At 41.9% G+C, this 72089-nt stretch overlaps 4 protein-coding genes across 4 annotated transcripts in view; 2 read left to right on the top strand and 2 right to left on the bottom strand.

Moving 5' to 3' along the window:
• Positions 1-3851: 3851 nt before the first annotated feature.
• On the top strand, positions 3852-12419 carry LOC110537102 (creatine kinase S-type, mitochondrial). The gene is made up of 10 exons (XM_021622871.3): positions 3852-4083; positions 8231-8411; positions 9023-9221; positions 9313-9408; positions 9498-9719; positions 10339-10424; positions 11055-11178; positions 11456-11590; positions 11714-11839; positions 11968-12419. Exons 2-10 carry the CDS (start codon positions 8263-8265, stop codon positions 12082-12084), a joined length of 1254 nt encoding a protein of 417 aa, XP_021478546.1. The 5' UTR covers positions 3852-4083; positions 8231-8262; the 3' UTR covers positions 12085-12419.
• Positions 12420-16046: 3627 nt separating this feature from the next.
• LOC110537101 (ubiquitin-conjugating enzyme E2 L3) lies at positions 16047-19358 on the bottom strand. Its single transcript, XM_021622870.2, has 4 exons — positions 19036-19358; positions 17452-17547; positions 17086-17272; positions 16047-16785 (listed from the first exon to the last, which is right to left on the bottom strand). Exons 1-4 carry the CDS (start codon positions 19060-19062, stop codon positions 16631-16633), a joined length of 465 nt encoding a protein of 154 aa, XP_021478545.1. The 5' UTR covers positions 19063-19358; the 3' UTR covers positions 16047-16630.
• A 3768-nt stretch (positions 19359-23126) lies between these two features.
• On the top strand, positions 23127-52692 carry LOC110537100 (hypermethylated in cancer 2 protein-like). Its single transcript, XM_021622869.3, has 3 exons — positions 23127-23496; positions 44907-45148; positions 45386-52692. Exons 2-3 carry the CDS (start codon positions 44930-44932, stop codon positions 46739-46741), a joined length of 1575 nt encoding a protein of 524 aa, XP_021478544.3. The 5' UTR covers positions 23127-23496; positions 44907-44929; the 3' UTR covers positions 46742-52692.
• A 13768-nt stretch (positions 52693-66460) lies between these two features.
• LOC110537098 (phosphatidylinositol 4-kinase alpha) overlaps positions 66461-72089 on the bottom strand; it is a 45943-nt gene continuing 40314 nt past the window's right edge. The window contains exons 40-51 of the mRNA XM_090191899.1: positions 71839-71959; positions 71587-71716; positions 71420-71490; positions 71141-71213; positions 70763-70940; positions 70524-70628; positions 69897-70022; positions 69528-69648; positions 68682-68841; positions 68504-68593; positions 68335-68418; positions 66461-68122 (exon numbers count right to left, since the gene is read on the bottom strand). Of these exons, the coding sequence (XP_090048025.1) occupies positions 68071-68122; positions 68335-68418; positions 68504-68593; positions 68682-68841; positions 69528-69648; positions 69897-70022; positions 70524-70628; positions 70763-70940; positions 71141-71213; positions 71420-71490; positions 71587-71716; positions 71839-71959 (1311 nt within the window). The 3' untranslated portion in view covers positions 66461-68070. The remainder of the gene's footprint in view (positions 68123-68334; positions 68419-68503; positions 68594-68681; positions 68842-69527; positions 69649-69896; positions 70023-70523; positions 70629-70762; positions 70941-71140; positions 71214-71419; positions 71491-71586; positions 71717-71838; positions 71960-72089) is intronic.

Genomic DNA, 72089 nt, shown 5'->3' with positions numbered 1-72089 from the left:
CGGATATATAGAGTTGGAGGTAAAGAAAAAATAAAAAATATATGAAAATAGGACATTAAAACACTGGCAGAATTCTTTCATCTACATCCATTCACATAAAATATGCATTTTAAAGTATAAATACCCTTCTAAGACCACTGTCTTTCTGGACGTTTTACAAGGTTTGCAAATAGTTATTTCTGCAAGTAATGTGAATTGAAAGGGATATGGTAATACCTATGTAGGTATTACCATATGTAGGTATTACGTAGTTTCTACACTGGTATAATGAATATAATGTGTGGTAGTTGCTCACCTCCCTGCTGAATTATGTAGAGCTGATTTGAGCCAGTTTATTATTTTTTCATTATTTTTTCTGAAAAAACACATTTTCACGTAGACATTGTGCTAGCAGTTTAAGAGAGAAAGAGAGCCAATAGCATAGGGACAGCCTGGTTGAAGTCCTAGTTTTTAATGGTCAGTGCCAGTAGATTGCAGAAGGGTTCACATACAGTTCAGAAGCAAATCATAATGTATACATTCAGCCCAAAAACAAAACATGTACCGTCCACTTCTTATATTAGTGCTTTTTTGTGTTATCCACCCTCTGTTATCTTTCAATACTCATGCTAATTTACACTAACATTCTAAAGTTTACGGTCAATTTCCTTGTTTTTGAAAGATAAGCACAATTAAAATAACATCAAATTGATCAGAAATACAGTGTAGACATTGTTAATGTTATAAATTACTATTGGAGCTGGAAAGGGCTGATTTTTAATGGAATATCTACATAGGTGTACAGGGGCCCATTATCAGCAACCATCACTCCTGTGTTCCAATGGCATGTTTTGTTAGCTAATCCAAGTTTATCATTTTAAAAGGCAAATTGATCATTTTGCAATTATGTTAGCACAGCTGAAAACTGTTGTCCTGATTAAAGAAGCAATAAAACTGGCCTTCTTTAGACTAGTTGAGTATCTGGAGCATCAACATTTGTGGGTTTGATTACAGGCTCAAAATGGCCAGAAACAAATAACTTTCTTCTGAAACTCGTCAGTCTATTCTTGTTCTGAGAAATGAAGGCTATTCCATGCGAGAAATTGCCAAGAAACTGAAGATCTCATACAATGCTGTGTACTACTGCCTTCACAGAACAGCGCAAACTGGCTCTAACCAGAATAGAAAGAGGAGTTGGAGGCCCTGGTGCACAACTGAGCAAGAGGACAAGTACATGAGAGTGTCTAGTTTGAGAAACAGACGCTTCACAAGTCCTCAACTGGCAGCTTCATTAAATAGAGTATCCCCAAAACACCAGTCTCAACGTCAACAGTGAAGAGAAGACTCCGGGTTGCTGGCCTTTTAGGTAGAGTTTCAAAGAAAAAGCCAAATCTCTGTCTAGTGTCTGTTCTTTTGCCCATCTTAATCTTTTATTTTTATTGGCCAGTCTGAGATATGGCTTTTTCTTTGTAATTCTGCCTAGAAGGCCAACATCCCGGAGTGGCCTCTTCACTGTTGAAAACAAGAACATTTCTAATTGGCCCCAAACTTTTGCACGGTAGTGTATGTTATGGTTCAATCTTAGCTTTCCTTATCTCCACTGTGACCTTCTGTACCTTCTGTGGCCCTGTGGAATGTCCATGTTGATCCTCTTGGTCCATCCACCTGTCTTTGTTAGTCAGGCCTGACCCCTTCATCCCGTAGTTTATTCCAGTTATCTATTTTAATATGACTGAAGATGCAGAAGTGTATGCCAGGCCGCTTCTAATAGGGTATAACAGACTGGTTAGAACTTTGACCACACACCCTTTAGACGGACTACATGCCCTCTATCAAATCAAAACGGAATTTTTTTACTCAAAACAAAAGTTGTAAAAGTATGCTAGACATTTATAGAATAAATCATATCTAGTTTGATGTTTCTGTGACAAACAGTGAATTAGTTACTGATTTATACAGTTTAAAATTACATTTGACAGATTTTATGTATTTCTATCAAGTCAAAACTGGAATATTTCCTCAAAATAAAGGTTGTAAAAGTATGCTAGACATTTATAGAATACATTTACTTAGTTTGATGTTTCTGTGACAAACTGTGAATAAGTTAATGATTTTTTATACTGCTTTAAATTCAATTTTATATATTTTATGTATTTCCAACTGGAATTTCTACTCAAAACAAAGGTTGTAAAAATATGCTAGACATTTATAGAATAAATCATATCTAGTTTGATCATTCTGTGACAAACGGTGAATTAGTTATTGATTTTTACATTTTACATGGCTTTTGGCGAATGTCTGTTGAATGTCTGATGAATGTTTGTTGAATGTCTGTTGAATGTCCGAATGTGTGAATATAAAACCACAGGCTCATCAAGACCTGTGAGATGCTGATCGGCAAACTCCCGCTGAAAAGTGTCCATTGCCAAAACCTGATGGTGGAAAGCACTTAGATGTGCACCGGAATGGCATGTTTGCCTTTTTAATGTAGGTCTTAAACACTAGCAAAAATCTAATGAAATGTGTTTTGTTAATCTATATCTGATGAGCCAGTCTGTACTTTCTGCAAAAGTCCCATCTGTCTCTAAAAACACACTCTGCAAAACGTAGGGTCTTCCAACAGAGCATGAATAGCCATCTGCATTTCACGGTAAGGTCTACTACACTTCACGGTAAGGTCTACTACACTTCATGGTAAGGTCTACTACACTTCACGGTAAGGTCTACTACACTTCATGGTAAGGTCTACTACACTTCACGGTAAGGTCTACTACACTTCATGGTAAGGTCTACTACACTTCATGGTAAGGTCTACTACACTTCACGGTAAGGTCTACTACACTTCATGGTAAGGTCTACTACACTTCACGGTAAGGTCTACTACACTTCATGGTAAGGTCTACTACACTTCATGGTAAGGTCTACTACACTTCATGGTAAGGTCTACTACATTTTACGGTAAGGTCTACTACACTTCATGGTAAGGTCTACTACACTTCACGGTAAGGTCTACTACACTTCATGGTAAGGTCTACTACACTTCACGGTAAGGTCTACTACACTTCATGGTAAGGTCTACTACACTTCATGGTAAGGTCTACTACACTTCACGGTAAGGTCTACTACACTTCATGGTAAGGTCTACTACACTTCATGGTAAGGTCTACTACACTTCATGGTAAGGTCTACTACACTTCACGGTAAGGTCTACTACACTTCATGGTAAGGTCTACTACACTTCACGGTAAGGTCTACTACACTTCACGGTAAGGTCTACTACACTTCATGGTAAGGTCTACTACATTTCACGGTAAGGTCTACTACACTTCACGGTAAGGTCTACTACACTTCACGGTAAGGTCTACTACACTTCACGGTAAGGTCTACTACACTTCACGGTAAGGTCTACTACACTTCACGGTAAGGTCTACTACACTTCACGGTAAGGTCTACTACACTTCATGGTAAGGTCTACTACACTTCACGGTAAGGTCTACTACACTTCATGGTAAGGTCTACTACACTTCACGGTAAGGTCTACTACACTTCACAGTAAGGTCTACTACACCTGTTGTATTTGGTGCATTTGACAAATAAAAATCATATTTTGATCTCTCATTCGACTTCCCATTATCTCTGTCTTTTATAGTAGCCTATTTCAACAATGGTTTCACTTTCACACGTGCCTCTAATTGATCAAATCCCTCTATGTTATATGCATTAGTATCTAACAGATGCACTGACGTGATAAAATTCTATGATATAGCCTGTCAATATATGAATTGAATTCACAATGGAAATACAATTTTCATTGTGTGTGTGGGAGCGGGGGTTACCTCTAGTAAAGATTAAGGAAAGAACAAGGTCAAGACAGACAGCAGAGCAAGGACCGTCCAAGGTGTTGCACGAGGAATAAAAATACGATTGGTCAGCAGCACAGGTTCTTATCTCCCCATTGGCCTACAGCGTAAATTCTGAATTTTTAATTGGTTTAAAGCACAGGTCCTAATCCCACATTAGTGGGCGGAGTGTGGGATGAGAAATAGAGAAAAAGACTCCTGAAAGAGGATTCTATAGCAGGGAGGTATACCGGCAGTGAAACAGGTACTGTACTCTCTATGATTCCTCTCTCTATAGCTCTCCTCTATCTCTCATTCATTCTGGAAGGGGGGACATTAACAAACTGTTTTAAGTTAGATACTTGATACATTTTAAAATGGTAGATGAAGCCAAGTAGTTGTTCAAATCTAAATTACTTTGGTGAGAGCCCCTCCCTCCCACCTTGAGAACTACAGACAGATTTGAAGTTAATGTTTCCTTCTGCATATTTTAATAAGATTTTGCTGATATAGTCACTATCATTGTAAGACTGACATGATATTTGTTGAACAGAACAGGAGCCTTTTGGTGTTGAAATGTAGACTGGTCTACATAGTCTAGACCAGGGCTCTCCAACCCTGTTCCTGGAGAGCTATCCTGTAGGTTTTCGCTCCAACCCTGTTCCTGGAGAGCTATCCTCCTGTAGGTTTTCGCTCCAACCCTGTTCCTGGAGAGCTATCCTCCTGTAGGTTTTCGCTCCAACCCTGTTCCTGGAGAGCTATCCTCCTGTAGGTTTTCGCTCCAACCCTGTTCCTGGAGAGCTATCCTCCTGTAGGTTTTCGTTCCAACCCTGTTCCTGGAGAGCTATCCTCCTGTAGGTTTCCCTCCAACCCTGTTCCTGGAGAGCTATCCTCCTGTAGGTTTTCGCTCCAACCCTGTTCCTGGAGAGCTACCCTCCTGTAGGTTTTTCGCTCCAACCCTGTTCCTGGAGAGCTATCATCCTGTAGGTTTTCACTCCAACCCTGTTCCTGGAGAGTTATCTTCCTGTAGGTTTTTGCTTCAACCCTGTTCCTGGAGAACTACCCTCCTGTTGGTTTTCACTCCAACCCTGTTCCTGGAGAGCTACCTACCATCCTGTAGGTTTTCACTCCAACCCCAGTTGTAACTAACTTGATTCATTTTATCAACCAGCTAATTATTAGAATCAAGTGCGCTAGATTAGAGTTGGAATGAAAACCTACAGAATGGTAGGTAGCTCTCCAGGAACAGGGTTGGTGTGAAAACCTACAGGATGGTAGGCAGCTCTCCAGGAACAGGGTTGGAGTGAAAACCTACAGGATGGTAGGTAGCTCTCCAGGAACAGGGTTGGAGTGAAAACCTACAGGATGGTAGGCAGCTCTCCAGGAACAGGGTTGGAGTGAAAACCTACAGGATGGTAGGCAGCTCTCCAGGAACAGGGTTGGAGTGAAAACCTACAGGATGGTAGGCAGCTCTCCAGGAACAGGGTTGGAGTGAAAACCTACAGGATGGTAGGCAGCTCTCCAGGAACAGGGTTGGAGTGAAAACCTACAGGATGGTAGGCAGCTCTCCAGGAACAGGGTTGGAGTGAAAACCTACAGGATGGTAGGCAGCTCTCCAGGAACAGGGTTGGAGTGAAAACCTACAGGATGGTAGGCAGCTCTCCAGGAACAGGGTTGGAGTGAAAACCTACAGGATGGTAGGCAGCTCTCCAGGAACAGGGTTGGAGTGAAAACCTACAGGATGGTAGGCAGCTCTCCAGGAACAGGGTTGGAGTGAAAACCTACAGGATGGTAGGCAGCTCTCCAGGAACAGGGTTGGAGTGAAAACCTACAGGATGGTAGGTAGCTCTCCAGGAACAGGGTTGGAGTGAAAACCTACAGGATGGTAGGCAGCTCTCCAGGAACAGGGTTGGAGTGAAAACCTACAGGATGGTAGGTAGCTCTCCAGGAACAGGGTTGGAGTGAAAACCTACAGGATGGTAGGTAGCTCTCCAGGAACAGGGTTGGAGTGAAAACCTACAGGATGGTAGGCAGCTCTCCAGGAACAGGGTTGGAGTGAAAACCTACAGGATGGTAGGTAGCTCTCCAGGAACAGGGTTGGAGAGCCCTGGTCTAGTCTGATGTTCTAAAGGAGGGCAGAGCATGTTCATAGTGATACTTAATCCTTATATTCATTATTAACTGTCAGTAACTGCTTCATGACTCGAGATAATGCATCATTTTGAGAGCTTTACAAAGAAGTAGTATTATGTCTGTTCACTACATCCCCACATATTAAATACTCAAGCAGTGTTTTTGTTGTTTTTTGTTGTTGTTTTTTTTACAATTATTAATGACAAAAAACACAAGGAAGGGGTAACACAGAAGTATTAGAACATGAAGAACAAACAATACAGCATCAAGACACTATCAAACATGTATCAGTCTTTCTGCAACAGAGCCATCCTTATGTGTGAGAGTGCGCGTGCATGATAGTGATATAAAATATATGTCATAGTTTCCCTTTTCATGATCACAATCTTGTAAAACCCGAACCCTCCAAGATCCCCCCACAGTTCCCCAATAGCTGTCCCTCAACCATTCGAGGCCCCTCCCACAGTCCCCCCCCCCCCCCCCCCCCTCCCGGAAGAAAAAAAATACAATTAATTCAATTAAGTGTGACAGTGTTAACACTCCTCTCCATATTGGCTAGTAGGGATGAAAGTTCCTTCTCGACACTGATCTAAGGTCAGTTTTACGTTTCTCCCCCTGATGATTAGAATTGGGGGAGGATAATAAACTGATCCTAGATCTGTAGTAATCCTGGCTTTAAAGCATTACAATCCAATGTGACTGACTGATGGCTGCCTTTAAACCACCATATAGGCCTGTCATACCAGAAAGTTGCTGTTTCTGACATAACCTTATCACTGATTCACTGGTCTTTGCTGTCAGGGCTGTAGCCCCCCTTTCTCTTTCTACGTCTCTGTGTTCATCTTTTCCACCTCTTATTTTCCATCTCTCCCTCATCTCTCTCTTTCTGTCTCACTTATCTCTCAATCTCTTTCTCTGTCTCTATAACTCTCTGTATCTCTTTCTCGCTGTGTGTGTGTGTGTGTCTCTCTCTCTCTCTTTCTTCCTTTCCCATCCCACTGTCTTTGTCTTGGCCTGTGTCCTGTCTCGAGAGACTGTGGCTGGTTCAGAATATCAGAGCAGAACAGAACACGAGGCCTGTGGTGTTTTGATTCCAGAAAGAGCGGTCTTGGCATTAGACCCATCTGGCACTGTTTCTCTCCTCCAGATTTCTATAAATAATAATTTATTTGCAGTGCTGACAGCCTCCTCCATTCTGACTCCTCAGCCATCTAGTGGGTTCTAGTCATGCTGTATCAAGGAAAACACAGCCACAACTTTGATGTCAATAGAGTTTAAATGACCCAGAGATGTTACCTTGTGTCCAGACACTGATATGCATGTAGTTTTCCTTGATATGGATCATAGAGCAGAGAGGGTGGATCATTAGCTTTGCAGCCAACTGATGATCTGATGGAATAGTACTCTTCCTGTATTCTTAATGAAGAACAATCGCATGGAACCAAGTCAACTGACGACTGCAGATCATGATGGAATAGATGTGTAGAATGATAATCAAGACAGGAAGTCAATCCCAGCTTTTGTTTCCGCTCTGACAGGGATTAGTGAATAGACCTCTACTAGACCTCTACAGACCTAAATACAGTAGACCTCTCTATTTTAAGACAGCTTTCCCTCTCTCTCTGTCCTCTGCACTGCGGTGAAGGACAAGCTTTCACATTTAGATTTTAGTCACAGGACATACTGAGAGGAATAACTTGTTCGGGCAGGGGCAAAACCAAATGTAATTTTATCTTGGTGACCTAAGATCAGTGTATAGGGGCAACTTCATCCTACCTACTCCTCCTTGATGGTGGCGGCCAGATTGTGCTTGCTAAGAGGCCATCCTGTGAGGCCAGTTTAGGAAACTGAGCTTAATCAGCCATCTGCTGATACTCCCGTCTCATACTGTAAGCTCGTTATCCACGACCTACATCTACTCTATAAGATATAAAACATTTAAAAAATGGACTTGTTACGATACAATTGAATACAGTACAATCAACCAACTGGAAGTGCATTGTAACTCAACTGAGGACATGAAGTAAGTTTGAGTTGCAGCATCCACAGTCTGTATTTCATAGACAAAAGGTAGTGGCCAATGGGCTAAAGGTAGGAAGTGTATTGTTCTGTAGGAGGAGATTCTTCCCACAGCTCACCTGATGTGAAGGACATACACACAAAGAAACTAATGCATAGATAAATACATATTTAAGAATTTTTAAGAAGTAAAACCTTTGAAATGTGTAAATTTTTTCTTGTCTCTCTTCTTCCCTAATTCCTCTCTCTCTCTCCCCCAGTTGACCTGATTCTGACCTCTGAACTGTCCAAGATGGCGACCTCCTTCACAAGAATGATGTCCGGCCGTAACACGGCCGTGCTGTTGGCCAGCCTGGGAGTAGGCACCATGGCAACCGGCTACCTGATGACCGACAGCAACATCCTGTCCGCTGAGGAGAGGAGGAAGCTCTATCCACCCAGGTAGGACTACAAACAACATGGCCTCTAATGGACTGTGGACGGCCATCCTGGCACGGCCATCCTATACAGACGGATAATTCATTTGGAATACAGGTGTTGGGCCTAGGATAGCTGCATCGATTGAATAGGAACAACTATAATCTGACACCCAGTGTGCAGTCCAAATGTAAGTCTAAGGTAGAGGGGCGGGGAATGAAACCTTAGTAGATACAAGTGTTGCCAGTCACCTCCTTCACGCTCTTTCTGACATTCACATTTAGTAAACACACACACACACACACACACACACACACACAGGGACAGGGACAGGGACAGGAGTCAAGGGGAGACCAGATCAGGAACTAAGGCTTGAGCCATAGATTAGACAGATCACCAACACTCTAAAATAACTTCCTCTACTTGTCTCAATCAATCAAACAACCAATTAATATGTACCTGTCCAAATAAACAACATCCACATTACATCTAAAACCGCAGCCCTCTTGGCAAGGGGTGTGTCCATAATCAAACCCTATTTGAAATGTCCTTCACAGTGCACATCCTATACAGACAGATAATTCATTTGGAATGTCTATGTTTCAAATGAAAACTACTTTTCCCATCATCCCCAGCGCTGACTATCCTGACCTGAGGAGGCACAATAACTGCATGGCGCACTCCCTGACCCCTGCTATCTACGGTAAGCTGAGAGACAAGGTGACCCCTAACAACTGGAGCCTGGACCAGTGCATCCAGACCGGAGTGGACAACCCTGGCCACCCGTTCATTAAGACTGTTGGCATGGTGGCTGGGGACGAGGAGAGCTACGAGGTACTGTATGTGTGCTTGAGTTTGTGTGTTTTTTTCTATATTTTGAAGGAGGTATCTCCTTTTGGTTAACTGTTCATCCTGTCCTCTGCAGGTGTTTGCTGATATATTTGACCCCGTCATCAAAGACCGACACAATGGCTACGACCCCAAAACAATGAAACACCCCACTGATCTGGACGCGTCCAAGGTAACACACACACACCTCCAGTAACCTCTACACACTACATGAGATAGTCCATTATTCTCCGATTTACTGATAACCCTCCTTCTCCTCAGATCACCAACGGTATGTTTGATGAGAAATACGTTCTGTCGTCTCGCGTGCGTACAGGCCGTAGTATCCGTGGTCTGAGCCTGCCCCCGTGCTGCTCCCGCTCGGAGCGCCGTGAGGTAGAGCGTGTGACCGTTCAGGCCCTGGCCGGCCTGAAGGGTGATCTGGCCGGACGTTACTACAGCCTGGGAGACATGACGGAGAAGGAGCAGCAGCAGCTTATTGATGTGAGACACTCAGAGGACGTTTCTCTATCTATCGATCTATCTATCTAATCTACCTATCTATCTTTCTGTCTGTGGGTCTGTCTGTCCATCTGTCTGTATCTCTCTATCTCTCTGCATCCCCCTCTCTCTCTTCCTCTTTGTCTGTCTCTCTTCGCCTCTTATCCCAAAATGTACATACATGTATTATCATAATCTGACTGCATATGGGATTCCTCATATCCATGATAATGTCTACTTATATTGCCATGCTAATGGCAGGGATTGTTGTGAGGATTATGCTGAAATAGTGCAACTGGAACCTAGACTGTAGTGACAACATTGTTTCATGACTTTTATTGGACCCGACTCATTTGAGGACATGGTTTTTAATTGCACTAATTTGTCTTCATTCCCCAGTGGTAGGCCTACCAATGATTTAATGAAGTTTAGCACAGTGGAAAAAAGGGTCTTACCCAGTTAATCCACTCAGTCTAGACAGACTGGGGTGACTTTGCGTTTAATCCTAACGGCTAAGATTAAGATTGGAAATAGAGGTAATCTTTGGGAGAGATTACACTAGTCTTGATCTTTAACTTTCAGTCTCATTAACCTTTGTACTCTGAACCTCACGTTGCCTCAGGAGCATTTCCTGTTCGACAAGCCCGTCTCTCCTCTGCTGACCTCTGCCTTCATGGCCCGTGACTGGCCTGATGCCAGGGGCATCTGGTAAGACCAGAGTAGTAGAGAGCCAACCCATGTCCCCAAAACTACACTACCTGTAGAGAGACTTAGTACTAAGAAACTGGTAAGGCCAGAGTAGTAGAGAGCCCAACCCTGTCCCTGTAGATTTAAAAACCTGTAGCACTGTCTTGTATCGTAATAGCTGTAGAGATCGTACTATCGGTGATTAGGGGCACCTGGTAAGACCAGTAGAGAGCAGAACCATGTTTCCATACCATTATGGCATTGGGAAAGGTCTCTTCCTCTGACTACTCTTCATCCTCCTCCTCTCGTCCTCTTCTCCCCAAAGTGTCATTACATCAATGTCCTAGCCCTGAATTCCCATTTCCGTGACCACCTCCTTATCTTCCTCCTCTTCCTCTTCCCCTCCCTCTCCTCCTCCTCCTCCTTCTCTCTCCTCTCCCCTGTAGGACCACTTCCTGTTTGACAAGCCTGTCCCCCCCTTGTTGACGTGTGCATTTCATGGCCCGACGGCAGGGGCCTCTGGTAGGGTCTACAAGGCTCTCATCAGCAGAATCCTCTAACCAGCATGTGTGTGCTGTGATCACAGAAGTTGACAATCAATGCAACCAACAAATGTTTCTAGATTCTTAGGAATGTGTTCTTTCTCTCCAGGCACAACAATGAGAAGACCTTCTTGATCTGGGTCAATGAGGAGGACCACACCAGGGTCATCTCCATGGAGAAGGGAGGAAACATGAAGAGAGTGTTCGAGAGGTTCTGCAGAGGACTCCAACAGGTAATTTACATTTACATGTCACATGTAATGATGCTTGTCTGTACACTCTTAAAAAAGGGTTCCAAAAGGGCTCTTCGGCTGTCCCCATAGGAGAACCCTTTTTGGTTCCAGGTAGAACCATTTTTGGTTCCAGGTAATACTACCTGGAACCAAAAGGGGTTATTTGAAGGGTTCTCCTATGAGGATAGCTGAATAACCATTTTATGTTGTAGATAGCACCCTTTTGTCTATAATATACATGTACAGTAGATCATTAATGTGGCCCCCCATCCTCTAGGTGGAGAAGCTGATCCAGGAGAGAGGCTGGGAGTTCATGTGGAACGAGCGCCTGGGATACATCCTGACCTGTCCCTCTAACCTGGGTACTGGACTCAGGGCTGGAGTGCACATCAGACTGCCCAACCTCAGCAAGGTAACACACACGCATTCTCTTTCTCTTTCCTTTTCCTCAAAGTTTTTACTTGGATTGTCCCTGTGCATTGACCCCTCTTTCCCTAGACAAAGCATTTATTAAAGTTCTGTACTTACCATGCAGGACCCTCGCTTTGGTAAGATCCTGGACAACATGCGTCTGCAGAAGAGAGGGACAGGCGGAGTTGACTCAGCCACAACTGGAGACACCTTTGATATCTCCAACAACGACCGTCTGGGAAAATCTGAGGTAAAACTAGAACCGATATTCTATGAATGAATGAATAACTGAAGGAAACTGTAAACCATCTCTATCTGGACTAGAGATTAAACTCCCCTTGACCGCTGATAACTGTGTGTATCGGTGCGTGTGTATAGGTGGAGCTGGTCCAGTTGCTGGTTGATGGAGTCAACTATCTGATTGACTGTGAGAAGAAGCTGGAAAGGGGGCAGGACATCAAGGTCCCCTCCCCCATCGCCCAGTTCAGAAAGTGAAACACCTGAGCCCCACATCTGAGAGGAAGTGACCCGCTCTGCGGTTAGAGAGGGCCAAAGAAGAGGAGCATGATCCCTCCTCATCCCCAAACTGAGCAATTTGGAGTAAAGTAGAAGTAGAATGTCTTTCCACTGGTCCAGGGACAAGTGTTGGTGTATCCCCCTTGATGGTTAAGGCTGGGGTTGGGGGTATCATAATCTGATCCTAGATCTGTGGTTAGGGACAGCTTCTACCAGGAGCGAAAGTCTTACCTGTAACACTAACCTCAATAAAAATCAACCCTAATAAAACCACTGATCTCTGATCAATAAAATAACTAATTGTCTGATTCCAAGGCGACGTTACAGCTTGTGTTTTCTCCTACTAATCATTCTACCCCAACTAAAAGCTTAAATACCTTTTCAATTAACAACTGACTGGGAATGTCCATAACTGTAGTACGTTTCCATTCCCCAAAAATGTCATTGGACTTTTTATATGTAATGACTGTGTAGAAGATCCATCATTCACTGTGAAGTTGACTATATTGAATATTTCAAACTTTTTTAACAAATCAAAAACGGAAAACTTGGGCATGCAAAATTATTCAGCCCCTTTACTTTCAGTGCAGAAAACTCTCTCCAGAAGTTCAGTGAGGATCTCTGAAGGATCCAATGTTGACCTAAATGACTAATGATGATAAATACAATTAAGGGGGCTGAATAATTTTGCATGCCCAAGTTTTCCGTTTTTGATTTGTCAAAAAAGTTTGAAATATCCAATAAATGTCGTTCCACTTCATGATTGTGTCCCACTTGTTGTTGATTCTTCACAAAAAACACAGTTTTATTTATTTAAATACAGTTTTATATCTTTATGTTTGAAGCCTGAAATGTGGCAAACAGTCGCAAAGTTCAAGGGGGCCGAATACTTTCGCAAGGCACTGTATATACCCTTTGTTGGCAATGACAGAGGACAAACGTTTTCTGTAAGTCTTCACAAGGTTTTCACACACTGTTGCTGGTATTTTTGCCCATTTTTTTTTTGCCCCACTGTATAGCTGTGTTGTAGGTGGAAGTCTGGCAGTGTACAGTTCCAATCTCTCCAGTGAGTCTCTTCTCTCAGCAGGCCTCTGTCTCCCACCAGCTGATCTGCCATAATGGGTTTACTGCAGTAACAGAGTTTAACCCTGAGTTAAGCACTTTTAGAGGTCAGACAGAGAGGAACAGAGATCCAATTCCACCAATGGAACTACCAGTAGAATTGGCACAGATGTCTCTAATCTAACCTTTATTCATCCAGGTTAGTCTCAATTAGATAAAATACAAATCGCAGTTGAGGGCTCCAGACTAGAATGGGAGCAGCCTCAGTGCCAAAACGTCTGTCTGTCTTAAAAGGGTAGATTCTGTCCATCTGTCTGTCCATCTGTCCGTCTGTCTGTCTCTAGGAGGGTAATTGGGCTACTTGGAGCAGCTTAGTGGCGTGGAGATAATCAGCTAATCGCTGCCTGCTATATTTACACTGAGAGGGTCAGGGGACCACAGAAACAGAGGGCATATAGGACATTTTTTTGCATGTCGGAAAGACCAGGTGGCAGATCTGCTCTAGATATTATGCTTCTATGCTTTGGACATTGTGTGACTGAGAGGGCAAGTACCAGTGGGTTTGTGTGTGTAGGTGTGAGAGGGTCTGTGACCACTAACATGGTCAGACAGGAAACTGAATCTGGTCGGTGTATTTTTAGCAGTGTTCTGACCACTAGTCTTCTGTCTAATGCCAAGGAGGAGACATTAGAAATTTGAGAGATGAGGGTTGTAGATTTGTCCCATGGTAAGACGTGGGGTTTGGTATAATGCACAAACAACCAGAATATAGCTTTTTGTAGTTTACTGAAAGTTTCCGTACATACATCTTCATCTGTATCCCACAATGATCTGTCCTATAGTAGAATCTAGACTACCCACTGAAATAAAAGCAAAAATAAATCCCATTTAATATCACAACTGCCATTGAGCTCTATTAAAATGTTAATTTTCCTTTGGACAATTCACATAATGGTCAAGCTATGTAATACTACACCAGTATAATAGTGTGGTGCTGTCTGTAAATGAATTTTTCCATAACCTTATGGTCCTCGGTCGCTCATCATCAGCAGCAGGGGTCACCACACTGACCTCGCTGCTCCAACTCCTACGGGCCCTTCACTTCGGTGCTTTTCCATTGAGACTTACTCCCACACTAGTGGCTCGTCAGCGTTTTATGTTAATGTAGGCTGTAGTGTTGTGTTTCCATCAGGAGTGACACTAAAGACTTGTGATGCACAGAACCTCCTCAACGACCTCAGCATCACTCAAGACTGTTGCTTTGTGAGAAGGTGTTAAAAGTTAACAGTTATAGACATTATTATAAATGCCAGTTGAAAAGTACCCAGGCCCTTGCGTTGTCTCCAAATTAGAGCAGGTCCCCCGGAGCCAAAGGCCCAGTGAGACACGGGTGCTGGCCCCCGTAGATGGAAACATAAAAGTCTGAGCCTTTTGGGTAAAAGACTGGGGTAAACCATCAATGGAAATGTTCCAATGAAGATGTAGACTAGAGGACCATGGGAAACTGAGTCCACATTCACTTCAAAGACAACACTAGTTTCTACTACACGTGAGGGTATCGATCTGAACAAAGCAGTGCGCAGAATCACTAATCTGCGCAGAACATAATTACAAACCATTTGACTTCAAATTGAAGAATCCCAAATAAGATATATTTGACTAAAACACTAATTTCAAACCTTGCTTAGATTTGTATATGAACACGTCTCTCTCTATATTATGCGTGGGAATAGGGAACGCATCTCAAATTAAAATCACTTGGAGCTGATCTCCTGGTGTCATTTATGCCCAACAATAAAAAATGTAAATAAACAATTTATTTTTTATAATTTTATGCTCAGAAAACCTTGGGGGCCAAATAAGGCAACCTGGCCTGTGGGTCGCCGGTTGAGGAACCCCGGCAGAGATAGACCCATTGGGCAGCACACAATTGAACCAGCATAGTCCGGGTTATGGTTTGGCCGGGGTAGGCCGTCAGTGTAAATAAGAATTTGTTCTTAACTGACTTGCCTAGTTAAAGGTTAAATTAAAAACAATTGAAGACCCAGAGACCTTTGGATAAGGAGCTCCATTTCTCTTGTAAAGTATCGTCCTCTAGTGGTGAAAAAGTGTTACTGACATATACTGGTCTCTTCAGTACCTTGCATGCATCTCATTGGCAGTCAACCAATTCATCACATCATTGGTCCTAACCCTTCAGTGTTTACAGATCCCTGTGGACTGGATGGGAAACTGCCTCCTGCCTCTAGGTGGTTACTGGCTAACTTTCATTTACAATTGCATATATTACTAAAATAATCAAATGTTCTGGTCCAATGCCATTATTATTCCCCACTGGCAGCTGTTCCTTCTCCTAGTACTGGTCAGGTGGAATGACTAAACAAATTTGTAAATGACTACATTTCTGCAATTGACTCATCTGATTCGCAAATACCTTTGTATGACAAATATGTGTACAAGATTAGTGAATTTGTGCAGTGCCTTTCTAGGGCTGATCACTTCAATACCCAGAAAACGTTTTGCCATCCCCCCAGTCACAGAGGAAGAATGATAAGCAGTTTCCATGGGAACAAGATGTGATAGTCCGATTCCCTTCTTGGAAAAGGCAAGTGGGCAAAGGTGTAAAGTGGGGTACTTCCTGTCACATGGTCAGACCTTTACAGGAAGTGTCATATCTGCTTTACAAAACATTTCATGATAATTTCTCAATTAAGGTTCACACACATTTTTTTCTTCTCCTTTTTATAACATCTGGAACATCGTATTGGTGACAAACTGAAGTTTTATGGTGAACTTAAAAGCTAGTTCCACAGAGCAAAGTGCAACTTAAGCAAAACAATAAAAAGAAATAGAAAATAAACATTTTGTCACACACCTCCTGAACCTGGATGCTTTAAATGTTTATCATTTAGTTGCTTTTGGGGTTGTTTTTTTATGTTACATATTTTAGTGAGGGGAAGGAGTGAGAGGAAAAGGGTTAGCAAACAGACCACAAGTTGAGCATTTAGCAAATAGCTTTCAAAACAGTCGACAATCTTTATACAGGTCTGCTCCAGCAATCAATACACTTCTGTGAACAAATCATGAGCAGAACAACATTTTATCCACATATTTGTTTCCTCTCCCTGTTACAGGTTGCTCTCTCTGGCCCAAATCTGGCACTTTTATAATTTAATTTAAGAAATCAGTAGAAAGTTAGTAACAGCCACAAGCTAACACCCAGAGGTGACCGACGAGCCTGATTCACGACAAAGTCCTGTTGCCAGGGCAAAGTGGAGCCGAGATATACCGCCCCAGGAGGAGGAGGGGGGCTAGAAGGATGTGTGTACGTGTGTGAGGGCCATTTTCAGGAGATGGGGTAAGAACAAAGGGGTATAGGTGGTCTTGGAAGAGGGGAGAGAGGAGTTGAGAGAGGGTCCCGGGGGAGGGAAGAAAGGGAAGAGGGAGTCACACGTTTGCGTTCTCAGTCCATAGGTCGTTTTTCTCCATGTTTCTTTGTAAACTCTTCTGCGTTCTTAAAGAATTTTTTACGGTCCTTAGAGTATTCCTCTGCTAGGTCTGCCCTGAGAGGATGCTCTGGCTGGGGGTCGTTGACCAGCGCGATCAGGGACTGGATCACTGCAAAGAGCCAAGCAGGACAAAAGAGACCGTAAGAATGGTGTAAAAATGGATGACGACATATGAAACAAGTCAGAAAGACACATTGAAATCCATAACCAGGCTTAGGATACAGGATGGAAACCTCTCCAGCCAAATAGATATGAGCCTCTGAGGGAGAGGAGACTGGAGGGTTAGGGTTCAGACAGCATTTCAATGACAAATTATGAAAAATTGCAAATAATAACTACAGAAGAAAACCAGTGTCCATTGCCTCTGTCTCGCTCTCCGTGTGTGTGTGCACGCTTCTTTCCACCGTACCTTGGTCAGTTTTAGTGGCTGGTTTCCAATTCTCTGCGCTGATCACAGGCAGACACACCTGTCCCTTCTCGTCGATGTTGGGGTGGTAGATCTTCGTCTTGAACGTGATCTTGGGGGGCTTGAATGGGTACTCCGCAGGGAAGATTATCTCGATCCTGAACGCACCTTTATCGTATGGAGGGTTGTCCTTTTAGAGGGGAGAAAGAGAGAGAATGATGTTTGGTTAAAAGGCGAACTGAGTCCTGCTGAACATGTCACAGCAACAAATACATTTTAATATCGCTGTGAGTGCCTTGGTCCTCCTTGTTATTCTGCTCATGTTTTCTGTCTGGAGAAAGTAGTACGTAGTACCGCTAGGCTACTTACTGGAACAATGAGGCCTTGCCAAGTCAAAATATTTGTTTCATCCACTTGAATGTTACGGAAATTTTTCATTCCAGACTTGCGGATTTCATCAAGTTCCTGAAAAAGAGAGAGAAAACATAATGAACAAGTTCTCCTGTACTGCTAATTAATGACAGTTAATCACAAACATCACCACTACGGGAAGCAGAAAGGTGTATATCAAACTAGAGATAAAGGACTGATAAAACATGTCTGTTGGCTGAGTCTTAGTAACCATTAAACAAGCTGTGTCCGATAGGCCAAAACAGCCCAATGACTGAATCACACAGGTAAACACAGACCGAATGACTACAACGAGTACTAGGGATGAGCCTATATCTGACACCTTAACTGTCTCTCTCTCATCCTGGTAGCCAAGCAGCCACATCCCTTCCCTCAGACACCCACCCAGGAAGTGTTCCAGTGCATTCTCACACTCTGATCTCACTACAGAACACTGCTCTCTGCCAAACCAGGGCTGGTAATCTTTCACTACAGATCATAAGATTGGGGGTAGTGTTACAGTGTGTTATTGTGACAAGGACATTACAGTTAACACACCCATAACAATAAAACATGGGCACACAGCTTCCTGGTTTAATTTCTCTCCATATAAATCTGAGCTTGAATGTAGACTTACTCTATGTCCTACGGTTGTTTTGAGAAAATACATGGTTTACAAGTCTGTGTAAAAACGTTCTAAGAAATAACCACTGGTGGCACAAATAAACAAAAAGCTAAAGTTAGGTTAATCGATTAAGTTTGTTAACACCCAGTGTTGAGAACAGGAGGATTGTTTACACACAGTGTTGGTCAGCTAATGTGACTGTTGGCTATAAAGCTAGCTGGCTAGTTTATTGAGGTCGAATGAATGAAATTCAACTAGCTTAGCTAACGTACTTGGCAGAGAATACATTTCTACAATTTCGCTTTCGATTCATTCGATGACTATTCAAAACAATTAAAAACTGAGAAACCAAATATGAGGAAATGCATGTAATTGGCTAGCTGGTTAGCTTCCTCGGTTACACATTGAAAAAATAAGCGGAATTAACCTGAGTTGCTAACTAGCTGGTTTTCTCATAGAACCACACTGTTAGCTAACTAGGTAACTGCTGTGCATTGCACAATTAATTCCCTTGCTAAGGTTCGCAAGTTAGCCAGCTAGTAGCGTTAGCTAGCCAGCCAAGTTTTTCTGAGACAATGTTCAATCATGTTGAACCTGCGTCACGCAATGTATGACACAATATTGAATTCAATCTAAATACATTTGATGACACATTGGTACTTAATTTATATTAACAATACACGGATCTTGCATATTAATATACCGGTGCTAACATCAAAACATCACCAAAAAACTGCTAGCTGGTTAGCTTAGCATGCTAACGTCTAGCTAGCTTCATTTTCCGCTTACTGGAGATTCATGAGGTTTCTAATAGTGTGGGGCTAAATTAAACAAATTTAACGACACTTTTAATTTTATCGGAGATTTAGCAATCTGAATGTTGTATTCTCTTTAATCTAATATTTGAAAATCCTAATTTGATTGATCAGGAAATGTACCTTGTGCAGCCTCCTGCTCGCCGCCATCGTGGAATTACTGTCTGTACCCAGAATACACAGCGATATCCAAATAGTCCACTCACTCTCACCTCTGTACACTGTGTGTACTGTGTACGCACTGTAATTTGAGTGTACTTTGATTTTAGTTATTATCTTGAAGTTATTTTGTCAAATGAGAGCATTTGTCAATGTATTTAGCCTAGTTTGGGAGAAGCCTACACATTATGGGCCACTATTTGTCACCTGATTTAAATAGTAAAAGTGTAATCACATCTGAGCTGAGGCAATCACATCTGAAAACATACTTATAGCAGGTTGCTGTTGAAATAATAAGATCATGCAGTGGTGTAAACCGTGCCCCTCTCCCCCCGTTGGTCGGTTGAGCTAACATAGGCTAATGTGATTAGCATGAGGTTGTAGGTAAGAAAACATTTCCCTGGACATAGACATATCTGACATGGGCAGAAAGCTTAAATTCTTGTTCATCTAACTGCACTGCCCAATTTACAGTAACTATTACAATGAAATAATACCACGCTATTGTTTGAGGAGAGTGCACAATTATGAAAATGTATTAATAAACCAATTAGGCACATTTGGGCAGTCTTGATACAACGTTTTGAAGAAATATGCACTGGTTCATTGGATCATTCTAAAACGTTGCACATACACTGCTGCCATCTATTGGCCAACATCTAAATTGCACCTGGGCTGGAATAATACATTATGCCCTTTCTCTGGTACAAAAATAATAATAATAACGCATGTTTTTTTCATTGTATAATCTTTTACCAGATCTAATGTGTTATATTCTCCTAAATTAATTTCACATTTACACAAACTTCAAAGTGTTTCCTTTCAAATGGCATCAAGAATATGCATATCCTTGATTCAGGTCCTGAGCTACATGTAGTTAGATTAGTTAGATTAGTTAGATTTGGACATGTCATTTTAGGCGAAAATTGAAAAAAGGGTGAGATCCTTAAGCGGTGTTAACTAAAAATACTTTAAAGTTCTACTTAAGTCGTTTTTGGGATATATCTGTACTTTACTCTTTACATTTTTTGACAACTTTAACTTTTACTCCCCTACATTCCTAATGAAAATAATGTTGTTTTTACTCCATACATTTTCCCTGACACTCAAAAGTAGGCCTACTCATACATTTTGAAGGCTTAGCAGGACAGGAAAATGGTCCAATTCACACACTTATCAAGAGAGCTTCTCTGGTCATCCCTACTGCTTCTGATCTGGTGGACTCACTAAACACAAATGCTTCATTGGTACATTATGTCTGATTGTTGGAGTGTGCCCCTGACTATCCATAAATAAATAAAAAATAAGAAAATCAAGCCTTCTGGCTTGCTTAATATAAGGAATGTGAAATTATTTATGCTTCTACTTTTACTTTTGATAAGGGAGTATATTTTAGCAATTACATTTAATTTTACTTGACTCATTTTCTATTAAATTAAGAATTTTCTATTCTATCTTTACCTTTACTCAAGTATGACAATTGGGTACTTTGTCCAGCACTGAGAACATGGTACAAAATATTTAACAATGGTTTGTATAGTGCCATGCCCCCTTGTGAGCCTAATCTGAATGGCTCCTTTTCCAAATCAATAAAGCATTCTGAAGCTTACAAGAACCAGTGTGCTGGAGTTTATTTTTCCCAAAAGGTTTTCTACACCAGGAACAATATAAGGTGTACAAACAAACCTCCCTTTATCATCAGAACGTGTAAACCAACTACATCACATACGAACAACAACTTACATACCCACATAAACAATGCAGGTCTGGGCAGAGGAGATGTAGTCCTTGTTTATGTGGGTCTGTAAGTTGTTGTTCGTGTGTGATGTAGTTGGTCTGTAAGTTGTTGTTCATATGTGTATGTTTTGTATTTGGTGTGAAAAAAAAATAGATCCCTCACTGAATCAAACTTTTGCCTTAAAATCTATGGAATAGCCTACTACCATGATGGAACATATGCTATACCATAGGTACCATACTTCAGTGGTGGAAAAAGTACTCAATTGTCAGAAAATGACCAAAATGTATGGGAGTAGGAAGTACATATTTTCTTTAGGAATGTAGTGGAGTAAAAGTAAAAGTTGTCAATTAAGTAATATACACAAGTGCCATACTTCCAAAAACTTGCATGGACGATACCAGAGAGAAAGAGGTGAAGCGAGGCCCAACTCGGACAAAAATCTACCTCCTCCAGAAGGTGGCGTTGTTTAGTTTCCTTCGCTTGCCTAAGCAAGGAGTTTTTGTATGGAGTTCAATGATAGTGTCGAATTTTATCAACAAAAAATAGAATGGCTTATTTGCTACGTGAGGATTATTTAATCGAATATAAGTTTTGTAATGTTTAGGTTGTTATGAGTGATATAAGTAGGACACGTAACATCCCGGACACTTTTTGAAAACACATTATATCGGAGTTGTCTGGAGATGGCTATGCAAATTAATGACATGAGGCTAGTAGCATAGCATCTCTCTACATTTAATACAGGTGGTTGACATCAACAACCCTCATTGAATATTTAAAACTTTATTACAATAATTAGATGTATCCACCAATCCAAAGAGATGTATTTGCGGGCACTTGTCAACCGCCGTGCCGCTTTGTGGACAACGACTCCTGTTGTTAGGGCAGAGAGACAAGTATCTTGTCAGTATATACATCATTTTTGACAATACTGATATGGGTGTTATTATAGTGTATGCTATGTCCTCTAGGGGGCATACTGGTAAACATATAATCCCTTGCAGAGAAAACACACACACACAATAAATTAAAGATGAATTGGCACCATCTCCTCTCCTCCTCTTTTCACCTCGTCTTCTTGTGACCCACTCACTGTTCATAGGGATAGCTGGAGACCAGTGGAGGTGAGGATGGTGCATAATGATGGCTGGAATGGAGTGCAACAGCTGGAATGGAGTAAATTGAATTTTTATTTAACTAGGCAAGCCAGTTAAGAACAAATTCTTATTTACAATGACGGCCTACCCCAGCCAAACCCTAACCCAGACGACGCTGGGCCAATTGTGTGCCGCCCTATGGGACTCCCAATCACGGCCGGTTGTGATACAGCTTGGAATCAAACCAGGGTCTGTAGTGACACCTCTAGCTCTGAGATGCAGTGCCTGAGACCGCTGCACCGCTAAGGGAAATTATGTTTGATACCATTCCATTCACTCCATTCCAGACAATATTTTGAGCCATCAGCAACCTCCACTGCAGAGGAGAGAGGCATCCAGGTCTTACAGATCAGAACATGAGAGAGAGGATACAAGCAGAGGAAGCTACTGTACTTGAAATTCACTATTGAGATGCACCCCTAGTCAAGCTCACCAGCCTGCCTTTAAAAGTCCATAGCTGGATTGCTGACTGACTGTTGCATGGGAAGCAGGAGTCTGTCTAATAGCAAAATAATACAGTCATCATTTGCACTTAAGTAGTCCAAATGTTTTAGTTGTTGATTTTAGTTGTGGTTTGTTATTCCCCAGTAAAGGACATGATGACCCCCCCCCCCCCCCAAGTAATTGGACAGGGACAATGATATTTGTGTGGTTTACTATAAATTGTTTTACAATTTCCAACCAATTTCCAATGAATTACCACTCATACTGCTGTGTTAATAACATTGTCTAAAGGCAGTAAGAAATTAGTTTAAATGAATGTTCAATCTATTTATCTTACTGCTCCTTGTCACATGTTTACACATTGACAGTTTAACTTAAACACACAATGTATTTATTATTTAATTACCAATGGTTTTTCAAACAACAACTTTTCCATGGTTTATTAACCTTGTCAAATGGGTGTATTTCTTGTGTTTCTTTTAATATTTTTTTTTTGAGAGATTCATATTTGATAGAGGTGTACTAACTATTTCTGTCAGTTATTTTTATCTCACACTATAAGATGTAATACACATTATTGGCATACAATCAATGAGACAAGGGTGAAAGAATGCTGTGCCTTCATGTCAGCAAGGTGTAAGACTTGAAATAATTTACTCCTTTTTTGACAGAGACATGTAACCTATAATCAGCCTGCACCACACCCTCTTATCACTTCTAGTGAGTTTTTCACATCAAGTCTGTTTCAAGCACCTGGCTCAAGGATATTTGAGTTTGTAGAATGCCATGGGACAGGGGCCCATACATACTGTGTGTCGGAGGCGTTTGTAATCTTTGTGGATTCTGGTCAATTGATCCGGTTTGTATCCTGGTTGTTCAGGGCACTTCTGCTCATCGGCGGATGGTCTGGCATTTCTGAGGCAGAGGCAAGCCTTTTTCTCCTCTCCCCCTTTCAGTTGGCTTTTATTTAAATTTGGGCCAGGGGGTAGGCTTCCCAGGGAAATAGCCTGCAGTGGCAAGATGGCGAACAGAGGGTTGTGAGGTGGGATGGTAAATGAAAAACGCGTTCATCGATGAATTAAGGTAAATCTATGTAATATTTCTCAGATCGTCGTATGTTTTGCGATGTAACTTGGTGTGTGTGTAGTCATGTTCAAGATTTTGCACTACGTTGTTTGAAGAAACACCAGAAACAACAAACATTTGGCTCGTATGCCCAGAGAGGTCTCCCCGTGTGTAGCCAGCTTGGCAACCACCTCTTTACCTGCGTTCCTTTTAACCCGTGCATTGCGGGCTTCGGTTTGTTTTTCACAGCTTTGGAATAAGATAAATAACTTTAAACAAACAAAACATTTACTTAAATCTAATGTATGCAAGGCTGGCGCATCAATATAGGCTAATTGAATAAAAGGCATTGGTGGACCCCTTTACCCACCCCCTCTGATAGGGTTGCCACTAGTTACCACAGCCACAAAGTCAAAATGGCTATATCGTGGGGATGTGCATTTTTCCCTTTCAAGAAGATCCGATACATATGTAGATACATGGGCTCGGATACGATACCGAAGCGATACGTTTTAGTTTGAAACGATTCGGTTTGATTAGAGAACGAATCGATGCGATACAATTCATGCACAAAATTCAAATATGCTGTTGATGCAGCTCATGAGCTGGGCCTCTGATCTGGAATTGTCTGAGCTGACTTCAGTTTGTGTGTGTGTGTGTAAATGGTGTATGTCTATATTGTATACTATGTAGGCACCTGATCTGAGCCATAAAGGACACTAGGCATCTACGGCCCCACTGTTAGGGTAATGGAGGGGGGCAATTTAGTTTGTTTTTTTGTCCCCCCCCCCACACTTTGTTTCTGAAATCACCATCACCCACTAATTAACTTGTTGTTTTTGCAGATTAAGGGGTTGAGCTAGTAATATCTATATTTATCATTTACAAATGAGCTATGACATACCCAATGAATATATATATATATATATATAGCACAACTTTCGATTTCACCCCCATTTCAAAATGTTTTTTTTTTAAGCTTTTGGAAGGTTTTTTGGAGTGAGCTATTTGTTTTCTCCTCCAGTTTTGGCCATGCAGTGCGCCTCGAAAAAGTGATTCTTCATTATGAAATTATACATTTTACCCAGTATATAAAACAATTACCATATACACTACCAAAACTATTGCTGACGTTGAACTTGAACATCAAAATACTCTACCAAAACTATCGCCGACGTTGAACTTGAACATCAAAATCAAATCTATTGTAAGCCCCGTTCAGCAGGTATTGGCAGATTAGTTGTCCCCAGTACTTTTATTCCAGTAAAACACAATTTTCAACAGCGCAAAGATAACAATAACCTAGCAAATTACATGGGTTGCCACTCAACTAATACAGCTTAATATCGGTCAGTGCGCGAAGCTTGCAGAAAGACGTGTAGATCAATGATTGTTAACATAGTTACATACTTAATTCGACACTGAAGGAGAGGACGCATCAGTTGTCAGAAAATACGAGGTATTCTCGGAAGGTAGAAAGTAATATGAGCAACAACAAAAAAATATGAATCGCTGATTCATTCACAGTCTGAATGGATTTTCTGACCGATGCATGCTACATTTGGGTCCGCAGACCGATGCAGTTCTATCTAAAGCGTTCCCGGAAGTCTCGCGATGTTCGGCCTTTGGGTTTAGAAACTCTGAGGTGGTATCTATTTTGTTGTAGACGGGTATCGCCCATTTGTATGTTTTTTTTCTCTCTTGAGATTGTATTCTCACAACTGTGTATCAACAGCTATGTTTCCGTTAAAGGTACTACGTCAAAGAAACGAACGTGTGTGGGCGTGGTGTAGTGTTTGGCCGGAGCAAGGAATCCGGTAGCCAGTATGGGCCCCCAAATATTTTTTGTGTGAAAAAATAATGGAAAACTATTACTGCCATTTATTTATTTATTATGGACATTTTCTGAAATTACAAATCAAGAATATTACACAATATTCCTTTAACTTGTCCAGTGATTTTTTTGCGAAAGCCAGCATGGATAGAATGCAATAATTGACTAATATTTGCCAAATTCCAATAATGTTCATGTACCAACATATACGGAAAACATTTGTTTTTAGTAATTTTCCAGTTTTAGTCATTTCCATGTCGGCTCTCTGCCAGGAAATGCCCCTGTCCGGAAAAAAGGATCACAATTTCAAACGCCACAAAAGTGTTTAAAATTCTAATAACTGGCATAAATGAATATTAACTGAAAGTATCACATGTACTGTAGTTACTTGCAATATCCATCTCTGACTTTAAGCAATATTTCTCTCAAAAATGTGATTAAAAATGTCTCTGGAGTTTGGTCAACTCCGTCAGATTTGTCTAAAATCATAAATTAATTATTATTTAGCAGGGTCAGCTATACCATGAGAACCCCTTACTTATCTCCTGATTAACTGTAGTGCAACAAGACCACTTATGGTCTGACAAGTTCTCAACTGTTGATAGATTTAAACAAACAATATTGAAATCCCCATGGTCACAACCATAACATGTCAACTCCATCTCCCTTATATAATATTAAGCTAGACTATTAATGTTGGTTCAAATGTTTTATTTTAGTTAATCAAAGCAACTGAGGAAAAACAAAATTGCTACTTTGTATACCATTTGAATAAAAAAGAAAAATGAATCATTTTATCAACTCCCTAAAACAAACTCTGTCAGAGTGCTGAAACATCTGATAGAATGATTATAATTTGTTGGGGATTGTCAAATTAATACTTTTCCATATTTTACAAATATTTGAATATAACTTATATTTTTAAAGACAAGAATATGTCTGTTTTGAGTTTCTGTTGTCAACTCTGTCAATGGTTGGTCAATTGGTTGCTAACCCCCTTGACATTGATTTTCTTTTTTTTATATTCTGAAAAAATATTTTTATTGTCCTGCAACATATGCTTAAACTATTGCAGTACTTGCTTTATTAGACATAAGAGATAATTCTTGCCTTATAAATCTTGTTTTATGTTCTGTATCTAGAAAATCCAACCAAAATGCTAACAAAATTAGCCCTGGAGCATTATACTGTGGTATAAAAAATCAATACCACAGCTAACTGTGGTATAAAAAAAACTAAAAGACGTTTGGAGATTTGTACTGCATATTTTAATGTTAGAATGAATTCCGAGTCTCATGTGGGGGTCTGAATACTTTCTGAATGCACTCCATGTGATGTACGAGTTAGTGCAATAGGGGGTCAGTACAGATAGTCCGGGTAGGTATTTGGTTAACTATTTAGCAGTCGTATGACTTGGGGGTAGAAGCTGTTCAGGGTCCTGTTGGTTCCAGACTTGGTTCATCGGTACCGCTTGCGTGCGGTAGCAGAGAGGGCAGTCTATGACTTGGGTGGCTGGAGGTCGATAATTTTTAGGTCTTTCCTCTGACACAGCCTGGTATAGAGGTGATGTACTGGGCCGTGCGTACTACCCTCTGTAGTAGAGGTGGACCGATTATGATTTTTCGATGCCGATTATTGGAGGACCATAAAAGCCGATACCGATTAATCGGCCAATTTGAATTTTTTTATTTATTTATTTGTAATAATGACAATTACAACAATACTGAATGAACACTTATTTTAACTTAATATAAAACATCAATAAAATCAATTTAGCCTCAAGTAAATAATGGATCATGTTCAATTTGGTTTAAATAATGCAAAAACAAAGTGTTGGAGAAGAAAGTAAAAGTGCAATATGTTCCATGTAAAATATGTGCCATGTAAGAAAGCTAACATTTCAGTTCCTTGCTCAGAACATGAGAACATATGAAAGCTGGTGGTTCCTTTTTAACATGAGTCTTCAATATTCCCAGGTAAGAAGTTTTAGGTTGTAGTTATTATAGGAATTATAGGACTATTTCCCTCTATACCATTTGTACACTGCTCAAAAAAAAGGGAACACTAAAATAACACCCTAGATCTGAATGAATGAAATGTTTTTATTAAATACTTTTTTCTTTACATAGTTGAATGTGCTGACAACAAAATCACACAAAAATTATCAATGGAAATCAAATTTATCAACCCATGGAGGTCTGGATTTGGAGTCACACTCAAAATTAAAGTGGAAAACCACACTACAGGCTGATCCAACTTTGATGTAATGTCCTTAAAACAAGTCAAAATGAGGCTCAGTAGTGTGTGTGGCCTCCACGTGCCTGTATGACCTCCCTACAACGACTGGGCATGCTCCTGATGAGGTGGCGGATGGTCTCCTGAGAGATTTCCTTCCAGACCTGGACTAAAGCATCCGCTAACTCCTGGACAGTCTGTGGTGCAACGTGGCGTTGGTGGATGGAGCAAAACATGATGTCCCAGATGTGCTCAATTGGATTCAGGTCTGGGGAACGGGCGGGCCAGTCCATCGCATCAATGCCTTCCTCTTGCAAGAACTGCTGACACACTCCAGCCACATGAGGTCTAGCATTGTCTTGCATTAGGAGGAACCCAGGGCCAACCGCACCAGCATATGGTCTCACAAGGGGTCTGAGGATCTCATCTCGGTACCTAATGGCAGTCAGGCTACCTCTGGCGAGCACATGGAGGCGAAATGCCACCCCACACCATGACTGACCCACCGCCAAACCGGTCATGCTGGAGGATGTTGCAGGCAGCAGAACGTTCTCCACGGCGCCTCCAGACTGTCACGTCTGTCACATGTGCTCAGTGTGAACCTGCTTTCATCTGTGAAGAGCACAGTGGCGAATTTGCCAATCTTGGTGTTCTCTGGCAAATGCCAAACGTCCTGCACGGTGTTGGGCTGTAAGCACAACCCCCACCTGTGGACGTCGGGCCCTCATACCACCCTCATGGAGTCTGTTTCTGACCGTCTGAGCAGACACTTGCACATTTGTGGCCTGCTGGAGGTCATTTTGCAGGGCTCTGGCAGTGCTCCTCCTGCTCCTCCTTGCACAAAGGCGGAGGTAGCGGTCCTGCTGCTGGGTTGTTGCCCTCCTACGGCCTCCTCCACGTCTCCTGATATACTGGCATGTCTCCTGGTAGCGCCTCCATGCTCTGGACACTACGCTGACAGACACAGCAAACCTTCTTGCCACAGCTCGCATTGATGGCCAGATGTGCCATCCTGTATGAGCTGCACTACCTGAGCCACTTGTGTGGGTTGTAGACTCCGTCTCATGCTACCACTGGAGTGAAAGCAACGTCAGCATTCAAAAGTGACCAAAACATCAGCCAGGAAGCATAGGAACTGAGAAGTGGTCTGTAGTCACCACCTGCAGAACCACTCCTTTGTCTTGCTAAATGCCTATAATTTCCACCTGTTGTCTATTCCATTTGCACAACAGCATGCAAAATTTATTGTCAATCAGTGTTGCTTCCTAAGTGGACAGTTTGATTTCACAGAAGTGTGATTGACTTGGAGTTACATTGTGTTGTTTAAGTGTTCCCTTAATTTTTTTGAGCAGTGTATTTCATTAACCTTTGACTATTGGGTGTTCTTAAAGGCACTTTAGTATTGCCAGTGTAACAGTATAGCTTCCGTCCCTCTCCTCACTCCTCCCTGGGCTCGAACTAGCAACACAACAACAATTAGCGCACGCTAACTAGCTAGCCATTTCACTTCGGTTACACCAGCCTCATCCTGGGAGTTGATAGGCTTGAAGTCATAAACAGCGCAATGCTTGACGCACAACGAAGAGCTGCTGGCAAAACGCACGAAAGTGCTGTTTGAATGAATGTTTACGCGCCTGCTTCTGCCTACCACCGCTCAGTCAGATACTTGTATGTTCAGTCAGATTATATGCAACGCAAGACATGCTAGATAATATCTAGTAATATCATCAACCATGTGTAGTTAACTAGTGATTATGATTGATTGATTGTTTCTTATAAGATAAGTTTAATGCTAGCTAGCAACTTACGTTGGCTTACTGCATTCAATAACAGGCAGCCTCCTTGTGGAGTGCAACGAGAAAGAGGCAGGTCGTTATTGCATTGGACTAGTTAAGGTTGCAAGATTAGATCCCCCGAGCTGACAATGTGAAAATATGTCGTTCTGCCCCTGAACAAGGCAGTTAACCCACTGTTCCTAGGCAGTCATTGAAAATAAGAATGTGTTCTTAACTGACTTGCCTAGTTAAAAATATTAAATAAAGGTGTAAAAACAAAAAAATGGGCAAATCTGCGCCCAAAAATACAGATTTCCGATTGTTATGAAAACTTGAAATCGGCCCTAATTAATCGTTCATTCCGATTAATCGGTCCACCTCTACTCTGTTGTACCTTGCGGTCAGATGCCAAGCAGTTGCCATACCAAGCAGTGATGCAGCCAGTCAAAATGCTCTCAATGGTGCAGCTTTAGAAACATTTTAGGATCTGAGGGCCCATGACAAATCTTTGCAGGCTCCTGAGGGGGAAGAGGCTGGGTGTTTGTAGACCATGTTCATTCCTTTGGGATGTGGACTAGAGGTCGACCGATTCATCGGAATGGCTGATTTAATTAGGGCCGATTTCAAGTTTTCATAACAATCGGAAATCGGTATTTTTGGACAGTTTTTGAATTATTATTATTATTATTATTATTATTATCATTTTTTTACACCTTTATTTAACTAGGCAAGTCAGTTAAGAACACGTTCTTATTTTCAATGACGGCCTAGGAATGGTGGGTTCACTGCCTTGTTCAGGGGCAGAATGACAGATTTTTTACCTTGTCAGCTCGGGGATTCAATCTTGCAACCTTACAGTTAACTAGTCAAACGCTCTAACCACCTGCCTCTCATTGCACTCCACAAGGAGCCTGCCTGTTACGCGAATGCAGTAAGAAGCCAAGGTAAGTTGCTAGCTAGCATTAAATGTATCTTTTAAAAAGCAATCAATCACTCATAATCACTAGTTATGATGGTTGATGATATTACTAGTTTATCTAGCGTGTCCTGCGTTGCATATAATCGATGCGGTGTGCATTCAAGAAAAGGACTGTCGTTGCTCCAACGTGTACCTAACCATAAACATCAATCAATGCCTTTCTTAAAATCAATACACAAGTATATGTTTTTAAACAGCATTGGGGCGGCAGGGTAGCCTAGTGGTTAGAGAATTTGTTCTTAACTGACTTGCCTAGTTAAATAAAGGTAAAATAAAATATAAAAAAACTGCATTAATATAATATTGCCTGCTAACATGAATTTCTTTTAACTAGGTAAATTGTGTCACTTCTCTTGCAACAGAGTCAGGGTATATGCAGCAGTTTGTGCCGCCTGGCTCGTTGTGAACTAATTTGCCAGAATTTTACGTAATTATGACATAACATTGAGGGTTGTACAATGTAACAGGAATATTTAGACTTAGGGATGCCACCCGTTAGATAAAATACAGAACGGTTCCGTATTTCACTGAAATAATAAATGTTTTGTTTTCGAAATAATAGTTTCCGGATTCAACCATATTAATGACCAAAGGCTCATATTTCTGTGTGTTATTATGTTATAATTAAAGTCTATGATTTGATAGAGCAGTCTGACTGAGCGACGGTAGGCAGCAGCAGGCTCGTAAGCATTCATTCAAACAGCACTTTACTGCTTTTTGCCAGCAGCTCTTCTAGCATTGACCTGTTTATGACTTCAGGTTTATCAACTCCCGAGATTAGGCTGGTGTAACCGATGGGAAATGGTTAGCGGGGTACGCGCTAATAGCATTTCAAACGTCACTCGCTCTGAGACTTGGAGTAGTTGTTCCCCTTGCTCTGCAAGTGCCGCGGCTTTTGTGGAGCGATGGGTAACGATGCTTCGAGGGTGGCTGTTGTCGATGTATCCTGGTTTGAGCCCAAGTAGGGGCGAGGAGAGGGACGGAAGCTATACTGTTACACTGGCAATACTATAGTGCCTATAAGAACATCCAATAGTCAAAGGTATATGAAATACAAATGGTATAGAGAGAAATAGCCCTATAAATACTATATTAACTACAACCTAAAACCTCTTACCTTGGAATATTGAAGTCTCATGTTAAAACGAACCACCAGCTTTCATATGTTCTCATGTTCTGAGCAAGGAACTTAAACATTAGCTTTTTTTACATGGCACATATTGCACTTTTACTTTCTTCTCCAACACTTTGTTTTTGCATTATTTAAACCAAATGATTTATTTGAGGCTAAATGGAGTTTTATTGATGTATTATATTAAGTTAAAATAAGTGTTCATTCAGTATTGTTGTAATTGTCATTATTACAAATACATTTTAACAATCGGTCGATTAATCGTTATCAGCTTTTTTGGTCCTCCAATAATCGGTATCGGCGTTAGGAAAATCATATATAGGTCGACCTCTAATGTGGACACAGAGGAACTTGAAGTTCTAGACCCGCTCCACTACAGCCTCGTCGGTGTGGATGGGGCCGTGTTTGGCCCTCCATTCCTTTAGTCCACGATCAGCTCCTCTCTCTTACTGATATTGAGGGAAAGGTTGTTGTCCTGGCACCACACTGCCAGGTCGCTTGACCTCATCCCTGTGGGGGATGTTTTGTTGCCTGTACTCTCACCACCTGAGGGTGGTCCGTCAGGAAGTCCAGGATCCAGTTGCAGTTCTCACATAGGTGTTCTTGTTATCCAGGGAAGCTTAGCAGAGGTAGAAATGCTTGGGTGATTAATGTTAGTGCATGGGGAGTTACACATAGTGGACTTCCTGCTAGGGAACACCGCCTCAGTGCGCTGGTTCATAGGCATATGATTTACAGCATACAATAACTGTAGGATCAGCAGAGGCATTCAGTGCAGTAAGAGGGACATAAATGATGTACATTACATTGTGTCTTCCAACGCCCCTGGGATAATGTACACTTGCTGAAGCATTATGACAACTCAGTGACACAATGGTAGGGATTTAATGAGCTGGGCTTGGGTCATTGATAAGTCATTCTCTCAACGCAGCCTTATAGTGCTGTGAAAGGAAAAAGTTAACCCACTGAAGCAAAACGGAGAAGTGAAAAGCTGCGTAATGGAGAGTTGAAAATAAAGAGAAGGGAGGTACAGGAACGTTTTGGTGAAGTGGTAGAGGATGATAGCAATGCTTATGTTATGTGTGATGATTGTGAAGCGCTATACATATTTGACAGTAACAAGAAGGGGACTTCAAATAGGCCTATAGCACGTCAAGGGAACTGTAGCCTACTGTTCAGAGGGGTTAAATGGAAACTGAAATCCGGACACTGACTATAATCTTTCAGTCTTAATATTAATGCCTGCAGAATTAAGCATTTCTTGCAGTAGAATGATACACCAAATGTACATTTTGACTCGGGAACAGGAGTTTCAGCATCTTGAGAGAATGCGACTGTGCATTTTTTGGATTTATTTATTGTATTTTGTCCCTGATTCCTAAACGTCGGTTCTCAGCGAAAGAAGCCGAGATTTCAGAACTTTACCTATGTCAACTAGATAGAATGAATGCATCAATCATTTATGACATTATTCTGGTTCGCAAGGTCTTCCAGGGCAGGATTCCCAAACCCGGTCCTGGGGCCCCCCTGGGTGCATGTTTTGTTTTTCTCCCTAGCACTACACAGCTAATTCAACTAGGCAAAGCTTGATGAGTTGGTTATTTGAATCGGTTGTGTAGTCCTAGGGCAAAAAACTAAACGTTCACTCAGTGGGGGCCCCAGGACCGGGTTTGGGAAACCCTATTCTAGGGCAGCATGTAATGACGGAAGAGAAGCTGCATGTATCTAATTACAGACAAGCCTACTGATAGCCTACCGAAATTCTTAGCAGAAACGTATCTGTCAAACCTGACAAAACAATCGGTCCTCCATCTCTGACTGTAGCCTACAGCATCATTTCTATATTTGCAGGTTAGGGTCAGGTGCGGGCCTCACATTTTCACTTCATCACTTAGTCAGGCGGTTGAGGATGGGTTTTAGCAATTGCGGGTGGGTGCGGGTGAACAAACAGCTGACCCGCGCACCACTACTACCTATATTGCCTTCAACCCCTGTAAGCCCTTGCATTAATCCAGCCCTGGCTAGTTAGGAGTAAACGTGACATGAGCTATCCTTGCGCTGGCCTTTCCCGGAACACCTTGGGTGAACCTGGCTCTGTAAGTGTCACAATAGGTACAGCTTTAAGCCAGCTTCATAACTGTAGTTTACGGGGTTCTCTCAAATCTGTGACCAGAGCCTTGTCGAGTTTGAGGGCAACTGAGTTCAACTGCGCGTTAAGGCTGTGCGTCCCAGTCAATCGTGGTCACAGAGCAGTATTGCCTTTTCACAATGACACGCCGAACTATCTTAACTCCATTTATCCTGAATGAAGTGTCTGAGCCACGAGTTGAGTACCAATGGAATCAGATTCCCTTCCTCTCGCAAAGATTGCGTCATCATCCCCTTATTTTAATTTGACATTATTTCATTTTTCCATAAACACACAGCCAAAAAAAGCACCATAACATTAATGGGAACCAGGTGTGCGTAATGAGACAAGCTGAATAATGAGACAAGACAGTCTGGGGTTGGTGGTCAGACCTCCAGTCTGGGGTTGGTGGTCAGACCTCCAGTCTGGGGTTGGTGGTCAGACCTCCAGTCTGGGGTTGGTGGTCAGACCTCCAGTCTGGGGTTGGTGGTCAGACCTCCAGTCTGGGGTTGGTGGTCAGACCTCCAGTCTGGGGTTGGTGGTCAGACCTCCAGTCTGGGGTTGGTGGTCAGACCTCCAGTCTGGGGTTGGTGGTCAGACCTCCAGTCTGGGGTTGGTGGTCAGACCTCCAGTCTGGGGTTGGTGGTCAGACCTCCAGTCTGGGGTTGGTGGTCAGACCTCCAGTCTGGGGTTGGTGGTCAGACCTCCAGTCCGGGGTTGGTGGTCAGACCTCCTGAGCTGGTGAACGGAATGAGCAGCAGTACTGTGGGAATCCGTGACAGATTTGTTTTTTGTGCGTATGGAACATGGGACCAACACTTTACATGTTGCATTTATTATTAATCTATTTCTGTTCAATATAGTTTCCTTCATAGTGTACCCCTCTCATTGGCTCCACTCCAGGTTACCTCTCCTCCTATTGGCACTCTGGCAGGAAGATTATTGGTAACTAACCTACTCCTAACTTCTCCGTAGGTACGGTTTCCAGCAGTTACATTCACCCACTGTTGGCTCCATGTGAACTACAATTCCGAAGCTGTGTTTTAACGTTTAGAAACGTCAATCATTGCTTTCAAAATTATTTTCCAAACATATGCTGGTATGCTCCTTATCTTTCAAATTAGCAAGAAAGAATGTACTTACTGTAGCAGTTTTGCACAGATCTACAAGCTGTGTGTGCCTCCAGCTTCCGAACTACACTTCCTTCCCAGTTACGCTTGTACACAGCACTGGTGTTTGGAGCACGCTAGATAGGAAGCCACCTATGCTAATTAACTGTCTTCCGTCTGTCTTCTGAAAACAAGCGATGTAAAGTGGAGATATGGCCGTGTGTGACCCCTAACGCTAAAGGTGTAGTAATTTAACCTTTTAAAAATATATCTATATTGTTATCAAAGATGCGTTCCTTATGTTTCCAAAAACGTACAGCAAGCAATGTGTGTTTGTTTAGACTAGTGTTGGGGCTCTTAACAAAACTCCCCTGATCAGAAGATACTATCGCCAATAGACGCTAAAACAGTTTGCATCTATGAATGGGGTAGCCTACTCCATACTGGCAGCCTGTCTCATTTCAGGTATCTGGGATTAATGCAGTCCAGCCCCCCTCCCTTCCCACTGAAAGGAAGGAATGGAACATGACATTACCATGACATGAACCACGACGAACCGGTACACCAGCTTCTGGTTAGAATAAACTCTGTCAACATTAACACAGAGGACGTTTGACGATCAGAGGCTTATTTTGAAAAATGTCAAGAATGTCTTGCTCACAATGCCTTGCTCACTTCTTCAAATATCTCTACCTCTCTAAAGTCTTGTGCGTGTATGTGGACAGTTCCAGCCCAGCACTTAAACTTTGACCCTGCTGCTATCTTGGACCGGGTCTCTCTGCAAAATAGATTTTTATCTCAATGAGACTAACCGGGGTAAATAAAGGTTAGGTTAAATCGATTGGGTGAGTACTGATTAGGATTAGACCCCTGCTAGCTGTCCAGGACCAGGCTGGATGACCTCCGGCCTAAACATACCTCCAGTAGAGGGATTCAATACGAAGCAAGGACAAAAAAAGACCATGATTTTGGGTATTTTCACAAGAAGGGTCCTTTTGTAGGAAGGATTGTTAAAATACAGTATATTTTACATTTGTTTTTAAAAGCGTAATTGACAAATAACCAAAGGTGGCATATTTATGACATTTTGGCCTTAGCAAGATTGTGAACCGAGGGTTGTGAGGTGAGAGAGGATAGTAAATAAAGTGTTCATCAATTCATTAAGGTAAATATGTCATTTTCTCAGATCGTCACGTTTTTTGATTTAAGTTGGCATGTGTGGTTGTGTTCAAGAGGTTGCACGATGTTTTTTGAAGAAATACCAGAAACGCCTAACAAATGGCTTGTATGCCCAGAGGGCATAGCCTAATTCCAGAACTAGTATTACCAGCTTGGCAACCACCTCTATACTTGCACTAATTTTAGCCTGTGGATTGCTGGCTTCGGTTTGTTTTTCACAGCTTTGGAATAAGATGAATAACTTTCAACAAACTAAGAATATTAACTGAAATCTGGATGTATGCAGTGGTGGAAAATCCACCTCGACGCAGATGACACCATTCTGTATACTTCTGGTCCTTCCTTGGACACTGTGCTAACTAACCTCCAAATGAGCTTCAATGCCAAACCAAATGCATGCTTTTCAACCGTTCCCTGCCCGCACCCACCCGCCCGACTAGCATCACCACCCTGGACTGTTCTGACCTAGAATATGTGGACAACTATAAATACCTAGGTGTCTGGCTAGACTGTAAACTCTCCTTCCAGACTCATATTAAATATCTCCAATCCAAAATCAAATCTAGAATCGGCTTTCTATTTCGTAAAACAAAGCCTCCTTCACTCACGCCGCCAAACTTACCCTCGTAAAACTGACTATCCTACCGATCCTCCACTTCGGCGACGTCATCTACAAAATAGCTTCCAACACTCTACTCAGCAAACTGGATGCAGTTTATCACAGTGCCATCCGTTTTGTTACCAAATCACCTTATACCATGCTCTAGTCGGCTGGTCCTCACTACATATTTGTCGCCAGACCCACTGGCTCCAGGTCATCTATAAGTCTATGCTAGGTAAAGCTCCGCCTTATCTCAGTTCACTGATCACGATAACAACACCCACCCGTAGCACATGTTCCAGCAGGTGTATCTCACTGATCATCCCTAAAGCCAACACCCCATTTGGCCGCCTTTCCTTCATGTTCTCTGCTGCCAGTGACTGGAACGAATTGCAAAAATCGCTGAAGTTGGAGACTTTTATTTCCCTCACCAACTTTAAACATCAACTATGAGCAGCTAACCGATCGCTGCAGCTGTAAATAGCCCACCCAATCTACCTACCTCATCCCCATACTGTTTTTAGTTTATTTACTTTTCTGCCCTTTTGCACACCAGTATCTCTACTTGCACATCATCATCTGCTCATTTATCACTCCAGTGTTAATCTGCTAAATTGTAATTATTCGCTCCTATGGCCTATTTATTACCTACCTCCTCATGTCTTCTGCACACACTGTATATAGACTTACTTTTTTCTACTGTGTCATTGCTTGTTTATTGTTTACTCCATGTGTAACTCTGTGTTGTTGTCTGTGTCACACTGCTTTGCTTTATCTTGGCCAGGTCGCAGTTGCAAATGAGAACTTGGTCTCAACTAGCCTACCTGGTTAAATAAAATAAATGTTAAAAAATATATATATAGGCTAATTGAATAAAATACATTGGTGGATCCCTTCGCCACCCCCTCTGCACGTAGGGCATTATCAATTTTGTGGTAGACGAGTAGGCCTATTGATTTAGTAGGCCTACGAGTAGGCCTATTGATTTAGTAGGCCTATTGATTTAGTAGGCCTACGAGTAGGCCTATTGATTGAGTAGGCCTATTGATTGAGTAGGCCTATTGATTTAGTAGGCCTATTGATTTAGTAGGCCTACGAGTAGGCCTATTGATTTTTGATTTTTTTTCCTTCAAGATTTCGTTCTCTCAACTGTATCAATGAATCATACATTTTAGAGTTTATTATTATTGTTACAGTTAAAATGTAAAAACACCCTCAAATCAGCTACAAGTGATAATATTTTTGGACATTTTGATCCAAAGTATACCCACGCTAATAGAGATTTATATGTGATTGTATACAAATGTAAGCAAGATTTGAATGAATTGTTTTCGTTAAATATTATATCTATTTGGACTTCTTGCAGTCAATTTCCAGTCTACAAATGATGTGTAATTATGTTCTGGCCATCTGCTCAAGAAACAAATCATCCCGCGGCTGAATCTAGTTGTTGATTCCTGTTTTAGATCATGGTAGAGCAACACTGGTTTGGAATCTAGTTGTTGATTCCTGTTTTAGATCATGGTAGAGCAACACTGGTTTGGAATCTAGTTGTTGATCCCTGTTTTAGATCATGGTAGAGCAACACTGGTTTGGAATCTAGTTGTTGATCCCTGTTTTAGATCATGGTAGAGCAACACTGGTTTGGAATCTAGTTGTTGATTCCTGTTTTAGATCATGGTAGAGCAACACTGGTTTGGAATCTAGTTGTTGATTCCTGTTTTAGATCATGGTAGAGCAACACTGGTTTGGAATCTAGTTGTTGATTCCTGTTTTAGATCATGGTAGAGCAACACTGGTTTGGAATCTAGTTGTTGATTCCTGTTTTAGATCATGGTAGAGCAACACTGGTTTGGAATCTAGTTGTTGATTCCTGTTTTAGATCATGGTAGAGCAACACTGGTTTGGAATCTAGTTGTTGATTCCTGTTTTAGATCATGGTAGAGCAACACTGGTTTGGAATCTAGTTGTTGATCCCTGTTTTAGATCATGGTAGAGCAACACTGGTTTGGAATCTAGTTGTTGATTCCTGTTTTAGATCATGGTAGAGCAACACTGGTTTGGAATCTAGTTGTTGATCCCTGTTTTAGATCATGGTAGAGCAACACTGGTTTGGAATCTAGTTGTTGATTCCTGTTTTAGATCATGGTAGAGCAACACTGGTTTGGAATCTAGTTGTTGATTCCTGTTTTAGATCATGGTAGAGCAACACTGGTTTGGAATCTAGTTGTTGATTCCTGTTTTAGATCATGGTAGAGCAACACTGGTTTGGAATCTAATTGTTGATCCCTGTTTTAGATCATGGTAGAGCAACACTGGTTTGGAATCTAGTTGTTGATTCCTGTTTTAGATCATGGTAGAGCAACACTGGTTTGGAATCTAGTTGTTGATTCCTGAATCTAGTTGTTGATTCCTGTTTTAGATCATGGTAGAGCAACACTGGTTTGGAATCTAGTTGTTGATTCCTGAATCTAGTTGTTGATCCCTGTTTTAGATCATGGTAGAGCAACACTGGTTTGGAATCTAGTTGTTGATCCCTGTTTTAGATCATGGTAGAGCAACACTGGTTTGGAATCTAGTTGTTGATCCCTGTTTTAGATCATGGTAGAGCAACACTGGTTTGGAATCTAGTTGTTGATTCCTGTTTTAGATCATGGTAGAGCAACACTGGTTTGGAATCTAGTTGTTGATCCCTGTTTTAGATCATGGTAGAGCAACACTGGTTTGGAATCTAGTTGTTGATTCCTGTTTTAGATCATGGTAGAGCAACACTGGTTTGGAATCTAGTTGTTGATCCCTGTTTTAGATCATGGTAGAGCAACACTGGTTTGGAATCTAGTTGTTGATTCCTGTTTTAGATCATGGTAGAGCAACACTGGTTTGGAATCTAGTTGTTGATTCCTGTTTTAGATCATGGTAGAGCAACACTGGTTTGGAATCTAGTTGTTGATTCCTGTTTTAGATCATGGTAGAGCAACACTGGTTTGGAATCTAGTTGTTGATTCCTGAATCTAGTTGTTGATTCCTGTTTTAGATCATGGTAGAGCAACACTGGTTTGGAATCTAATTGTTGATCCCTGTTTTAGATCATGGTAGAGCAACACTGGTTTGGAATCTAGTTGTTGATTCCTGAATCTAGTTGTTGATTCCTGTTTTAGATCATGGTAGAGCAACACTGGTTTGGAATCTAGTTGTTGATTCCTGTTTTAGATCATGGTAGAGCAACACTGGTTTGGAATCTAGTTGTTGATCCCTGTTTTAGATCATGGTAGAGCAACACTGGTTTGGAATCTAGTTGTTGATCCCTGTTTTAGATCATGATAGAGCAACACTGGTTTGGAATCTAGTTGTTGATCCCTGTTTTAGATCATGGTAGAGCAACACTGGTTTGGAATCTAGTTGTTGATTCCTGAATCTAGTTGTTGATTCCTGTTTTAGATCATGGTAGAGCAACACTGGTTTGGAATCTAGTTGTTGATCCCTGTTTTAGATCATGGTAGAGCAACACTGGTTTGGAATCTAGTTGTTGATTCGTGAATCTAGTTGTTGATCCCTGTTTTAGATCATGGTAGAGCAACACTGGTTTGGAATCTAGTTGTTGATTCCTGTTTTAGATCATGGTAGAGCAACACTGGTTTGGAATCTAGTTGTTGATTCCTGAATCTAGTTGTTGATTCCTGTTTTAGATCATGGTAGAGCAACACTGGTTTGGAATCTAGTTGTTGATCCCTGTTTTAGATCATGGTAGAGCAACACTGGTTTGGAATCTAGTTGTTGATTCGTGAATCTAGTTGTTGATTCCTGTTTTAGATCATGGTAGAGCAACACTGGTTTGGAATCTAGTTGTTGATCCCTGTTTTAGATCATGGTAGAGCAACACTGGTTTGGAATCTAGTTGTTGATTCCTGAATCTAGTTGTTGATCCCTGTTTTAGATCATGGTAGAGCAACACTGGTTTGGAATCTAGTTGTTGATTCCTGTTTTAGATCATGGTAGAGCAACACTGGTTTGGAATGCTTGTAGGATGATGGCCACAGCATTGAATTTAAATGTTTCTCCAGTATGTGAGAAACGTTGGGCTTTTGCAACATGGCAACCAGTAGCGTTGATTTAACGTTTTGCTGCGTAGGTTTGACCAAAATCTAGCAGAATTTCTACAAAATAGTGTATATATAGCTGAAATAAAAATTAATTGTTCCGTAATTTGTAGATTTGGTTATTTATTTATTTTCTGATCGCTGCCACTCTCTTAGAATGGTTCCTGCTGTTAAATTTCTATGAATGATTTCTACCCATTGGTTCCTGAAGAATATATAACAAAAGCATCATGATTGTTTACATCCGCTAGTACAACTTTCTTACCCTATCATGGCCCAGAATAGGCCTGAGGTTATTTTACTCAAATTTGTATGTTTTATTGCCATTTCAGTTTTACACAAACAATGTGTAGCAATATGTTTAAAAACTGTGGCGTCAAATCAATGTTAATATGTATAGCCAGTCTCTGCTTTTTTAGCTTGGTCTATAAGTTTTAGTAGTTACATTTCCTCAGCCACATCCCTCCGCTTTATACCAGGTGGTAAGACTAATGTTTGGCTCAAACACAAACTCAGGATTGTGGCTGTAAAAACTTACTGGCCTTTTTTGGTTGAACTGAATGAACACAAACTTGGACGGAACAAAGTTGCCATAATATGAAGCAAATAGACTTTTAAAAAAAAATCTTCCATCAGAAGGTAGTAAGAGCCAGCCAACTACACTCCTCTTGGCATGCATCTAACAAACTAATTCTGTTAGGAGTTAACATGTGTTTAGTAATAATTATGTTAGCTAGTTAGGCGTAAACATGTGACATGGGCTATCCTTGGGGTGCCCTTTTCCAGAACACCTGGAGTAAACCTGGCTCAACAATGGGGATGTTATTTTTCAAGTCTCGCTCCTCGTTCAGCCCACCTGGTGAGTGGAAAGGACGTTTATTTTATACCTAGAAAACAGTTAATTTAAGTTAATGAGCATTAAGGAGTGTCAATTGGACTGGCTCAGATTATCAGTGTTCCCTAGGTTTTACCAGAGGGCCAAACTGCGTCCTGTAGTGGACCTAATGCCTAAAGCCCAGCTAGATTACCAGATCATGTGATTTACTGGCAGTGATCTCTGCCAGGAAGATCAGTTGAAACACTGGACAGCCAAACTGAACACGGGCTAACAGAACATAGGATATTACAGGTTAGAACCCACAGGCTAGGACTGAACGCTAGAACAGTTACAGAACACTGGGTAGAACAGAACAGACAAGAACAGTTACAGAACACTGGGTAGAACAGACTAGAACAGTTACAGAACACTGGGTAGAACAGACTAGAACAGTTACAGAACACTAGGTAGAACAGAACAGACAAGAACAGAACAGACAAGAACAGTTACAGAACACTGGGTAGAACAGTTACAGAACACTGGGTAGAACAGAACAGGCAAGAACAGTTACAGAACACTGGGTAGAACAGAACAGACTGGAACAGTTACAGAACACTGGGTAGAACAGAACACTGGGTAGAACAGAACAGACTAGAACAGTTACAGAACACTGGGTAGAACAGAACAGACTAGAACAGTTACAGAACACTGGGTAGAACAACACTGGGTAGAACAACACTGGGTAGAACAGAACACTGGGTAGCACAGAACAGACAAGAACAGAATAGACAAGAACAGTTACAGAACACTGGGTAGAACAGAACAGACTAGAACAGTTACAGAACACTGGGTAGAACAGAACACTGGGTAGAACAGAACAGACCAGAACAGTTACAGAACACTGGGTAGAACAGAACAGACTAGAACAGATACAGAACACTGGGTAGCACAGCACACTGGGTAGCACAGACCAGACTAGAACAGTTACAGAACACAGGCTAGGTCAGACTAGAACAGTTTTAGAACACAAGATGGAACAGTACAGGCAACCTATATTGAAATTATTTATAAACAGGAGTGTTTATCAGATTCTAGCAAGGCTAACTCATTGATCCTGTAGGCCAGACATCCTCTCCAGACCAGACCACCTGGTTATATGGCCTGCTCTCTGTTCTCTCTTCCCTCCAGATGCCTTGGTTACGGCCTGTTCTGTCCAGCCTGCCTTCCTGGTTATGGCTTGATTATATACTGTAAGTCTATGGTTCTCTCATCTTAAGCGATGAGGTGATTTTTGAGCAGGCAGGGAAGGAGGGGGGCAGAACGGGGCTGTAGGCTCATAAATGGACCCTCAGCATCTTATCACCATCAGTGTGTTGTGCAGTCGTCAGATGGATTACCCAAACAACTCTTTTGTTTCAGTGTGTATTTTTGGGGGAGGGAGCGTGTGTTTTGAGATACTGTATTGATGGCAAGACTGATGAGATGCGTTGTTATCAGTAGTACTATTTCAAATTTTGTACCATCCTGTTTTTAAATTACCCAAGGGTCCCGTGCAGCTCAGTTGGTAGAGCATGGTACTTGCAACGACAAGGTTTGTGGATTTGATTCCCTCAGGGGACCAGTGTGTGTGTGTGTGTGTGTACAACAATAGAACAATAGTTCTATTTACAGTACTGACCAGTGTGTGTAATTAATATATATATACACACACACTGGTCAGTACTGTAAATAGAACTATTGTTAATTGCTCCAATCAAGTTGTTTACATAAAAACCTTTATTTAAAGCAGGTGTTTGAATACCAATACCTGGCATATGACATATGATAATGGATGTAGGCTTATGTTAACAGTAAGCCTAGATACTAACACTGATTATACACTGAGTGTACAAAACATTGTCACCTGCTCTTTCCATGACAGACTGACCAGACTGACCAGGTGGATCCAGGTGAAAGCTATGATCCCTTATTGATGTCACTTGTTAAATCCACTTCAATCAGTGTAGATGAAGGGGAGAAGACAGATTAAAGGATTTTTAAGCCTTGAGACAATTAAGACATGGATTGTGTATTTTTATTTTATTTCACCTTTATTTAACCAGGTAGGCTAGTTGAGAACAAGTTCTCATTTACAACTGCGACCTGGCCAAGATTAAAGCATAGCAGTGTGAACAGACAACAACAGTTGCACATGGAGTAAACCATTAACAAGTCAATAACACAGTAAAAAAAAATAAGAGTCTATATACATTGTGTGCAAAAGGCATGAGGAGGTAGGCGAATAATTACAATTTAGCAGATTAACACTGGAGTGATAAATGATCAGATGGTCATGTGCAGGTAGAGATACTGGTGTGCAAAAGAGCAGAAAAGTAAATAAATAAGAACAGTATGGGGATGAGGTAGGTAAAATTGGGTGGGCTATTTACGATGGACTATGTACAGCTGCAGCGATCGGTTAGCTGCTCAGATAGTAGATGTTTAAAGTTGGTGAGGGAGATAAGTTTCCAACTTCAGTGATTTTTGCAATTCGTTCCAGTCACAGGCAGCAGAGAACTGGAAGGAAAGGCGGACAAAGGAGGTGTTGGCTTTAGGGATGATCAGTAAGGTACACCTGCTGGAGCGCGTGCTACGGGTGGGTGTTGCCATCGTGACCAGTGAACTGAGATAAGACGGAGCTTTACCTAGCATGGACTTGTAGATGACCTGGAGCCAGTGGGTCTGGCGACGAATATGTAGCGAGGGCCTAGTGGTTAGAGCATTGGACTAGTTAACTGTAATGTTGCTAGATCAAATTCCCGAGCTGACAAGGTAAATATCTGTCGTTCTGCCCCTGAACAAGGCAGTTAACCCACTGTTCCCCTGAACAAGGCAGTTAACCCACTGTTCCCCTGAACAAGGCAGTTAACCCACTGTTCCCCTGAACAAGGCAGTTAACCCACTGTTCCCCTGAACAAGGCAGTTAACCCACTGTTCCCCTGAACAAGGCAGTTAACCCACTGTTCCTAGGCCGTCATTGAAAATAAGAATTTGTAGCCCAATTATGATGTTTTTTTCCTCTAATGTGTTAGCTGACAATACTGTAGAGCTGGGTTAAGGTGTTTGTGTGCTGTGATAATGAATAGAACCATTTCATGGTTACTTTCTCTGGTTCCTCAGAATCTATTGCTACCAGAGAAGCTACAATGGGCCAAGAATAAATGGTAGAGCAGCAAAAAAAAACAATTTAGGTTATTTTTACCAGGTTTTTGATATTTGTTGGTATTCGTTAGTGGGTTGGTGGTTAGTTTATCGCGTTGGTTATCTTTCTTCCTCCTGCCAGTATGTTGTTGAGGCCTATCTTTTGAGGAAAACAGTGTGATGGTTTCAGGGTGAGCAGAGAGGTGTAATGTATTGGCCATACTTGGGCAACTTTTTACATTTCTTTTTTTAGGCATCCTGGGCATTGCAAGAATTTCAGGAGCACGTTTGGACCTGCAGGAGTTTAAATTTAGTGGTGGGATTTCTTTGAGTTCTCAACTGAACTCTCCCTCTCTCCCCAGGTGTGTAAACCAAAGTGTGTGTGATGGAACAGCAGAATCATTCAAAGCAGCTGCTACTGCAGCTGAACCAGCAGCGAGCCAAAGGATACCTGTGTGATGTCATCATCGTGGTGGAGAACGCGCTGTTCCGCGCCCACAAGAACGTCCTGGCGGCTAGCAGCGTCTACTTCAAGTCGCTGGTCCCCCACGACAACCTCATCAACCTGGACACAGAGATGGTCAGCCCCTCCATTTTCAGACAGGTGGGTCACTTGACGGGCAGTGTCTCACTGACCACAGTCACATATACAGACATATTTGTATGGGACTCTGTCATGTAATTTAGTAGCCACGGACATTACACATGAATCAACGTTTTAGTTTCCACATCAATGCTGTGAAGCCTAGCTGTTTTATCTGCATTCGGTTATCAACTTGCTGTGAAACAAATTGCTCATTGGGACAATATAAAGATTACTCTCTACCCCCCATTCCTCTAGGTGTTGGACTTCATCTATACAGGTTGTCTGTCCAGTTCTGACTCTGTCAGTGACCACAGTATCTCGTCTCTCCTGATCGCCGCCTCCTACCTCCAGCTGACTGAACTGGCTGCTCTCTGTCGCAGGAAGCTCAAACACAACGGTCAGACCCCCTCCAGCTCCAACAAGATGACCCCCTCCTCTTCCACCTCCCCAACCCCAAATGGACACACCCCTGGGCCCCTCTGCCTCTCCTCCACCCCCCTCCACAACCACCAGCACCATAACAACCACTCAGGGTCCAAGAAGGGGAGCCAGAGGAACCAGAGACCGAGCCAGGAGGGAAGGTTGAGAGAGGATCTGTCCGAGAAGGTGTTTATTTCAGGCTCGCGCTGTGCCTCCCTCAGCCCCTCTGGAGAAGGTAGGAGTAATGGGCTGGGACTGGACCTGTCCAAAAGGAGTCCGTCAGAGAGCACTGCCACAGAGGAGGTGTCCCCCAGCAGTCTGCTCCAGAGCTCTTCCCCCCACTCCTCCTCTCTCTCCCCCACTCCCACTCCTCCCACAACGTCTAGTGCCAAGCCAGAGCCTCCAAAGACCTCCACAGACCTCCAGCCCAGAGCCCCTCGCAAGAGGCCCCGAGGTGATAAAGTGACCCCAGAGCTGGAGGATGGAGAGGTGGATGGAGAGGAGAACGGTCTAGATCAGAGTGAGGGGAGCGGGCACAGTGGAAGAGGAGGAGGAGGAGGAAGAAAAGGGAGGAGAAACGGAAACACCAACTACATCTACCGTCAGCCCCAGCCAGGGTTTGAGCCAGGTGTGGGGGACAACCTGTACGTCTGCATCCCCTGTGGGAAAGGCTTCCCCAGCTCAGAACAGCTCAATGCCCATGTCGACACACACACACACGACCAACTCTACCTGAAAGACGAGGAGGAGGAAGAGGAAGAGGAATGTGGTGGATACTTGAAGGACAAAGATCCGGACACATGCCCAGATGACTCTGCATCAAAGGGGATGAAGCCTGACCCTGAAGAACCTGGGCATCTCTGCACTGTCTGCAGTAAGAGCTGCAAGGACGCGACATCACTACGGCAACACGAGAAGAGCCATTGGCTGAACAGGCCATTCCCCTGTAACATCTGTGGCAAGCTGTTCACTCAGCGAGGCACCATGACGCGCCACATGAGGAGTCACCTGGGCCTCAAGCCCTTCGCCTGCGAGGAGTGTGGCATGCGCTTCACACGACAGTACCGCCTCGCCGAGCACATGCGGGTCCATTCGGGGGAGAAGCCCTACGAGTGCCAGCTGTGTGGTGGAAAGTTCACCCAGCAACGCAACCTCCTTAGTCATATGAGGATGCACACCTCGCCCTCATAGAGGACACTTCACCATGGTTACTGCAGCTGAACCACAGCTACCTGGGTTCTATTAGGCTGTCTACCTCATTTTCAGATAACTATCTGGAGCCTCAGTTACCCATAGTACCTCCTCACCCTTGTAAACACACCTGGCTTCTACCTCATTTTCAGCTAACCATCTGGAGCCTTAGTTACCCATAGTACCTCCTCACCCTTGTAAACACACCTGGCTTCTACCTCATTTTCAGCTAACCATCTGGAGCCTCAGTTACCCATAGTACCTCCTCACCCTTGTAAACACGCATGGGTTCTACCTCAACTTCAGAAACTCACCTTGAAATGAATTACCTCACCTTTATAACCACTCACCCCGAGTAGTAACTTTACCAATATTTTCAACCTCTTAACAACTATCACTTATACCCTCACCCTCGTAACAACTATCACCCATACCCTCACCCTCGTAACAACTATCACCCATACCCTCAACTAGGGATTCATATTTTCACGAAAACCTACCAAGTTTTAATACAGGGAATAATTGATATTTATCCCAAGAGTCCCGGGAAATACCGCAAAAAAATTGAAGTGCCCATTCTCAGGCCTTTAAAACCAAGATATGTCACTATGCCTGGGTTCTCCCAAAATAAGATTGTCGCTGTGCCACAATGCCGGCATGGCTGCGCCACTGTAAAGATTTCACAGCAAGTGAAACTGATATTTAGTATTGATAGAGTAACTTTGATCACCAATGACATTGTTGTGAATTGCGAAACAGGCCGTTCATGAATTCCGAGCATTATCATGTTACTCAGTTAATTTAGCCCAGGACTACTGCTGAAATATGCTATCTCGAGACAGAGCATGGTCAGGACCCACAGAGCGCACCCAGAGTAGGCTATAGTGTTGTCGAATCATACAAACTTTGTAACGGCAGTCAAACAAAAGTCAAATGACTAAAGTTGCTACGCTTGTTAACCTCCATCGAATGACAAAATATCTCCTATTTGGCAAAATGGAGTTGATGATTATACAGATAGCAGATCAGCTCATGAATAACTAGTAGTTGAAGAGAGGAAATTGTTTTAAAGATCAATGTATCTTAACGGGGACCATACTCTCTACTCTCAAACTGTTTGTTGATCTCACATTCTGTACCGATGCTCTCATATGGTCAGAAATCCGAAACAGCGCAGAGAAGCGGGGGAAATGTTCCAGGTATTTTGACATGCATTGTTTTATTTTTGATTTATTGAACCTTTATTTAGTTAGGCAAGTCAGTTAAGAACAAATTCTTATTTACAATGACAGCCTACCCCGGCCAATTGTGCGCCGCCCTATGGAACTCCCAATCACGGCCGGCTGTGATACAGCCTGGAATCGAAGACTCTGCACTGAGATGCAGTACCTTAGACCGCTGCGCCACTCAGGAGCATAAGCAGACATGCATTGATAGTGCAACCTATGGATTACAGAATGAAGAGACAAGAGTCAAGATTTCTGGTTTCAGTGGGATTATTGGGACTATAGGAAAATTGCCTAGGCTCTATATAAGGACCTGAGTCAATAGATAATACACTTGAATTTGGCTACATTATTCCATTCTAAATGTTTCTGATCAGTGATAAACAAATAAATTAACTATTACTTCTACTTGCCCAGCCAAGATAAATTAACCAAATATATAGACAGAGATTCAGTGAAACAAAATCACATTGATTGATTGACACAGGCTTTTTGTTGCGAGTAGGACAGGCTACAATGCGAGTGAAGAGCAAGCAGACTTGTATAACATGCTAGCAACATTTTCTGATCAGCTAATATATGAGCAAACTAGAGTAAAGATGATCATTAGCACTCACCTCAACTTGACTAACATTTCCCCAGCCTACCAAATATCCAAACGGAGATTCAGTGAAAACAAAAACCGGACATTGATTGATTTATCTAGACGAGTACCCCACGTTTGTCTCGAAGCAGTGCGATGGTGCTGTCTCAATTAAAACTGCTGAAATGATCATCTAGGTGACAACACACAACTATTGCTTTAATTTAGTATAACGGTTGGATATAACTTTGGCAGGATCAGTGTAACCAAGAATTTGATACATGCAATAAATTTGCTTTCGCCTACTTTATTCTAATATTTTCATCATTCAGTTGATCATAACTCAGGTGTTGTCCTCTCTCTGCGCTTTTCCTCAGCCCAATGCCTGTTTCCTCGTCTCCTCACTCCGGCGCTTCCCACCTCCACCACGTTATTCTCAACACCAGTTTAAATCAATATAGCCTACTGTTATCTAGAAATCTGCCATTTTTTTTATTCTGTGATGTCGGACCAGGCCTGGGATCAGGCTTCAGCTCACTGGCTTGGGTCGGCCCGGGATCGAATTGACATTTCTGATGAGAACTCTAAACTGCATTCGGGTCTTGTGTGCAATCCGGCATTTGCTTTGCATTTATGACGACTTTGTGTAAAGAAAATATGCTAGGTTAAAGGCTTCCATGTGACAACTTGTTTGGATAATGTACCATTTTATTTTTTGCCAATCTGCTGCTGTAGATGTTGGGCATTTGGTGGAATTGCATTACTGCGACATCGGGGTAAATTTGGTCATTTCCCGGGTCTTGTCACAAATGTTTTTCGGGAAATGTGACAAGTGGTCCAGAGACAGTCCCAGGATCCCGGTTACCAGTGTTAATCCGTACCCTCAACCTCTTAACAACTATCACCCATACCCTCATCCGCTTAACAACTATCGCCCTCATCATGGCAACCATGATTCCATACCTCTATTTGAGAACTGTTCCTCATCTTACTAATACCAACCATTACTTCACCCTTAGAACCCATCATAAATCCACATTCAGCCAGCCAGCCAGCTGTTCTGGCTATCTCAGGGTCAACACACCACACCTCTCCATCTGACATAAAACCAAAGACGCCTTCCTCCCCATCCCAGGTGGCTCAAATATGTTTTGATGATAGCTTTTAGCATCCAACCAAACTAGCCCTCCCAGGGTGTCAGTCCGTGCTGTCGTTCCTCCAGGCTGTTGTAGCTGTCTCTCGCTGGCCAATGGGGGACCTCATTGGCTCTCCTGCCTCATTATCAGACACATACTGGACCCCAGGCAAAGTTGGCTAGCAGTCACTAATATTATGTTCTCCAGCTAGATAGGACAGGTGAGTCAGCCTAGCCAGTGTGCATATAATAACTTATCACCTTTACATACACTGCCTGTTGGAAACGTGGCATTATTAGAAAATGATCAGGGGTGTTCTAACAGCAATGTTTGCTTTATTTGTAGTTCATAGGTCAGACTTTGTAGTTTAACTTGGGTGAAAATGTTTGAGAACTTAGTTATGCGTTTGTACTGGGTATTTCTACTTTAAGGGGTTTGGGTCAGGTGGGGGTGTTTCTTTTTAATTTGAGGCATCATATTCTGTTGGTACTGTTGTTTTGTCTGCATTTTTAAAAGGCTGGTCTACTGCTACTAGCCCTGTCACACTGCTACCTCTTCACTCTTCACATGAACCATTGAATAATACTCTCCCAGTATCCCTGTATTAAGTTTGCTGTTGGTTTTCAACAAGTTCCTCTCGTCTGTTAATGCTGTGAGGAGGGGAGAGTATTGCTTCCTGGATAAGTGTGTTACTGGTACTAGTGTAGGATATTGTAAGGTGAAATCCAAAGAGAAAATGATTGCAAACTAACAACAACTAACGTTTTTCAATGTCAGTGTAGTTTTAACAATACTATTGTGTCCACTCCTAGTTCCACACTAACAGCCTTGTGGTAGAAATGACTCATGTTGATTGGACCAACCTCACCTCATTGCCTTACTTTGTCTTCACTATGTCCTCAGGAGGACTACATACGTGTCATTTCTGAGCATCTAAGAATGTGTTGTAATTGCTTCGTTTTAGACTAGTAAGTACATAGTTTTAAAATTCTCTTTCCTACATGTTTATCACTTAAGTGTTGAAAAAAAGTCATTTTTACTTCAGAAAAGTGTAGATAACTCAGGAACATTGATGTCAGGGTCTGGCGTCCATAAAGTACATATCCACACTTATGAGTTCCGTTAAACTGCAAGACTCTGGTTGTTTTGGTTCAGGCATTTAGAATGTCGACAAATGAAAGAGCAGAGCGAAAAGGATCAACATGTTTCAGCTGTGAGGGTGATCACTCTAAACCATATCTTCAGGGATGGTTCCTCACATTTTAACTGAAGAACCCTCTGCTGTGTTGTCAAACTGTCTGTACTGTCAGAAAGCAAAAACACTAGTTTCCTAAGCAAGAGATTTTTTAAAGGAGGTGGGTGGTGATTATCTTTCAAATAACTTCTGGATAAAAGGTAGAGGTGTTTTAAAATATATTATAAAATATTAGTTATTGAATGTTATCAGCATGCATTGTATAAAAGATACAAGCTTGTTCCAAATCAACAGACTATTTTCTAAACCAAAGCACATACTGAACGACTGACGGCTTGTGTGGCGTAAAGTGTGAGTGTGTGGGAGCGTGATCTCATTGTTTACATAAACCCAACAGTCAGACCTCAGGCAAGGAATCGTTTTTTCACGTCTAGAAACAAAGAAAAGAACAGCATTGTTTATTTGCATGTATTGTTGAGCCTGTAAACTTAAGTATCCGCATGTTATGAAAATATGATGAAGCCATTTTTGATATCTTGTTTGTTGTTGATTGTTTGTTGTGACCAACCAAATGTTTTACGAAGGGGTAGAAACAACATGTGAAAAGTAGGCTGTAATATCAAGTTATTTAGTCTACAACTCATTATTTTTAAGAATAGGAAATATTACCTCCTAGTACACCAGTCAGGGATTTGGTCACAAACCCTTTATCCAGTTACATTATTCTATTTATCTCTTACTGTCTCTCTCTCTTATTAAGTAAGTTGTTGCAGTCACTTCCAGACAGAATGTATTTATTAGTTGGATCCTGTTTTAAACCGCTTTATGATATCTCAGTGGATGATAGTCAGGGGCTTTATTACTTTGTTACTGCTAATACAGTTTAGAGAGAAAATATGTTATTAAAGGGTTAGTTAACCCCAAATAGCTTGACAACCACTCTGTGTGAGAACGTCAAACCATGATTTATTGGGTGAAAGGACCCTTTAAACATGATATGGCTATAAGTAAGATCAAGCTCCCAGCCCAAGACACTGGAGACAGTGGGAATGTACTGCTCCTGTGGTATAGGTGTTTTGTACCGCTTTTACCTCATCCAAAGCATGTAGAACACAAAGATGAAATGTTTTTTATTGTGCTACATTGTTTCCTGTTTTTCTGAGAATGTAATCTGTGTTGTTGTTGTCATCTGTTCTATAGGTGGTCTTATTCATTGGTATGGGACCACTGACTCCTGGTACAGATGCAATATGTATTGTATTCTACAGAAAGCATTGGTTTTGTCAAAGCAACTTCTGTTAAAGGCTGGTATTGTTACTATTACAGAGACGCTTCTTGTTTAATCTCTATCTGAAAACCAAAGGTGTCTATGGCAGCATAAATATGTACATAGTCACATGTGCCACTACTAATCCAAACCAAGCCACTTATGAACTAAACCAAAGGCAGTCTAAGGCAGCAGGTCTATTCATATAATTCCTAAGACTTCTGGGCATGAAACCATGTCAAAGCTGGCTTTATGTATTCATTTACTCTGTCTTTGTACAACAAGTTTCTCTGTTCTACTAAATATTTGTTCAATTATATATATATTTTTCTCAGTCTTCAACATGCTTTACTGAGAAACTCCAAAGTTCAATTCCTCAGAGCTTGTGTTCAGGAGTTTCTTGATCCGTGTGGTTCTCGCTGCACCACCACGTGATTCAACACAGCGTCATGATTCAGAGTCCACTGGTTAACCTGCAGTCTCTTAATGTACAGATATGAGTGTCATCTTTATAAAGATCTTTTCATTAAACTTGATTGGAAAGAACTAAATGTTTTTCTTTTGTGGTGTGTGTGTGTGTGTGTCGGGGGGATTTGTCACTGGTGGTTATTGATGGGGTGCTGGAGAGGGCATAAGGGGGAGGGGAAGGGTCCAGACTAGGGGGGCCCTGTTCCAGTTGGGCATGGTTGAAGGGTGGGTTGGGGTTGGGGGAGGGGGCATGGGGCAATGTCTACCATCTGTCTATTGTGCCCAAGTCAAATAGGCTTTCCTTCAGCAGACTGATCTCTCCCCAGCCAGCCAGCCAGCCCTCTTAGGTCCATTATCACCAGGATGAGGTGAATGCTACCCGTGATATAATCAACCTAGCCCGCCTCTCATCTTCTTTGTGATTAGAGTTGGAGAATTGGTCTGAGAGTAGTAGTGCACTTCAATGTTTCATTAGATGTTTTCAGTGGAGAGAATGGCTGTCGTTTTGGTCATAGCCTTCCTGTTTGTCTTGGTGTAAACCCTGTGCACCCCACTTAGCTACTCCCCCAACACACACCCTTGCCCCTGTGTCATGTCTAGATGTGATACCACTTTTGTCAAATTGATGTCAAAAGTTGAATTGTTTTACTTTTTAGATAACCCTTTACCTAATTCTCCTAACCTGCTGTGTAAGTTCTTAACCTGCTGCGAAATGTTTTGTCAAAAGCTGTATCCCTTCGAAACAACTTTGCCCCTGGGGGAGCAGAGTGGTTGATAATGTGAGGCCCATTTTAAGCCCCTCCCCTCCTGGTGTCACATGCCAGTTGACCCTTGAAGGGGTCAAGGTTCAACACAATAGGTTGCATTTTGTTTCTAACCCCTCCCTCCCTACGTCCTCCTTTCATAGCCGTCGTGACCAAATATGGCAGCAAGCAGGGATACGTAATTAGATGCATTTCAATCTGAGGGTCGGCGTGAAGGGATTTACATTTTGGAGGGACAGGCTGCTGGTTGGAGGGGGTTTGTGGTGCTGAATCCAGAAAAGAGCAGTTAAAGCGTGAATCCTTAATTGAAACATAACAAAGTGGCCACCTCGCCTCTGTTTTGGTAAAGAGCTGAGGGATGTGCCTGGAGAAATGTAACCACTCTCAAATATATAGACAGAGCTATGGATGCAAGGACTGACCATCCATGATATCACAATTATAGTATTAACCATGTTTTGAGGCTATACAGTGTTTGTTTACATTTATATTGTTTATAGTGTAAAACTAGCTCATATTCTGGGTTCTGATGGGGTACAACAGTTGAACTAAGCTCAAGGCATTTCTAAGTTATATTCTTCAAGAATCCATGGGTATATATAATTTATAAGTCCAAAAATGTATGAAGCAATAAAGGATTCTAGTTTAAAGAGCCTGTGTGAACTTGCCTTTGTTTTGGTCATCAAGAGCCCTGTTGGTTGAACTGTTGAGCTTGTTCCTCAGCTACTTGGAGATTAGGGTTTAAGGAGGTTATGTAGAAGTAACAACCTCTCACTCTAGTCGTAGTGGGCAGAAAGATGTGTGTGTACGGTGGGGTGGGGGGGGGGCTCTGAACTTCACAGCTGCCCTGAGGACTGAAAGGGCCTCAACCCCCCCCACCCCACCACCACCACCTCAGTACCCAAGCCCACCACTGAAGGACAAAGAGGGTTGGTTGGGCATCTGGGGTTAGGGTGGGTGGAGGTCCTCAGTGGGCAACAAAAGGATGAAGGGAGAAACAGAAGGATGGAGAGAGCGGCGGACAAGAACTCATAACATCTGCTGCTTTCTTTATGTGCTAATGGTTTGTGGATAGTGTGTAGACAGTCATGCCCATTGTCAACTAGATGAGGTTGTTTGATTGCCTATGCACTCGACAAGGATCACATCCAATCTCGAAAACAAACAACTCTGAATGAACAAAAAACTGTTCTTAAAGGCCCAGTGCAGTCAACGTGTGTATATATATATATATATGTGTATATATACTGAACAAAAATATAAACACAACATGTAAAGTGTTGGTCCCATGTTTCATGGGCTGAAATAAAATATCCCCAACATTTTTCATATGCAATAAAAGCTTACTTCTCTCAAATGTTGTACAAATTTGTTTACATCCCCGTTAGTGAGCATTTCTCCTTTGCCAAGATAATCCATTCACCTGACAGGTGTGGCATATCAAGAAGCTCATTAAACAGCATGGTCATTGCACAGGTGCACCTTGTGCTGGTGACAAAAGTCCACTCTAAAATGTGTCGTTTTGTCACACAACACAATGCCGCAGATGTCTCAAGTTTTGAGGGAGTATGCAATTGGCTTGTGACTGCCGCAATGTCCACCAGTGCTGTTACCAGAGAATTGAATGAGAATTTGTCTACGATAAGCCTTATCCAATGTCATTGTAGAGAATTTTGCAGTACATTCAACCGGTCTCACAACCGCAGACCATGTGCAACCAAGCCAGCCCAGGACCTCCACATCTGACTTCTTCAGTTGCGGGATCATCTGAGACAAAGCCACCCGGACAGCTGATGAAACGGTTTGCACAACCGAAGAATTTCTGCACAAACTGTCAGAAACCATCTCAGGGAAGTTCTTCTGCATGCTTGTCACCCTCACTAGGGTCTGGTGATTAGGGCCTAATTGATTTATTTTAATTGACTGTAACTCAGTAAAATCTTTGAAATTGTTGCATGTTGTGTTTATATTTTGTTCAGTGTATATTTCCACTAATGAGAATGGAATAATACTGTGAAATTGTGAAAATTATGATAATGCTGAAATTTCAGCCTGCTTTGAAAACACTCACAGTAAGGTACTTAATTGTTACCTAGAAATGATTTGATTTTGAGATTTGTTTTAAATGGCTGCAATGGACCTTTAAAGTGAGCTGACTGGCAGAGCCAGGTCAAACATTTATTTTAAATAATTGGTACACACACTTCACCAGAGTGTTCCTCCTACTCTATATAATATATGTTTAAAGATGTGTTATTTATTTGATGTATTGCTAAAATAAAGGTTCAATATAATAAGTAATAAACTTGAGTTCTTATGGATTTTTTTTAGTGGTGAAGACTGACTTCAAAGAGACCACATTCAAGTCCTCCCCCACTTAGTCTGACTGCTGCTCTCTCTGGCTCCACAACAAACCCCCGCCTGGCCATCTAGAGGTGTGAATACCCAGCCAGCCTACAAGTAGAGAGGATGGTAAGTGCTTTACAGCAGAAAGAGACTTGGGACCAGCAGCACCATCTTGTGTAGATGGTGTTCTAAATACTTTAATAGTAAATAGTGTGTACATTTTGTATTTTATTTTGTATTTTTTTTTACTCTGTGGTGTTTTTTTTACTCTTACTTTGTGGTGTGTTCAATTATGACATTCTGATGGCTGCTAACTTGGCTCTTATCTTAAATATTTCACTTCTGTGTTTGGAGACATTGGATCAGCATTCTTGTCGCATCTCCTGTTAGTACATTTTATGTAGGGAAGCTAATGATCCATCATGTATGACATTCCTGGGAGTGGTTAAACTTATATTTTTTATTAGCATAGCATTTTTGTATGTTTTCTATAGTTGTGCTTGAAAATGTATCAATTTCCAATTCGGCCACTTGGAGGCCACTTGGGTACATTTGGGAAAGTTGTGAAAGACACCTAGGTGACTTCATACTGAATGTCATGTAGGTTGCTCATTCTTGAAGTTATCAGTCTGACACTTTGCACATACACTGTTGCCCTCTTCTGGACAACATCTAAATGACCTCCAGCTTCCTAGCTGAATGTGTGGCATTTCTATTTCATGTCAAAGATAATGCAACAAAAATAGAAAACAATTTTTCTTTGTATTATCTTTTACCAGATCTATTGTGTTATGTTCTCCTACATTCATTTCACATTTCCACAAACTTCAAAGGGTTTCCTTTCAAATTGTTGCAAGCCCTATTACTAGCCTGTTCAACCTCTCTTTCGTATAGTCTGAGATCCCAAAAGATTGGAAAGCTGCCGCGGTCATCCCCCTCTTCAAAGAGGGTGACACTCTAGACACAAACTGCTACAGACCTATATCTATCCTACCCTGTCTTTCTAGGGTCTTCGAAAGCCAAGTTAACAAACAGATTACCGACCATTTCCTATGTCCTAAACGACATCATAACCGCCATCGATAAGAGACATTACTGTGCAGCCGTATTCATCGACCTGGCCAAGGCTTTAGACTCTGTCAATCACCGCATTCTTATTGGCAGACTCGACAGCCTTGGTTTCTCAAATGATTGCATCGCATGGTTTACCAACTACTTCGCAGACAGAGTTCAGTGTGTCAAATCGGAGGGCCTGTTGTCCGGACCTCTGGTAGTCTATGGGGGTGCCACAGGGTTCAATTCTTAGGCCGACTCTCTTCTCTGTATACAACAATGATGTTGCTCTTGCTGCTGGTGATTCTCTGATCCACCTCTACGCAGACGACACCATTCTGTATACTTCTGGCCCCTCTTTGGACACTGTGTTAGCTAACCTCCAGACGAGCTTCAATGCCATACTACACTCCTTCCGTGGCCTCCAACTGCTCTTAAACGCAAGTAAAACTAAATGCATGCTATTCAATCGATCACTGCCTGCACCTGCTCGCCGGTCCAGCATTACTACTCTGGACGGCTCTGACTTAGGATTTGTGGATGATTACAAATACCTGGGTGTCTGGTTAGACTGAAAACTCTCCTTCAAGACTCACACTAAGCATCTACAATCCAAAATGAAATCTAGAATCGGCTTCCTATTTCGCAACAAAGCATCCTTCACTCATGCTGCCAAATATACCCTCGTAAAACTGACCATCCTACAGATCCTCAACTTTGGCGATGTCATCTATAAAATAGCCTCCAACACTCTACTCAACAAACTGGATGCAGTCTATCACAGTGCCATCCATTTTGTCACCAAAGCCCCATCCACTACCCACCATTGCGACCCGTACGCTCTTGTTGGTTGGCCCTCGCTTCATACTCGTCGCCAAACCCACTGGCTCCAGGTTATCAACAAGTCTCTGCTAGGTCCCTGCCTTATCTCAGCTCACTGGTCACCATTGCAGCACCCACTCTTAGTGCGCGCTCCAGCAGGTATATCTCACTGGTCACCCCCAAAGCCAATTCCTCCTTTGGTTGTCTTTCCTTCCTGCTGCCAATGACTGGAACGAACTGCAAAAATCTCTGAAGCTGGAGACTCATATCTCCCTCACTAGCTTTAAGCACCAGCTGTCAGAGCAGCTCACAGATCACTGTACCTTGTACATAGCCCATCTGTAAACAGCCCATCTATCTACCTACCTCATCCCCATACTGTATTTATTTATTTATTTAGCTTGCTCCTTTGCAACCCAGTATCTCTACTTGCACATTCATCTTCTGCACATCTACCATTCCAGTGTTTAATTGCTATATTGTAATTAATTCGACCACCATGGCCTATTTATTTCCTTAACTTACCTCATTTGCACTCACTGTATAAAGACTTTTCGTTTTCTTTTGTTCTACTATATTATTGACTGTATGTTTTGTTTATTCCATGTGTCACTCTGTGTTGTTGTATGTGTCGAATTGCTACGCTTTATCTTGGCCAGGTCGCAGTTGCAAATGAGAACTTGTTCTCAACTAGCCTACCTGGTTAAATATAGCTACAGATTTGAGCTACAGATTTGGGTATGTCATTTTAGGCAGAAATGGAAAAAGAAGGGCCTGATCCTTAATAGGTTTAATGCATACTTTTAAATTATATTATGTGAGATAAAAATGTAATATGAAAAATAATGATACTTTTTCCTTCATTTATCATTTTTTGCAATGTTACTGTCCCCAATACTACAAAAAAATACTTAAATACATGACATGTTGTCCTTGAAACATTTAATTGAAATACTGTAGAATTACATTCATTCCTGTGGAGGACCACGCTTCTTCCGGGGAGTACCAATATGGCCGACCGGTGTCCTCAAAGCCTCTCATAGAGCTTGCCAGTTGTAGTCCTAAAAAACGGAAATTAGTTAGCTCTGGTTCGTTCAGCCGTTGCTATAGGGAAACTGAATGGGGAAAGAATAGGGTTTTGGGATAAACGCCAAAAATAGGAGATCTTAAATGTTTTGTTCTATTAGATAATATAAGTCAGCTAATATGACCTTTATGAATTAGGGAGCCTGTATGTGCTTTATGTATGTAGCCTGTATGTATGTTAGCTGCTGAAGATTATCTCATAGAACCAAACCTATAAAATATCCTTATTTTCGGCTTTAATCTAATAAACCTTTATTATCTACAGCCTCTTTATTACTTGATATCCCGACCACTGGTCACATTTTCAATGCTTGTCCTGTACAATCAGCAATGGCGCTGGTCCAATGAATGTGTTTATTTTCGAACGCTCCCCCTGGAATAATGGTCAAAGAAAATATAGGTTAACAGTGCATGTCTACGTAACACAATGGGGGTGATGAGACAACAGAGCCCCATTCATTTTCAATGGAGGTAAGCGAAGTGGGGAGGTACATGTAATGCTAAACAATCTGATGATCTAATAAGGTATTTCAAATGCAACAATCTGTTTTTGCTGGTGACCAGCCTTCGCTGTGTTTTGGACACTGGTGAGCAGCATTAGATAGCGTTAGTGATGCGCAGGTTGACTCATATATCCATACATTTATTAACATATCTTATTGCTACTTCGAGGTGCTTCTACGCTTTAGAGAGATATTGTAGCGTGCCAAATACATGCCAATTCCCAAAAGCTTTTGGGAACTTGGGCAGAAAATCTTAGACCCACTGAGGAAAAAAGGACAATGAGTTCAATAAGGGGGAATTCCGACCCGAGTTAAGTGCCTAAATGGAACGTAATTACCTTTTTATGCACTTTTGTCTCTACTCATATTTGACCTTGAATCTAAGCATGAGCATAGCATGCTATTCAAATGCTGGCCTTATAACCTTGCAGGGATGAAATCTGGAGACCCAAGCTATAGGCTTGCACATAAAAGTGAATTACTTAGGCTTTAGGAAAGGCAACCAACTACAGAGATTGATGGGGAGGGGAGCAGGAGAGGAGGGGAACCCACGTACCCCACTTCAATAAACCAGGCTTCAGTCACTCACTTGGCTTCAGTCATCTCCAAGATTGAACGGGTGACAGATCCAGCTATGACCTCCTACTTGTCAGGCCTCACACTGGGCAGAAAGGGGTTCTGGAATGGACAGCGTGCGCAGCTTTCCCACATATGGCGCTGGATCAAGGTTGACCTGTTAAAGAGGAGATCCAGGAGTCTGTCTACATAGCCTGTAATGTTTTTGAAAAAGGACATGTTTGTTAAATGGATAATGAATTGAATTTCCTTTGATTTACTGTTATGATGCTATCAATTTGTTTATGTAGGGATCTACTCATTCTACAATGTGTGTTCAGGTATTTTTTATGTACTCCATTTGAAATATACACTATTTGATTGTCTACTTTTTGGTGAAACTTTGAAATGTTTGTATTTGGAATGTGTGTGCCTGAAAATCTTCATTGATTTGAAATATATAACTATTACTTAGAATATGTTGGGTTTGTCTTCACATGCTTGCCTTGCGGAAAGCTGATTTTGTATCACAACATTCTTGCTGCGCTGGTTGCCTGGGAAGCTGTGCAGACAGAGTAGATGTCTGTCATTACAGCTTGTCAACTAGATTGAAGCATTCATTCTATCGATATATGACATTATTCTGGTGAGCAAGGGTTTATTTAGTCTTCTATGGCAACAAATCATGACAGAAGCGAAGCTGTGTATCTATAGACACATTGACTAACAAATAGCCTACCAAAATGTCGGAAATTAAACAGAAACATAGACCTATCTAAAAGTCCTGTCAAAAAAAAATATTTCTCTGATTTGCATTTTATATATGTGGGGGTTAGGGTCGGGTGCGGGCCTCTGATTTTCATTTTATCACATATAATCGGGCGCAAATTATCTTTATATAGCCTACATAAATAATTACAATAATAAAAACAATACAAAACACATAACATAAAACCCAGACAATATACAGGTGTCATCAGATCCGGAGGATCTGCAGAGGTCCTTCAAAGCTTTTCTGAACAGCACGATCTTGAGCTGTGGTTTAACGAGAACATAGACTGCAGCCATAATAGTGTCTGGAAGTGCGTTCCATAGCCGCGGAGCCGCGCAACTGAAAGCCCTGTCACCCATAGTTTTTAGTCTGCTGCTGGGCTGCTGAAGGGAGACGGACCTGGAGGAGCAAAGGGTGCGTGTGGGGCAGGAGTGAACCAGTAGGCCAATATTGGCCAGAATGCTCCGATTCAAACTCTGATTCACCTGCTCGACAAGCATTAGAATGTTAAAATATTTATTTGATCAGCAAATTAGTAATTCCTACTATGCCATACCGTTTCTGTCCCCAGGAAATATTACATCTTACTTAGTGTAAAATGTGGATTCTAAAATTATTTAAATATAAGGGCAGGTGTCATTTACCTTAAAAACACAAAAATGTGGCTCTAGAAAGGTAATTTTATGTGTTTTGAAAACTGAATGTAGGCGTTTTTTGCCATGTCCCCGGGTGTTATAGAGAGCAATAGGCATGTGTCTTTTTGTAGGCACTAACTCTTATAGTTTGTTGAAAAAATGGGAAAATACATGGAGTTTTGTAGGGCTTTTGGATAAACGCTTTAAATACGGCCTGTGGTAAACCCAAGCATATGAGGTTTTATAGGCTTACGTTTTGCTCTATGAGATAATCTTGATCAGCTAATGTCACTGCTGAATTTTGAAGCATTTATGTTATCAAAGGCACATAAAGGCTTCATAATTCATATCAGCTGGGGGTGGGCAGGTAGCCTAGTGGCTAAGCGCCTTGGGCCAGCAACCGTAAGGTCTCTTGTTCTAATTGCCAGCAAGGTGGGAAATGATTGGTTCTACCCTTGATCAAGGTAGTTAACCCCCAACAACTGCTCCCAACAACTGCTCCCTGGGTGCTGATGACATGGACCTTGATGAACTCAGCACCTCTCTAATTCAGAGGGGTTGGATTAAATGCAGAAGATGCATTCAGTTGTGCAACTGACTAGGTATTCCCTTTCCCTAAAGGCTTTATAATTGATAAAGGTCATGTTAACTGACTGACATTATCTCATAGAACAAAACATAAAATTTCTTAAACCTGTGTTAACCTCAGACCTAAACCCTATATTTATCCCATAGGAATGGCTGAACGAACCAGGGGATAACTCATTTCCGGGTTTTAGGACTACAAGCTGGCGAGCTCTATTCATCAACTTCTACAAGAAGTAACCAAAAAAGTCTTAAACAAATATAAATATATTTCATATTTGAGACTCTTCAAAGTAGCCATCCTTTGCCTTGATGACAGCTTTGCACACTCTTGGCATTCTCTCATCCAGCTTCACCTGGAATGCTTTTCCAACAGTCTTGAAGGAGTTCCCACATATGCTGAGCACTTGTTGGCTGCTTTCCCTTGACACTGCGGTCCAACTCATCCCAAACCATCTCAATTTGGTTGAGGTCAGGTGATTGTGTAGGCCAGGTAATCTGATGCAGGAGTCCTGCACTCTCATTCTTGGTCAAATAGCACTTACACAGCCTGGAGGTGTGTTGGGTCATTGTCCCGTTGAAAAACAAATGATAGTCCCACTAAGTGGCAGGTAGCCTAGTGGTTAGAGCATTGGACTAGTAACCGAAAGGTTGCAAGATTAAATCCCAGAGCTGAAAATGTAAAAACAAATCTGTTGTTCTGCCCCTGAACAAGGCAGTTAACCTGCTGTTCCTAGGCCGTCATTGAAAATAAGAATTTGTTCTTAACTGACTTGCCAACTTAAATAAAGGTAAAATAAAAACATTTTAAAAAGTGCAAACCAGATGGGATGGTGTATTGCTGCAGAATGCTGTGGTAGCCATACTGGTTAAGTGTGCCTTGAATTCTAAATAAATCACAGACAGTGTCACCAGCAAAGCACCCCACACCATCACACCTCCTCCTCCATATTTCACGGTGGGAACCACACATGCAGAGCTCATCCATTCACCTACTCTGTGTCTCACAAAGACATGGCTGTTGGAACCAAAAATCTCAAATTTGGACTCATCAGACCAAAGGACATATTTCCACTGGTCTAATGTCCATTGCTTGTGTTTCTTGGCCCAAGCAAGTCTCTTCTTATTGGTGTCCTTTAGTAGTGGTTTCTTTGCAGCAATTTGATCATGAAGGCCTGATTCACACAGTCTCCTCTGAACAGTTGATGTTGAGATGTGTCTGTTACTTGAACTCTGTGAAGGATTTATTTGGGCTGCAATTTCTGAGGCTGGTAACTCTAATGAACTTATCCTCTGCAGCAGAGGTAACTCTGGGTCTTCCTTTCCTGTGGCAGTCCTCATGAGAGCCAGTTTCATCGTAGCGCTTGATGGTTTTTGCGACTGCACTTTCAAAAGATAGTAGGAATGACCCAAATATGAAGTTTCATTGAGCAACGATCTTCATTTACTCCCATTACGGCTGGTATTAGCTTCCAAAAAAGGCCTAAATCAAAATTTACAAGCAACCGCACAGGTCAGAAGTCTACAACAGCTCAATACATTGGAGGTGCTGTACATAAAGGTTTGAGAGAGTTTGTTGATGCTGAGAATGAAATCATTTCTAGAATGTTCTTTGAACGTTTACTCATGTTTTCTTGTGGTGTTTATGGAAATCCTGTGAGAACATGACTTTAAATAGAACCATGAGGAAACCTGTAGGAAACGTTATGTTGAAGTACTGAAATTCCCACAGAAGATCATTGTTTCTTAATATTCTTGGAACAATGAGAACTTGACTTTAAATAGAACCACGAGGAAATCTGCAGAAAACATTATGCTGAAGTACTGAAATTCCCACATAAGAACGCCGTTTCTTAACGTTCTGAGAACATTACTTTAAATAGAACTAGGAGGAAACCTGTAGGAAAAATTATGCTGAAGTACTGAAATTCCCACCTAAGAAACATATGTTTTTCAGAATGTTATGTGCTAGCTGGGTATCAAGCACCATTCCCAGAACATTGTGCGAAGGTTGTATGCAAAATAACCATAGGACAACCACGCTCTCACCCCAGCTGTAAAAAACATATGTTTCTCAGAATGTTATGTGCTAGCTATGTTGGGTGTGGTGAGTGATAGTTGCTGAAATTTCTGTAGTTTTTGGTCCAGCCTTTGGTCTAGTAGATGGATCATGGCTAGAAGAGATCCAGCCTTTATCAAATGAAGGTCTGAAGTAGATTTATTTGCATTTTTATTGACCCTAATCCTTCCTAATCTTAAAATAATTATGATAACCTGCTGTGTAAATTCTCCTAACCTGCTGTGTAAATTCTCCTAACCTGCTATGAATAGTCAAATCTGAGGTTAATTTGACAAAAGCTGGATCCCTTCTAGCCATTACCCAGTAGATGGGAGATGAGGATGTAGGAGGATCTTATCTGGTGTTTGAATCCAAACAATTAGCTTGTTGACTGGAAAGTTGTCAAATATGTTAACAAATTTTACACTGAACTAAAATATAAGTGCAACCTGCAACAATTTCAAAGATTTTCTGAGTTACAGTTCATATAAGGAAATCAACCAAATTAATTTGTCCCTAATCTATGGATTTCACATGACTGGGAATACAGATATGAATCTGTTGGTGACAGATACACTATATGACACAATCCTTGAGGGGCAATTTATACCACAGCGGGGGCAAAGTTGTCGAGCTAAGGAGAGGGTGACAGAGTCCAGGGTTGGAGCCTCCCAGTTGGCTCATTGATCCCCAAGGAGGCTTGTGACTTGGAATACTTTGTGTTGCCATGCCAAGCAGTCTGCTGCCATTTTTATCTATCCAGACAAAGGTGTTTTGAGTGTACATAGTATTCAGATCCCTTCACTTTTTCCACGTTTTGTTACGTTACAGCCTTGTTGTAAAATGGATTCATTTAATTTTTCCCTCATCAATCTACACACAAAACCCCATAATGACAAAGAAACAAACAGGTTTTTAATAATGTTTGCACATTTATTAGAAATAAAGTACAGAAATACCTTATTTACATAAGTATTCAGACTGTTTGCTTTGAGACTCAAAATTGAGCTCAGGTGCATACTGTTTCCAATGATCATCCTTGCGATGTTTCTACAACTTGATTGGAGTCCACCTGTTGTAAATTCAATTGATTGGACATGATTTGGAAAGGCACAAACCTGTCTATAAAAGGTCCCACAGTTGACAGTGCATGTCAGAGCAAAAACCAAGCCATGAGGTCGAAGGAATTGTCCGTAGAGCTCCGAGACAGGATCGTGTAAAGGCACAGATCTAGGAAAGGGTACCAAAACATGTCTGCAGCATTGAAGGCTCCCAAGAACACAGTGGCCGCCATCATTCTTAAATGGAAAAAGTTTGGAATCTCCAAGACTATGCCTAGAGCTGGACGCCCGGCCAAACTGAGCAATCGGGGGAGAATGGTGGTCACGTTGACAGACCTCCAGTTCCTCTGTGGAGATGGGAAAAACTTCTAGAAGGACAACCATCTCTGCAACACTCCACCAATCAGGCGTTTATGGTAGAGTGACCAGATGGAAGCCAATCCTCAGTAAAAGGAACATGACAGCCCACTTGGAGTTTGCCAAAAGGCACCTAAAGACTCTCAGACCATGAGAAACAAGATTCTCTGGTCTGATGAAACCAAGATTGAACTCTTTGGCCTGAATGGATTCCTACCTTAAAAATTAAGTAGGGGAGTGGATCAGAAAACCAGTCAGTATCTGGTGTAACCACCATTTGCCTCATGCAGCACGACACATCTCATTTGCAGAGTTGATCAGGCTGTTGATTATGGCCCATGGAATGTTGTCCCACTCCTCTTCAATGGCTGGGCGAAGTTGCTGGATATTGGCAGGATCTGGAACACTCGTCGTACACGTCGATCCACAGCATCCCAAACATGTTCAATGGGTGATATGTCTGGTGACTATGCAGGCCATGGAAGAACTGGGACATTTTCAGCTTCCAGGAATTTGTATACAGATCCTTGAGACATGGGTCCGTGCATTATCATGCTGAAACATGAATGGCGGCGGATGAATGGCACGACAATGGACCTCAAGATCATGTGACGGTATCTCTGTGCATTCATATTGCCATCGATAATATGCAATTATTTTCGGCTTATGGTAGAGAAACAAACATTAAATTCTCTGGCAACAGCTCTCGTGGACATTCCTGCAGTCAGCATGCCAATTGCACACTCCCTCAAGACTTGAGACATCTGTGGCATTGTGTTGTGTGAGAACTTCACATTTTAGAGTTGACTTTTGTTTAATGTTAATTTCTCTACCATAAGTCACCTCACGTCGTTTTAGAGTATTTGGCAGTATGTCCAACCGACCTCACAACCGAAGACCACGTGTAACCATGCCAGCCCAGGATCTCCACATCTGGCTGCACCTGCGGGATAGTCTGACAGGGGAGGGTGGGTGTGCTGAGGAGTATTTTTGTCTTTAACAAAGCCCTTGTGGGAAAAACTAATTCTGATTGGCTGGTCCTGGCTCCCAAGTGGGTGGGCCTATGCCCTCCCAGGCCCACCCTTGGCTGCACCCCTGCCCAGTCATGTGAAATCCATAGATAAGGGCCTAAGGAATTTAATTCAATTGACTGAATTCCTTATATGAACTGTAACTCAGTAACACAGTTGAAATTGTTGCATTTCTATTTTTGTTCAGTATAGATAAAATGACACACAAACTGGGGTTTATGTTTCAGTACTTTATCACAATACAACAGTCCAATAAAAATACTAATAATGGAACAGCTCTTTATCATCCCATTGGTCTGAAATGCATGTCCTGTTAGCCATTACAACCTACAGTACATAGCAGGGCTCTACGCTGATCTTTTTTTACAATGAGCATGTGTGCACCTAAGTTGAAAAATGTAAGCACACAAAGAAATTAATACGCACAATGAAAAATATTTGAAGTATTAAAGCTAGAATCCTTAAAATTTTTCTAGGTGCACTGGTACGCCTACATGTAACCTCCAGGTCACACAGCAGAACATTTAGGCGCATATGTGAGTAAAATGGTTACACTGTAGAGCCCTGAAATACAGTACACCGTAATATACTTCACATGTCAATTTCTACTCATTTAGCAGACACTCTTAACCCTAATTGCTCCTGTAAGTCACTATGAATAAGTGTCTTGCTCAAGGGCACATTGGTAGATACCTCACCTAGTCAGCTGGGGGCATTCAAACCAGCGACCTTTCGGTTCCTCGCCGCTAGCTGACCTGCCGCCCACGTTATATTACAAACATACTCTGTAATACATACATGGATGTTTAAGATGAAATACCCTAAGTCAAATAATAACATCCATTCAGATCAAAAATAATACATAGCATCTCATCTAAAATGATAGATGTAAGATGAATTATCTTTACAGACTACCAAGTAAAATATATTCATAAACAGAAGGGTTTCTGAAGAGATTATGACAGCAATCTCCTATGTTGACACACATTAAGAAGGTAACGTCTAACATAACATCAGAGGAGTATAGTTGTCATGTAATACCACCCTTCTGTTTGTGCCAACGCTTAGAGAAATGGCTTTTTGGGTCTTCGTTGTCATTGTAAAATCACCACCACCATTGTAATACTAAACACAAATCCCGGAGATTCAACTACAGGATTGAAGGTGAATAAAATCTTTCTTTGTGCAGAAAGAGGAATGTCTCCAAACAGAATCTCACACACACCTGTTTAAGAATGCTACTAAATCCACGTAACTGCTAGAAGGTCTGGTCATGAGACATGCAGAGTTAGTGGGTTATTTGGTAAACAACACTGGTTTATTCTGTACTGGACCCACCAACCTTGGGGCGGATACACACACAGTATGTGACTGACTCAAGACAGATATAGTCACTAGCTCCACCATTAGAAATGTCCCCAGAGAAAATATCTACTCATCACTTTTGACTACAGGACGGGGACACTCACATCCACTATGTGATTGCATCAAGACATTGATACGTGATATATGGATTATGATCGTGGGATTTGCTGATTGTATTGGAGTTCAGTTACAGGTTGTGTGATTGGTTGTTTGGTTGATTGGTTAGTGTGATTTCTCTAGTCTAGCATAACAGCTCTTGATCAGGGTCCAATCAGGTGGGTGAAATACAGCGATCTATAAAGTGCATAAGTTGCTGGACGCTAGCTGGCTAGCAAGCCAAGGATATTACTTAGTATATAGGACAACCTCTGACCTTACATAGTCTAAAGAAGAGGTTACTGCCTATATAAGGAATAAGAACTCATATCAGACAGGTATGTGATAATATTGCAGCAGGTCTTCAGTATGGGATCTGGTTCTGGTAATACTGAAGCATATCATAGGTCTTGCTCCTGAGGAAAGACAGAAAACAGACAGTCAGCATGTGTATATAGACAGTTAGCATTATGGATATTTCCTGTGGCCGAGTTGGGGCCATAGGGGTAAGGAAAGGAGCGAGAGACTGGAATGGGAGCAGGGCCATTGAGTGAGGAAAGGAGCTGAAATGGTACAGGGCCATTGAGTGAGGAAAGGAACTGGAATGGTACAGGGCCATTGGTGTTACCTGCTGCTGAGGAAGCAGCTCTGGATGACCTTGATGATGAAAGCAGCCGCCTCCTTCTCACTCATACTGGGGTTGAACCGCTGCCTGTGAACACAGACATGGTCAGAAATGGTCACGAGACTTGGCACAACCTAATTTATGCTCCCATGTGGTTTATTGATGTACTGACTTGAGCAGTTTGATGGTCTGTCCTCTGAAGCACGGTAGTCCAGTGTCCAGCATCAGAGTGACTAGAGACACCACTGCATCCATGTAGGGCCTGAGAGAGGTGTAACAAAAATAGAATTAACCCATAGAAAGACCGTTTAGATGCAAATAAGATTAAGACCCCACCCACACACTCTTACCTGACAGCCAGGTACCCCCTGACACACAGTTCCATGAACCATTTGAAGGGAGTGGCTTCCATCTTGCCTCCCATGATCATCACCATCTCATCGGTCAGCTTGATGTCCGGCTCCCAGCCCAGGTTACCACCAGGAGAACTCTCAAACATGAAGCCAAAGTCTGAAAGAAGATGCTGTTTTAGACAAGGATTATAAATTCAATTCATATATTTATTGTCACAAAGAGATAAAAGATATCCACATTGCTGTATTAAATGAATGATTGATTGTGTGGATGATGTTTTGGATGAAGTTCAGGATGGTCGTGTTCCTATGTGGATGATGTTTTGGATGAGGTTAAGGATGGTCGTGTTCCTATGTGGATGATGTTTTGGATGAGGTTAAGGATGGTCGTGTTCCTATGTGGATGATGTTTTGGATGAGGTTAAGGATGGTCGTGTTCCTATGTGGATGATGTTTTGGATGAGCTTAAGGATGGTCGTGTTCCTATGTGGATGATGTTTTGGATGAAGTTAAGGATGATTGTGTTTCCATGTGGATGATGTTTTGGATGAAGTTAAGGATGGTTGATTGTGTACCTATGTGGATGATGTTTTGGATGAGGTTAAGGATGGTTGATTGTGTACCAATGTGTATGATGTTTTGGATGCGGTTAAGGATGGTCGTGTTCCTATGTGGATGATGTTTTGGATGAGGTTAAGGATGGTCGTGTTCCTATGTGGAGGATGTTTTGGATGAGGTTAAGGATGGTCGTGTTCCTATGTGGATGATCGTGTTCCTATGTGGATGATGTTTTGGATGAGGTTAAGGATGATTGATTGTGTACCAATGTGGATTATTTTTTACCTATGTGGATAAGGTGTCCCTTGCTGTCCAGCATGATGTTCCCGTTGTGTCTATCTTTGATTTGTAGCAGGAAGAGCAGCAGGCTGTAAGCAGCCATACTACGGATGAAGTTATACCTCGCCTGGAGAGGAGGGGAATGAGAGAGGGAGAGATTAGGAAGTACCTTGTATTAACCATGTTGGTGAAGTAAAATAGTTGACATATGTTTATTAAGGCAACAGATCCATTGTAATGACGTACTGTATGTACTCAGAGTATTTCTCTTTTTTTAATAATCTATCATTTCTGATTCATTAAGAATAATGGCACAGACGAGGATCAGGTCAGGGGTCAGAGTTTAGGGGTCGTAGGACAGCACAGTCATCTCACCTTCTGGAAGGCCAGAGTGGACTCATCTCCATACTGGTTTCTGAAGTAGTCATACATCCCAAAGTCTGTCTGTCTGCCCAGTTGGTCACGGGATTTACAGTCTGGGATACACTCAATCACACCACACTGGACACAGAGACAGGAAAACCATTACTGTGATGCTACACTGCACAGAACAAGACAAAGATTAAGGTTAATAAAGATTAGGGTGCAGGGGTTAGGGTATAGGAGGTAGGATGTAGGGCACAGGACAGAAACAGGCTGCCTGTGGGCCAAAACCGGCCCACTAGTAATTATGCCCTCCCCCCAAAAGTGGGGATTTTAGTTTTTGCTCAAGAAAGACTAAAATCACCAGGAATTAAGCTAAAAATGAGTTGAATTTAGAAAATCTGTCCAAGTATTCCTACAAATACAAAAAGAGACATGTGATCGTGTCTCAATGTAATCAAGATATGAAATTATTGTATTTGGAAGTACGAATATCTTTTTGGGCATAGTTGGTCAATTTTCAGTGTAGAAATTATTATAACATTTTTCCCAGAACCCTGAACCATTCACTCCCAACAAAAATGTCCCTGCGACTGAATCTATCAGCCTAGCCCTGGTGTAGGGGAGAAGTGTACATACCCCAGGGGCAGTAGCCACAACTCTGTAGGGAAACACAAACAGGTCCAGACCCACAAGTTGGAAGATGTTCTTAAACAGACCAATGATCTGGAGAGCCAGCATGTCCTGGGCAGGGAGGGAGAGAGAGGAAAAGACAATTCTAAAATATGCTGATTGAAAAATAATTAGTTTATAAGCGCTGAGTATGTAAAATATGCTTGTGGTGTGTGTATGCGCATGTGTTGGTCTATCTATCCTACCTGTCTGCAGTCGTCTCCCACTTTAAAGATGGCGGCCTGCCAGACGATCCTGCGAGCTACATCTTCACCCGACTCCACGTCCTGGGAGTCAGTCTGACAACGCAGACCCTCTTTCTCCAGCTCACTGACCCCACAACGCTTCACCTTGAACTTAGCCAGGTACGGGGCCTTGGCAGCACTGGGAGAGAACGGAGACAGCAGTCAGACATAGATCCTGTGAGAAGGGTTTCTATTCCTTTTTTTTTAAAATAGCATAAAGGAATAGATATCCACACACCATTGAATGCTCCTGTGTACTTTATTGCAACGTTCCAACTGGAAGGTCTTTGTCAGGCATGAAATCAATCAATCAAATGAATAGAATCAGTGAGTGAGTACCTCTGCATTGGTGTTCCAGACTTGTAGTCAATGTCCAATACGATGGCCTCTGGATTACTGGGCAGGTAGCAGCCTGGAGGATGGCCACCGGGAGGGGGCGAGATGGACAGACACAAACAGTGACTACTGCTTCCACATAGCACAAATCACAGATACAGGAATCAACTGCTTAGAGGTAAAAACACCTAAGTCAAAACTATTCACATACACCTCACTGTAATCAAACATGCACCTGCACCCACAGACCTAGCAACATAGATGTCTCCTAGCTGTTGTTACCTTGCTGGACTTTGATGTCAGACAGAGCTTTGAGACAGGCCCTCTTCCTCTCATCTCCCTTTGGGGTGGGCCTAATAAAAACACCAACACTTTCATATCCAGAAACTAGTTGGTTGACAGTAGTGGACTATAGGGACTGGAGTTGTGATTAGATTTGTTAGTCTTACTTGATGATGGCAGATACGTTGGTGATTTTGTCAAAGAAGTCAAACTCTCTCTGGAAGAAGTCTTTAGCTGCACCAGACTGAGCACCTATTATCTCCTCAACCATCTCCTCCAGCAGATCCCCGATGTCGGCTACACGGAGAGAGGAGGGAAGAGAGAGGAGGGAAGAGAGAGTGTGAGGAGTGGTAAGTGTGTGAGTGTGCAAGTAAGTGTGAGTGAGTGAGTATGAGAGTGTGGGTACGTATGTGTCTCACGGTCTTTATGGTGTGCCTCCTCGTCCAGGTAGATGTTAGTCTTCATGTTCCAGATGAACTGGTGGGCCAACAGCTGAGACTTCTGGGCCGCCCACAGGATGTACTCCCTCACATACCCCATCTGCCAATCAAATACAGACATACACACACTTGTTTTACTAAAAACAATTGATACCCTATTTTTCCTTACCCCTACACCTACCCCTAAACCTTAAGCTAACCCTGACCTCTAAAATAGCATGTTTCCTAGT

This window comes from Oncorhynchus mykiss, chromosome 12 (assembly GCF_057628025.1).
Source record: "Oncorhynchus mykiss isolate SJ-2025 chromosome 12, ASM5762802v1, whole genome shotgun sequence".
Classification (NCBI taxonomy): Eukaryota; Metazoa; Chordata; class Actinopteri; order Salmoniformes; family Salmonidae; genus Oncorhynchus; species Oncorhynchus mykiss.
This window is presented reverse-complemented; position numbering and strand designations above follow the sequence as displayed.

Excerpts from the sequence above, each read along its gene's own strand:
- LOC110537102 (XM_021622871.3), top strand. The coding sequence starts at position 8,263 with ATGGCGACCTCCTTCACAAGAATGATGTCCGGCCGTAACACGGCCGTG. Across the intron at positions 8,412-9,022 it reads AGGAAGCTCTATCCACCCAG|CGCTGACTATCCTGACCTGA; the intron begins GTAGGACTACAA and ends CATCATCCCCAG. Across the intron at positions 11,840-11,967 it reads ACCGTCTGGGAAAATCTGAG|GTGGAGCTGGTCCAGTTGCT; the intron begins GTAAAACTAGAA and ends GCGTGTGTATAG.
- LOC110537101 (XM_021622870.2), bottom strand. The coding sequence starts at position 19,062 with ATGGCGGCGAGCAGGAGGCTGCACAAG. Across the intron at positions 17,548-19,035 it reads CGAGCAGGAGGCTGCACAAG|GAACTTGATGAAATCCGCAA; the intron begins GTACATTTCCTG and ends TCTCTTTTTCAG. Across the intron at positions 17,273-17,451 it reads GGCAAGGCCTCATTGTTCCA|GACAACCCTCCATACGATAA; the intron begins GTAAGTAGCCTA and ends CCCCTCTAAAAG.
- LOC110537100 (XM_021622869.3), top strand. The coding sequence starts at position 44,930 with ATGGAACAGCAGAATCATTCAAAGCAGCTGCTACTGCAGCTGAACCAG. Across the intron at positions 45,149-45,385 it reads GCCCCTCCATTTTCAGACAG|GTGTTGGACTTCATCTATAC; the intron begins GTGGGTCACTTG and ends CCATTCCTCTAG.